Genomic DNA, 71499 nt, shown 5'->3' on the forward strand with positions numbered 1-71499 from the left:
ATCATAGCTTCTGGCCCCTTTAAATACTGATCAAATATACATTTTGAAGGTTTTAACAAAAAATAACTTTTATTTTGAAAAATTTGTTTGTTTTTTATTTTGAAAGCCAACTCAACTCTAATGTAGCTCGTGGTATAGAGGCCACCACCGAGGACCAACCCTATCCCTAATTTTTCTGGTTTCCAGAGATAAGGATCTACTATAGTGGGAGTGGCTGGTGGACCACAGGATGAGAATAGAGTCCCACCTGTCCAGCAACAACCCAGGAGAGGTGTGGCGGGGCCTCCATCACCTCACCAACTTCAGAGGCTGTGATGTAACAACAGCAGACCAGAGTGTGCTGCTAGCAGAAGAGCTAAATATATTCTTTGCTCGCTTCGAGATACCACAGCAGCACTCATCTGTTCCAGCCCTGCCTCCAGCCGTGCCTCCACCCCCACCAGGCTCCCCCACCACTCCACTGACTGTCAGAAGCATGAGGTCAGGCGGGTGCTCCTGACAGTGAACCCCAGGAAAGCTGCAGGCCCAGACGGAGTTCCTGGCAAGGAGCTCAGAGCATGCGCCAACCAGCTCACCACCACCTTCACCAGGATCTTCTACCTCTCCCTGACCCAGGCAGTTATCCCGTCCTGCCTCAAATCAACCACAAGAATCCCTGTGCCGAAGAAGTCTCCCGTCACCACCCTGAATGACTACCGTCCGGTGGCCCCCACCCCGGTAATCATGAAGTGCTTCCAGAGGCTAGTTCTACAGCACATTAAGGACCACCTCCCCAAAGATCTCGACCCCTACCAGTTTGCATACCGGGCGAACAGATCCACTGAAGATGCCATCGCTGCAGCTCTCCACCATGCTCTGCACCGCCTGGAGCAACAGCAGAGCTACGTCAGGATGCTCTTAGTGGACTACAGTTCTGCCTTTAATACAATAATACCGGACATCGTCATCACAAAACTAGACACTCTTGGCCTCCCAAGTGAGGGGCACTTGTGCTTGGATTAAGGACTTTCTCTCCAACCGGCCCCAGACAGTGAGACTCGGCCCCCACCTCTCCTCCACCCGCACGCTGAGTACCGGCTCCCCACAAGGCTGTGTGCTGAGCACTCTCCTGTACTGCCTCTACACCTACGACTGCAGTCCGACCCACAACAACAACCTCATAGTGAAGAAGACGACACTACGGTGGTCGGACTCATCTGGAGGGGGGACGAGGCAGCCTACAGAGAGGAGGTCCGGAAGCTGGCAGACTGGTGCTCAGAGAACAACCTTGCTCTGAACACCAAGAAAACTAAAGAGATCATCGTCGACTTCAGGAAACACAGCACCGACCCAGCCCCCCTCTACATCAACGGCAAGTGTGTGGAGAGGGTCCACTCCTTCCGGTTTCTTGGCGTCCTCATCTCCAACAACATCTCCTGGACAGAGAACATCACTGCAATCACCAAGAAGGCTCAGCAGCGGCTGCACTTCCTGAGAGTTCTCAAGAAGTACAACCTGGACTCCAACCTGCTGCTGACCTTCTACCGCTCATCTATCGAGAGCCTGCTGCCTTACTGTATTACAGTATGGTACGGCAGCTGCACCATTGCAGACAGGGAGAGGCTCCAGAGAGTGGTAAAGGCAGCACAGAGGATTGTCGGCTGCTCTCTCCCCTCCCTGATGGACATTTACACCTCCCGCTGCCTCAGCAGAGCTACGAACATTATCAAGGACAGCTCCCACCCTGGCTCTGACCTGTTTGACCTGCTGCCCTCGGGAAGGCGCGACAGGGTCATGAGATCTAAAACGAACAGATTCAAAAACAGTTTTTTCCCCAAAGCCATAACCACTGTGAACTCTTGTATGCACTGACTTAACTTTACTTTACAGACTACCTCATAATGTGCAATATAATTTTTCTAGTTTTTATTTATTTCCTGTAAATACACTCTGTACCGTTCACAGGACTGGACCGTGCACCTTACCCCCTACACCCCCCACCCTCCTTCTTGCACTATATTCTGCCCTTTAACTGCTGCACTGTCACTGGAGTTGTTTTTAATCTCACTGTACCTGTACAAGTGAAAATAAAAGGCATTCTATTCATTCTATTCTATTCTATGGAGGGTGGTGTTTAGAGAAAGCAAAGCAAGCCACTTTAACCCTAATCCTACGGTGGAGTCAAAAGTGGTCTAGTGATCCGTAACCAGAGCCCCTCCTTTAGGCCACCCCCAAATATCAGCTCTATTTAACAAACTTTGTTAGGATTGGAACTAGCATGCTGCATCACCTGGTGGGAGATGTTGTTGATCCAGGTGGGGTCAGCAGAGACGTGCACACCAAGGAACTTCACCAGCTCTCCACCCTCTTCACCTCCTGTCCGTTGATGCAGAGGGCAGAGTGCTCTGTGCGTGTGGATCTTTGGAAATCCACGACTAGTTCCTTGGTCTTGCTGGTGTTCAGGTCCAGGTTGTTGTGGAGACACCATCTTGTCAGGTGCTGGACCTCCTCCCTGTAGGCTGACTTGTTATTGTCCGTTATGACCTACAATGGTGGTGTCGTCAGCAAACTTGAGGATGGTGTTGGTGGTATGGATGGGGGTATAGTCGTGGGTGAAGAGGGAGTAGAGGAGGGGGCTGAGGACACCCCTGGGATGTTCCTGTGTTCAGGATGAGAGTGGAAGATTAGCGGTCTCCCATCCTGGCGTTCTGGGTTCTATTGCTCAGGAAGTTCAGGATCCACAGTGAGCTGCCCAGGCCCAGCTTGCTCAGTTTCACTGTCAATTTCTCACAAATCATATGTTACACAAGACATTAAAAAATCCATTGCCTGCCTGAGTTTTATATTGATGGCTTTTTCTGTATGCAGAAAAACTGAATAAATAGCAGGAGATAATTGATGAGTGCTGGTTCAGGCTTCTTTGTTTTTTAAATTTGAAAGAACATTTGATGGTTTATTCAAATGTTGTGCTTTTTGTTCTACATGTGCTGTGCATAAAATACAACAAAAGTAAAAAAAACAAAAAACATTAACAGTTAACTGCTATTAATGTCTCTTGCCCATTTCTTAACTTGGGCACCCTTAATAAAATGGTGTATGACCTTTGTACTTTTCTTGTGCTTTGACATGGTGACAGATGTAGGAAGTTTGTACTGTTTACTTCTTCAAAACCTTATTGACCTTATTCCGCTCTGCCCACTTTCAATTCTCTGTTCGTCCGTATTTTGTCTTAAGCATTTCCGGTTACTGACAAATGACATTGTGGTGGACAGCAGCCCAGTGTTTTTATCTGGTCTATAAAACTACCTTAAAACATAACAAACAATGCTGCTACCAGGATATTTAAGTGGGAGCACATGAAAACTTCATGTTGCCTCATCCTTCCTTCATTTTGACCTGAGAGGACGACATGAGAAAGGAGTGTGGTAACTTCAGATGACGTCTTCGTCCTGCCATTAGCGGCTCATGGAGCAGCTATGATGAACTCTAAGAGTAGGGAGGTGTACCAGTATCTACATTGCCTCGTATGAATGGCTATGAATGGTGCATGAATGTTGAGGAGTTGTTATGACAGCTTCACACCGACCATTATTGCTACACACAGCTAGCCGCGGTTAGCCATGGAGCACCAACAGACCAATTTAGCCACAGCTTTATTCACATGGAAAGATGGATGGAAAATTCATCTTTCCATCCTTCGTCCATTCATGTATCCATCCATCCATCCATCCATCCATCCATCCATCCATCCATCCATCCATCCATCCATCCATCCATCCATCCATCCATCCATCCATCCATCCATCCATCCATCCATCCATCTGGCTTTCGATTTGTTCCTCTGTCCATCTAGTCATCTTATCAAAACATCTGAGCTTACAAATTGAAACTTACAAAACAGTTTATAGGAGTCGATCATTTTACCCAACCAACCTTGGTAGTCCCATGTGGGCTCACCTTTGGGAAAGCAATGTATTTATTGAGCCATTTTAGAAACATATATAGGCATTTAGGCCCATAAATAATTGAATTGATTGACCTGGAGTGCCCCGGCCAGCTCAGTAGGAAGAGCATCAGACTCTCAGGCTCAAGGTAGAGGGTTCATGTCCCCCGTCCAGCTCAGTAGGTAGAGCATGGGACTCTCAGTCTCAAGGTAGATGGTTCATGTCCCACGCCCGGCGCCACCTTCCTGTGGGCTCTCCACCTGCAGGAAGGTTCTTAATGGGTCAATGCGATCTGGGTGACGGTGCTCAGACTGACACCACCACCACCCGGAAACGGAGAAGATGATGGATGGATGGATGGATGACCTGGAGTGACAGACTGCTGTGGTCTGTCAGCACTCAGAAACAACAGACTGCCAACAGAAATGCAAACTAATTTGAAAAATGTTTTTCTTCCATTGTTAATCAGCATTATAAGCCAAATGTTCTGCACAATACCCACAGATTCCCAGAAAGCAGTGCTTTTTTTGGGGGTTGGGACATAAACAGTCCTTCTCTTTAACAGTTTAGTTGCACCAGTCAAAACTTCAATACATTCAGTGGGTTGAATTAGGCCTAAGGATTACTTTGGATAATGTCAGTTCATGCTCTCCCCTCCAAGCCTCTGAGCTTCATTTGGGCTTTTTGGGAGCCCGTTCAGTCACTTTAAAGCTGAAATGACTGATGAATAATTTAGTTCAGCCATACTGTAAGTCTGCCATAGCTTACATGAGTGAATGTGTGTGTGCTTATTTCAAAGTGGCTCACATGTCATATTGGCTGCAGCCCTGATAGAATTAGTCCCACTGATGGACCCACAGGTGACCAGGAACCTCCCGTCCTGCAGCAGCAGCAGCTATCCTGGATGAAATTTCAAGTGAAAAGGCCCACCAAAAACATGGTGAACTTTTCACATTTTCTCCTCAGCGTGAGCTGGTGTGCGAGGTCATCTCGGAGCCCCTGCTACTTAAGAGCACCTCTATTTGTTTTTATTTTTCCTCGTTCAGCACCGCACAGCCCCAGGTAACTGCCACTGACCCCACAGCGAACCACAACTGTGCACAGTGTGCGTTGCAGGCGGTGTGGGGATGTGTGAGGCTTTGGTTAGTGGTAACCCAAACCAAGAGAAGCGGGACTCTTTCTGTGTCTTCTGGCCTCGGTTCCTGCATGAGGAGGATGTTTGCTCATTTATTCAAACAAGAAAAAAGTAGAGCAAGTCTCAAATAGAATATTGCATTCCATATAATAACTGGAATTAGATGGTTTTCAATAAATTATCAGGCAGAAACAAAACATTGTTTTGAATTTTTGAAGGGAATAATTTTGGATAGTTTAAAAGCACTGTTTTTGTCACACATTGAACATTGTTTTTATTATTTTCCAGGTACTTTTGCAACATCTTATGCAAACATATCGATCTTAGGATGTGCTTATGATTACCTCAGCTGTAAAATTCACGTGGCAGCCACCTATGGGAAATCAGTATTTCTTTATTTTGTGAACTATGGCAATTACTGACTTATTTGAAGAGTGTGCTTTATGCCTTCAATATACACACGAGTTTAAGTTTGTTGTTCAAGGCTACAGATTAAATATTAATGTAAACACATTTAGGTTGTTATCTTTTCATTGTTTTTTGACTCATTTCTTTTCTTTGGCTTCACACATTTTTGTAGGAAGAGAAATAATTTATTTTTGGACTTCCTTTAAAACAATCAAAACCAAAATAAAAAACTGTTTCATTTGCTTTATCATACTTATAAACCTGCCCATTTACAAACCAATATTAATGAATGACCTTTGATGGGCATGGATTGTTCTGAAAACATTGTTCTAAACTTTGATCTTCTCAAACGCAAATGAAACGATGCACGTTGCGAGGGTTTTTTTGTTGACATTTTTGTACTTTGTATTCAGGTTAAAACGAACGTACTGACCTCAGATCAGCTGGATCTCGTTCAGTCCCCCACGGGAATCCTGTCACACTATAGTACTTTGGATTTTTTTCTTTCTGTAAATGAAAGTGGCTTTTGGCTTTTGGCTGTCGGGCCGTCGGGCCGTCGGGCTCAGTCGTCTCAGAGTGTTGCTGCTTGGATTGAGGACGAGGGAGGAGCTGGATGCTGTTTCCTATTCACAGAGGAGGAGGGAAATGTGGCGGAAGACTACTGTAGGATCGTATTCTGTTTGGGAAATAGACAAGAGACAGAGCAAATTAACTCCATTCGCAAATGATTTCTTGAGCGCAACAAACGACCTCTCCTCTTATTCTTTGACTTCCAATGCCGCAGTTCATCAGGCGCGAGAAGCGCTGATCTTGGGCGAACATGATGGAATACATGGAGGATAAATTCGCCCTGAAAACCCAGGCCATGAAGCCCAGCGATTTCTACATGGACCAAGTCATGGAGAGCCTGGACAACGCGCAGTACTTCGCCAAATTGTCCCCGAAATGCGCGCAGGCCTTCGGACTGCAGAGCACAGAGAGCCGCTCCTCGACCTGCGAAGATCAGGGCGGTGAGTTCTCTTTAAAAAAAAGTGGTTGTTTGGGATCTGCGTGCCAGGAAAATGAAAATAACTATTGAACTAAGGTCAGGTAAAATACTACTCCGTATACACAACTGTAACGTCTCATTGGATTTTTAATTTCCGTCGTTGTTTTTCTATATTTTCATTACGTACAATCTCCAATTTAATAAAAGTTAATATAAGATAATATCACATAATATAGATCTAATTGAATTCCGTCAAAAAATGTCACATTTTCATTTGTAGCCAATTTCGGTGGGCAGATGTTGGAGGAAGAGTGTCTGCGCAGCGGCCTCGGCTGCGCCCTGCGCGCCTCCCCGGTCTCCTCCGGACAAACAGAAAACACTGAGCTGGACGACAAGTGCGACAATAACGTGTCCAGCAGCAAGAAGAGGAGGCACCGGACCACTTTCACCAGCGCGCAGCTCGAGGAGCTGGAGAAAGTTTTCCAGAAAACTCATTATCCAGATGTTTACGTGAGGGAGCAGCTGGCCATGAGGACGGAACTCACCGAGGCCAGAGTGCAGGTATCGGTCACTCTAATGTCTTTTGTTTTTTATTGTAAGCATAAAAAACAAGACGCTAAAACAAAACATACCAAAAAATATTCAGCATGAAGTATTTGAGTTTAACACCAGAAACATGCAATAACATTAAATCTTCCTTGAGAATATTAAGCTTTGTTCAGGATTTGACGCACTTGAATTTCCTTTCAAGAAACATTTTTAAGCAATAATTGTAAACTATATATATATATAACAGTTTTAACTATTTTTCTCTTTTCTTTGGAATAAGGTATGGTTTCAAAACAGGAGAGCAAAGTGGAGGAAGAGAGAGCGCTATGGTCAGATCCAACAGGCCAAAACTCACTTCGCAGCCACGTACGACCTGTCAGTATTACCGAGAACCGACACTTACACACAGGTAGGGGTTTTTTCGTTTTGTTTAACCATAGGGGTTACAATATATTTTTTGGGGCCTTGTGTAAATTGTTGAAAAAGATCTTTTGGGTCTGCATTGGAAGTTTACGCGGTTCCGCTCAAACTGCAGAAGCCATTAATCACCTCGCGTCAGATAAGAGTGAGACACTGATTGGAGCATATGTCAAGATGTCCCGCCAGGATTAATGCCCTTATATCAGATTTCGTGTTGCCGGAATTTTTGTCTTGCTGTTTGGACAAAGGTCAGATCGAAAATGAGGTGAGAGGAGACGCAGGCTGTCAGTGTGTCTCGGTTCGGTCGGTCCTTCCTCCCAGGGACTCACGTTAGACTTCCATGTGTATTTGTGGAGGAAGTTGATTCTCAATATCAAACCACACAACAAGTGCAAATCAAGCAGATTGACTTTATAGTCAAGAATTGTTTTTGCCATTTTTTATATTCTATTTTTGAAGTATTTCTCAAAAGTGATGAAGGATTTGACCTGACCCCACATTTCCTAAGAAATCACCGTTTTTCACTGTTACCTTAAATTAGTTTGGATAAAGCTGATACTTAACCTAAATGTAATAATTACACAACTATGTAATATTTAATTGTGATTAAGTGTCTGTTTGGGTTTTTTTGTTTGTTTGTTTGTTTTGAACTGTGTTTGAGTTTCTTTGAAAGCTGCTGATATAACCTGCCTCCTCAGCCTGTTATCTTCCACTTTCTCACCACTTGCACTGCAACTGATCCATCCCACCCAATGATTCTAATATTTAAAATAAATGTTTTAAGAATACTTGAAAAGAGACTATAATTAACCTGAATGATCCTGCCAAACCAGGACAACAGAGATTTTACTTTGCAAGCGATTTCTCAACCAAAAGCAGATATGTAAATCATTTTCTGAACTCCTTGACAGTGTTCCCATGAAACAGTGTGAAACCTTCCTATTATCGCTCACTACATATCTCTACTGGTATCAGTCACAGTAATCTGGATACATGAGAATTAAATACAACACAATTACATTTAGTAGCACCAATTTAATCATAAACAAAGTTCTGATTAATCAAAAATTATTTGTTTACGCACACTCAAATACATAATTAGAAAATCTAACTATCTAAGAATTATATCTAAATAATGTCATACTATTGAAAGATTGTAATTATGTCAAAAGAAAATTTCTTTTTTTTCCCTCTGATAAATCAGCTTACACACACACACACACACACACACACACACACACACACACACACACACACACACACACACACACACACACACACACACACACACACACACACACACACCAGCTTTTTTAGGGTTTCTATTATGTACAGCATGTTTAAGATTTTAGTTTTAATAGGATACACTATTTGACAAAAACATTTTAGTTGATGTAATTTCTCAGTGAACCATCACAATATATTATATTGTGTTTGACACATGTTAGAAGCGTGTAGAAAAAGTTAGTTTAATTTAGAATACTGTAAAACCTGCAGTCATAGATCCTGACACCATGTTGCGTCTATCACCAAGTCGGTGATAGAAGATATGTTTCCCTGGACACCAATCAATAGGTTAACTTTCCTGGCTATTTCATGAACTGCTGTAAGCCGGGTTGTCTTGTCCTGTTGGAGCCGGGTTGTCTTGTCCTGTTGGAGCCGGGTTGTCTTGTCCTGTTGGAGCCGGGTTGTCTTGTCCTGCTGGAGCCGGGTTGTCTTGTCCTGTTGGAGCCGGGTTGTCTTGTCCTGTTGGAGCCGGGTTGTCTTGTCCTGCTGGAGCCGGGTTGTCTTGTCCTGTTGGAGCCGGGTTGTCTTGTCCTGTTGGAGCCGGGTTGTCTTGTCCTGTTGGAGCCGGGTTGTCTTGTCCTGTTGGAGCCGGGTTGTCTTGTCCTGCTGGAGCCGGGTTGTCTTGTCCTGCTGGAGCCGGGTTGTCTTGTCCTGCTGGAGCCGGGTTGTCTTGTCCTGCTGGAGCCGGGTTGTCTTGTCCTGTTGGAGCCGGGTTGTCTTGTCCTGTTGGAGCCGGGTTGTCTTGTCCTGCTGGAGCCGGGTTGTCTTGTCCTGCTGGAGCCGGGTTGTCTTGTCCCCTGGAGGCGGATTCGGCACTTTCTGTATGTGTTCGGCAATCTTTGTTTGTAATTGATGGTGGATATCTGAAAGACATTGAAGTTTGTAGAAGTTTGGCCGTTTCAATGTACACTCGGCTTGAAATTTGCCAGGAACACGTGTCCGTTGTCTGCCTTTGTCATGTTGTCTGTTCATTTAGGTTTGTCCACAGTTAAAAAGCTGTCCGTGCTCGCCGATCTGTCCGCTCAGTACAGGGTGTCTGCTATTATCGGGTCCCTTCACCAGAGGGTCTACATGTAAATGTTTTAATTTATTCAAAAAGAAAAAAGAATCAAGATCTGCTTGTGAATTTCTGTAACTCAAAAATGGGGTTTGCAAAAATCAAGATGATTATGTGTAGGGTTTGTGTCTGCAGCTCCACAGTGCGGAAACATGTTGATGCTTCCTTGCTCTTCTTCACTGCTTACACCAGTGCTTAGGTCTCAGGCCACATGTCATGAGGACAAAGACAGTTCGGCCTTCATCCCTGGAGTGAAGCCTGCAGCTCATGTTCAGAACAAAGACCACATAGATCTTAGAACAATGGCCATAAATAAAACAAAATGTGCACTTCAACAACGGCTGTTTGGCAATCAGTCCAGCATCATCACACCTGCTTCAGATTCAACCCCCCCAGTGACACGCCGTGACGTCGCCTCGGCATAAATCAAACTTTTGAATCCACAAGGACTTAGGCTGCAGGTTTAGCTTGCTGGACGAGTTTTTCTGTGCTTCTTTTGATAACATTTTGGACCTGCTGAGGATGCAGAACATCCTCCATCTGCAGAGTGAAGACCACCCTGTCACGTTCAAGCTGCCATGGTCCTTCACCCAACTGTTCTTCCTGAGAACAGTAAAAACTGCTCTGGTTTTGTGACCCCAAAACCTGCCTCATTCGCTCATCGGACCACCGGAGTGACCCGACCAGGGGGCACTCCATGCCAGTAAGAGAACTTTGTCAGGGCAGATACTACGTAGTTCGTGTGACGTGACATGACTTTTACTGTTTGTTGTTTAATGTGCACCATTGAGCTAAGGACGGGGACGTCCCGCTCTTTGTTTACGGTTGTCTTTGTCTTTTGGCTCTGTGAACTCAGTGCTTGATCGTTTTGTTTCTTGCCCAAATACCATTAGTGAGGGTGGCTTGATCCAAATATCGATAAGGTCGATACCGACATTGGTATCGATAACGAATGATACCAGGTCACTGAGATCGATACTGTATCCGATCCATCCTGAACACTCCACCTGAAATAATATTTTGTTCAAATTTGTTCTGGAGTGATAGTTTGTACACTTTGTTTATTTAACAAAAAAATCCGAACATGTATGTGTGGAAATTGTTTTGTTATTGTTGTTTGAACCAAATGTTTTATTATGATAAAGTATTTTCTGTTCACCTGTAAACTTTTTCCAAATTCTGTTCTACTAATTAATAAACCAAAGTAAAAATCATAAAAACTCTTAAAGGTCATGAAAATTCATTCAGATTTCGCAATATGACCATGCTTTTGTGGAATTATGTAATCAATGTATTCAGAAATTCATTCTGTGAATTTTATTGAATTTATTCATTTATTCTTCAAAATAGTTCAAATTATTGACTTAAGGAAAGGCAAATCAAAATAATCCAGTTTATCAATTCATCCCCAAAAATATGCAAAGTTTAATTAATTGAATAAAAAAGATTAGATTCTTTAAATTAATTTTCAAATATTTTCATTTCAAAATCTACAGAGTTGAAATCAGCTAAATACTATGTATATACAGTATAACAAAACAATGCAGTGCACTTTGAATTAGTTAAAGTAATTTATCAGTTTAAGTGACAAAAAAAAAGTACAAAACGGTTTGAACAAATGAAAAAAATATATATAATATATTTACCCCAACTTCTGCCACTGAGCTTAACTTCTTTATAGTATAAATAATGGGTTTCTAAATAATTTATAAAATGTTATATAAAATATATTTGAGTCACAATATTATTCCCAAATCATTACTCCAATCACAATCACAGAAACCAAATATTTGAGTTGCTTTTTCTCCATAAATTCTTGAATAGACAAGAAAATACAAATTTCTTCAACAAACTGAAGAATGGTATTGTTATGGGTATTTAAGTACTCATTGGTTTAGCATCAGCAGGGTTCTCAGTGGATGAAAACAAGAGGTGTGGATGTGCAGGACTGGTAGAAGACAGATGCTGTGTTCTGTCCAACAGCCACAACATCCTGTACATGTACATTTTAGAGTGATTCGTTAGAGGGGAGATTTTTGTGTTTTTTTTGCTTTTGTGATTTTCAGAGAGCGAGACAGAGAATGGTTTCTCTTTGAGAAGTCTGTGGGTCTGATTCACAGGGTTTACAGCCAGAACTAATCAAGCCGTGTGCTATTTGCATTTTGTCCCAGTCAAAGAGCTCGACAAACATGATTCCCATAATATGTGAGCGGACATGTTTGTCTTCAAACAGTCTGAAGCTCGCTGCGTGCTCAGCTTCAGCTTCAGCTCCTGCTCCTGCTCCTGCTCCTGCTCCTGCTCCTGCTCCTGCTCCTGCTCCTGCTCCTGCTCCTGCTTCAGCTCCTGCTCTTGCTCCTGCTCCTGCTCCTGCTCCTGCTTCAGCTCCTGCTCTTGCTCCTGCTCCTGCTCCTGCTCCTGCTCCTGCTCCTGCTCCTGCTCCTGCTTCAGCTCCTGCTCTTGCTCCTGCTCCTGCTCCTGCTTCAGCTCCTGCTCCTGCTCTTGCTCCTGCTCCTGCTTCAGCTCCTGCTCCTGCTCCTGCTTCAGCTCCTGCTCCTGCTCCTGCTCCTGCTCCTGCTCCTGCTCCTGCTTCAGCTCCTGCTCCTGCTCCTGCTCCTGCTCCTGCTTCAGCTCCTGCTCCTGCTCCTGCTCCTGCTCCTGCTCCTGCTCCTGCTCCTGCTCCTGCTCTTGCTCCTGCTCCTGCTCCTGCTCCTGCTTCAGCTCCTGCTCTTGCTCCTGCTCCTGCTCCTGCTTCAGCTCCTGCTCCTGCTCTTGCTCCTGCTCCTGCTTCAGCTCCTGCTCCTGCTCCTGCTCCTGCTCCTGCTCCTGCTCCTGCTTCAGCTCCTGCTCCTGCTCCTGCTCCTGCTTCAGCTCCTGCTCCTGCTCCTGCTCCTGCTCCTGCTCCTGCTCCTGCTCCTGCTCCTGCTCTTGCTCCTGCTCCTGCTCCTGCTCCTGCTTCAGCTCCTGCTCTTGCTCCTGCTCCTGCTCCTGCTTCAGCTCCTGCTCCTGCTCTTGCTCCTGCTCCTGCTTCAGCTCCTGCTCCTGCTCCTGCTTCAGCTCCTGCTCTTGCTCCTGCTCCTGCTCCTGCTCCTGCTCCTGCTCCTGCTTCAGCTCCTGCTCCTGCTCCTGCTCCTGCTCCTGCTTCAGCTCCTGCTCCTGCTCCTGCTCCTGCTCCTGCTCCTGCTCCTGCTCCTGCTTCAGCTCCTGCTCTTGCTCCTGCTCCTGCTCCTGCTCCTGCTCCTGCTCCTGCTCCTGCTCCTGCTTCAGCTCCTGCTCTTGCTCCTGCTCCTGCTCCTGCTTCAGCTCCTGCTCCTGCTCTTGCTCCTGCTCCTGCTTCAGCTCCTGCTCCTGCTCCTGCTTCAGCTCCTGCTCCTGCTCCTGCTCCTGCTCCTGCTCTTGCTCCTGCTTCAGCTCCTGCTCCTGCTCCTGCTCCTGCTCCTGCTCCTGCTCCTGCTTCAGCTCCTGCTCCTGCTCCTGCTCCTGCTCCTGCTTCAGCTCCTGCTCCTGCTCCTGCTCCTGCTCCTGCTCCTGCTCCGGCACCTCATCCCAAAACATTTACTTTTACAGTTTGTGAGACAAAACTGTGAGAAACTTCAGCTTTTCAAGAATTTGCCTCTGGAATTCCTAAAGTATTTGTATTGTATTGTATTGTATTGTATTGTATCTGTGGCATATACATGTGGCTGTATCTTGAGTATATGAATCAGGCCATGAAATGTTTCCTGATCAGAAAGTGAAGTGTGTGTTCTGAGCAGATTGAAGAAAAGCTGCCAACACACTTATAAGCAGGAGTTTTCATTTAATGCGGACGGGCTTTGTGATACTGCGTCAAAGGGAGGATCTCTGTTCTTGCTCATTGGTGTGAGTGACGCGCTTCCTATGACATCACAGTAATCGTATCACTTCCCTTCTCACCTGCTTTTCTCACAACAACCTTATCAATTGGAACCTTTACAGTGAAAAGTGCTCTGTAATTCATGTTATTAATCATAGCTTGTTCAGCACAAGTACAAGTTACACCTGTCCTCGCTAAAGCCTCTTTGGGCTGTTTGAATTTGTTTGCTCGTGTAGCTGAGCATCATGATGGCTTCTCTGTCCTCCCCTCTGGGGGCTGCCAACCATCGGTTGAAAAACGGATTCAAGGAGAATCAAACAAAGTCTATAAAACGTCAATGGGATTAATGAACAAAGTGCTTTATGTGAAAACGTAAGGTCAACTTCTTCCTCCACCTCTCCTGCTGGGTGACCAATGAGTTGATGTGAGACTCACACTTGTATGACACAGTTGCTTTGATAGTACATCTGTATACCTTAACCAGCAGAGGCTTTTACTTTCTTCTCCACATGAGCAGGACGAGATGAAACACACAACCCTCCTCACTCCGGGGAGCAAACCTCCAATTATTCAACCAAACTAGAGCAACTAACTAATTAGACTAACTAAACAACAAAAACACAACACAACACAATCACTAATCATTTTTCAAAAACATATGCACAAACTGAATACGCTCTTCAGCAGTTTGACTTTTCAGCCTGGTTCTATGTGTTCTGCATATTCCATCATAGAATTTGATCAAAGTTTGTTAGTTTCAGTCTTTTGAATTCATGCACATTGCATCCAGCAGAAATGAGATTAAATACTACAAGTATCTGACTTGAAGAAAGTCACTGAACATTTAAAGTAAACCTCTTTTCTGCACATTCCCCCATATTATAATAAAATAAAGGAAATCTTTCGACTGCTAACTTATATTTCTGAATATTCCATATTCTGCATAGACTATTAAAATCTTTTTGGTGTGTATACTCATTGGAAGAGATGTAAAAATACAGCCGTAAAATATTTTAAATCAAAGTCTTTCTTGATTGTATTCCAAATTATTACTATTTATTTTCACTTGGAGAGGGGCTCTTGGAGAGGGGCTCTTGGAGAGGGGCCCTTGGAGAGGGGCTCTTGGAGAGGGGCTCTTGGAGAGGGGCCCTTGGAGAGGGGCCCTTGGAGAGGGGCTCTTGGAGAGGGGCTCTTGGAGAGGGGCTCTTGGAGAGGGGCCCTTGGAGAGGGGCTCTTGGAGAGGGGCCCTTGGAGAGGGGCCCTTGGAGGGACGCCCACTGAGACTGGTTGTGGGAGCTGCAGCAGGCATGTCAGTGGGGGGGTCCAGGGGTTTTCTCAGCAGGTTTCACTGAGATTTACTGAGATTTGTGCGGAGTGCACAGTGGACGCTGTCTTTGTTTCCTTTAACCAAGTTGAACTCAAAGTAATGTCGGTACTTCTGAGCATTAAAAGCTGCTTGGTCCTGCTCTCTCCTGCAGTCCATATTGTCTCCTGCTGATCTCTGGTCCTGCTCTCTCCTGCAGTCCATATTGTCTCCTGCTGATCTCTGGTCCTGCTCTCTCCTGCAGTCCATATTGTCTCCTGCTGATCTCTGGTCCTGCTCTCTCCTGCAGTCCATATTGTCTCCTCCTCCATTGTTTGTTGTTTACCACAGACGTTGCGTCGCTCATTCATCACAGTGAGTTTAGTTTAGTAACGCATTAAGCCTGCTTGTGGGAAAGTGAAACTAATCTAATTACTGTTTTTGCAACAGTTTTACTTTACTCATTTCTTAAAAAAAGTATTTGGGTTGTTTCAGAAGTAAGACATTAGTGTTACTTCTGAAACATTATTGCCCATCAGTGCTGAAGAAACTGGTGGAGGAGGAGGAGGAGGAGGAGGAGGAGGAGGAGGAGGAGGAGGAGGAGGAGGAGGAGGAGGAGGAGCATCCATTAACAACTGGAGTCTTCCTCTCAGTCCCAGAACCAAAACTCACCACAAACCCTCTGAAAGTCTCAATCTGGACCTCATGTACTCTGACTGGAAAACACAGAAGGCACTTCTATGAGTACCGTCCCTACTCAACCCAATTGGGTCCATACTCCCAATTCTTAGCTGAATTCTCAGACTGTCTCTCTACTTTAGTACTGAGCTCAGATAAAGTCGTTATAGTGGGAGACTTTAACATTCACGTAGATGCATTTAGTTTATTACTGGACACAATTGGATTTTATTACTTATATTATTTTAATCCCATCCCTGATCGTGTTCTCACTTATGGTATTGATATTGATCAATTACCATTTTTTCCCCACAACCGTCTGTTGTCAGATCATTTCTCATATGATATGAGATGATGTATTTTGAATTTATGTTATCTGGCTTTACAACACCTGTGAAAAACTGTAAATATTCTGGTCTGTCAGACCAAATTCAATGAAATAATCCATCAATATTTACTTCAGTTCCACCCATGGATCCAGTGGAAAACAGATTTCCTAAGATTAGCATGAGCCCACTGAGGTTGATTTGGTTGTAGCTGGAGCAGCAGCATCGCTTCACTCACCACTTGATTCTATTGCCCCCCTGAAGATAAAAGCAACAACTCAGAGGATGGTATAATAGATTTAATGAACAATTACAAACATTAAAGAAATTGGCACGTAAACTGAAGAAGAAATGGTATCTAACTCCATTAGAAGTATTTATAATCTTTTAGGAAAAAGCCCTCCGCTAAATTCAAACTGCCGACTATTCCTTCTTAATAGAAGAAAATAAGAACAACCCCGGGTTATAGGGTAGACTGCCACCGCGCTGTCTAACCTCATGTCCCTTTAACTTTGAGCAGTAATGACTTTGTAAACCTCTTTAAAGACAAAATTCTAACTATTACTGATTAAATGAAAGACTCACTGCCCAAAGCTGTCGCAGACATGTGAGTAGAACCTGAATACAGATAACCAGCCTCCACCCTATAGAGCTCCAGTTCTTCTGAACTTTATCTAACCTCCACCCTATAGAGCTCCAGTTCTTCTGAACTTTATCTAACCTCCACCCTATAGAGCTCCAGTTCTTCTGAACTTTATCTAACCTCCACCCTATAGAGCTCCAGTTCTTCTGAACTTTATCTAACCTCCACCCTATAGAGCTCCAGTTCTTCTGAACTTTATCTAACCTCCACCCTATAGAGCTCCAGTTCTTCTGAACTTGCTGCATCATTTAAACAACAGCTGTGTATCTAACCTTCCTTTATTTAAGAACATTGATACTATTGATCAGAACATCGATACTATTGATCAGAACATCGATACTATTGATCAGAACATCGATACTATTGATCAGAACATCGATGCTATTGATCAGAACATCGATACTATTGATCAGAACATCGATACTATTGATCAGAACATCCTACTACAGAGACTAGAACATATCATGGTACAGCACTAAATTGGTTTTGATCATATTTATCAGACAGGTTCCACTTCATTCATGTTAATGACGACTCCTCACCTCAGAATAAAGATAAACATGGAGTTCCACAGGGCTCTGTCTTAGTATCTATACTTTTCACTTATACATGCTTCCTGTAGGGAATATTATCGGAAAACACTCCATCAACTTCTATTGTTCTGCAGATGACACACAAATCTATTTATCTATGAAACCAGATGATACTGATCAACTTCTCAAACTAGAAGCTTGACTTAAAGACATACAAGCCTGGATGAACTGTAATTTTGAACTCAGATAAAACCGAAGTTCTTAAACGTATTTGGCCCAAAACATCTGAGAGAGAAATGATCTAAAGATCTTGTAACACTGGATGGTATTACTTTGACCTCCAGTCCCACAATGAGGAACCTGGGAGAGACTCCCACATTAAAAAAGTCTGCAGGACTGCCTTTTTTAACTGAGTAACATTTCTTTTTTTTTTTTTTTTTTTTTTTTTTTTTTTTTTAAAAAAAAATTTTTCCGTGCCCTTGTCCTGTTCGGCAGCTTGGGCCAACAATATGATGTGATTGAGAGCCTTCGGAGTCAGAACAGTTTTTGGTCTTGCAACAGGGAGAGACCTGGAGTCTCCTCCTGTTGCCTTCTCCGTCAGAAGCTGGCATGGCTGCCGTACACGACCGGGGGGGAACGCACAAAGAGAGAGAGAAGAGAAGAGAGAGAAGAAAGTCGAGGGGGGAGGGGGGGAGGGGGGTGGGGGGAAGGGGATAACATACAATGTCCTTGTTGTGCTACATATATTATTTGCAATAATCACACTCATCCAAATACTTTCCAACTGTTATTAGATTGAACCAGCCTGAGCAGCTCTATCTAGACAGTAAGATGATTTCCTAGATTTAACCAGCCTGAGCAGCTCTATCTAGACAGTAAGATGATTTCCTAGATTTAACCAGCCTGAGCAGCTCTATCTAAACAGTAAGATGATTTCCTAGATTTAACCAGCCTGAGCAGCTCTATCTAGACAGTAACGTGAAGCAGGAACATGAAATAACAAAGAGGCAACAACAAAAGAGGAACATGATTTTTAAAGTTTGAGCAAATGATGACAGACAACAAGCAACTTCAGAAGCACCTTTCGTGAGGAGTGAAAGTGTGTGTGTGTGTGTGTGCGTGTATGTGAGTGTGTGTGGCTTGTCCACTGGGTGTGGCCGGAACTGTTGTGGGGGGACCCGTGGTGACACCCCGGGGTCCGAGGCCACCGCGCCCGGACACCGCCACCCCGGCAGACAGAAGCCCCCCAGGCCCGGGGAGACCCCAGCGAACCACCCCAGAGAGCCCCGCCCCCGCCCAAAAAGCACCCGACGGAGAATGCAGAGAGGAATCCCCCCCAGGCAAGAGGGGCCCACAAGAGAAGGACAAAGGGCACAGGGCCCCAGGCCCCGACCCAAGCCGCCAAGCCGAGAAAAGGCCGGAGCAGGGCCCCCGGGCCGAGCGGGCCGAGAGCCCCCCCAACCCCGGCGGCGAGTCCCACCGCACCCCCGGGAACAGGCCCACCCACCGCCCCCCCCAACCCGGTAAGGCAGAGACGGCCCCAGCCGCCGCGCCCCGGACCAGCCCCGCCCCCAGACCCAGGAAAGCGAAGCCCGGCGCAGGCCCCGGTCGGAGAACAGTCAACTCTACACCCCCAGGAGCCTCATAATCCACCCGCCCCATAACCCCTCCCCCCGGGTCTTGATTGGGAAACCCAACCCATGACCCACCCCGCACACACACACACCCACACACACACCCACACACCCACCCACACACCCACACACCCACACACACACACACACACACACACGGAACGGGGGGGGGAGTGATGACTCTCGCACCCTCAGGCCGCCGGCCGGGCCCCCTCCCGGCCACCGCGGTATCCCAACCTCCACCAATCCAACAGCAAGTGGAGAAGGAGCACCGCACCCCAGCCCCCCCACAAGCGCCGCGCCCGAGGGAGCGCGCCCCCCGCACTCCAGCCGCACTCACCCCGGGCCGGGGCGGGACCCCAGCGGGAGGTGCTGGGGGGAGCCACGTCTCCCGCCCTTCCCCTGCCCTATATGTGTGTTGGATGTATGTAAGGGTGTGTTTTTGTGTTTTGAAAAGGTGGATGCGATGTGTGTGTCTATGGTGCGGTTTAAAATTGGGGGGTAGCGGGGCCCGGGCGTTCTACCGCTGACAAGCGGCAGAACCCCGAAAGCGGCTTACCCCCTCAAGACCCTACATGACTAAGTGTGGTTAAAATTGTGGGTGGTGCAAAGTCGGGGGAGGACCCAGACCGCAATTAAGTAGCCTGGACCCCCCACCTAGGCACCGCCCCACTGTTCCCTATTGTGGGGTAATATAAGGTGAGGTAAGGCAGGGAGGGTTCTGAGGGAGGGGGTCCCCCCGTCGCTAGGACCTTGGCCCAGCTGGACCCCCCGCGCTGCCCCACCCCACCCCCCGAGCGGCCGGCCTAGGACCCGGGGGGCCACACCCCCCCAAATAAGGCGCCGCAAGGGGACCCGGGCAGGGAGCCCCCACCCCACCCAACGGCCAGACAGCAGAGTCCGAGACCCGCAGGGCCCAGTGCGAGCCCAGCCGGAGGCCAGTGGCCAGGGCACCCCCCCTCATTCGCCCACTCCACACAGCCCCACACCCCAACCCACACACCCCAACCCACACACCCCAACCCACACACACACGCACACGCACACGCACACGCACACCCCTATCAGGCCCTGGAGGTCACTCTCAGTTAACCGTCCATCCAGAACCCGGAGCCCCCCCCGTACCCCGCTCCCCCCAATCCGGGAATGAGGCAGACCCGGAGCGCGGCAGCAGGGGCCAACCCGCCCCACCGGGGGAGGGGGCCAGAGGGAGGACCCACCCCCAGCGCCGCAGTGGGCACCCCCACCGGGAAGGGGGAGGCCCCACACCCCCAGGGCCCGGACAACCCGCCCCCAACCCCCCCCCAGTCGACAGCCCAGCCGGGGCCCGACGCCCAGCCCCCCCATCCCACCCCAGCGGGCCCGACCCCGGCCCAGAGCAGAGCCCCCCCCACATCCCCGCCCAGGACTCCCCAGGCCAGGCCGTAACTCCCCAGCATAGATGCCAGGACACCCCCGAGCCCACAGAGCCACCAACCACCAAAGCCACGACGCCCCAGCCACGGACGGTCCCCAGAGCCCCGGGGTGGAGCCACTACCCCCCCCCCCACAGGGCTACATGGTGTATTTAATTATTGGGGACCATGTGGACTCAAATTGTGTCAAATGATTTTTCCTACAAGCAGACATTCTCTCCAATGTGATGTGGTCTAGAAGTAAGTTTTTAAATAACTTTATATTCAAATTACTTTTGGATTTCCAGTTCATGAGGATCGCCTTTTTTGCGACGCTTAGGGAAACCAGGAGCATGCAGGACTCATTTTTTTCTCTTTTAATTTCTGTGAGATCTCCTAACAAGCAAAGTGAAGGTGAGACTGGAATAGGGTGGCCCAGGCATAACGATAAATCTTCACAAATCTTTTGCCAGAAGGTTTGGACTGGCGTACACAGCCAAAGTGCGTGTAGATAAGTATCTGGGAGATCACCTGTGCAGTTTGAACATATGTTAGTGGGAGTGAGCCCCATCTTGAACATCCTTTGTCCTGTGTAATGAACTCTGTGAAGGATCTTGTATTGTATGAGCTGTATATTGGGGTTTTTGCTCATTTTGAATGTATTTGTACAGATTTCTGACCAAAACGTTGGGTCTCTGTTGATGTTGAGATCTTCTTCCCATTTGAACGTGGGAAGGGATATTGAGATATTTGAACCTGACAGGATTGAGATAATTTTAGAAAGAGGTTTAGGTGCTGAGATCTTCAGGAGGTTTGTCACTGTCTGAGGTAAGTTCAAGTTAATCTGTTCTAGTTTGAACTTAGTTTGTATTATTGACTTAAGCTGAAGATATTCCAGATAGTTGTTTTGACTGATACCATATGTTTCTATTAGCTCATTAAATGGAATAAAAGAGTTATTGGAGATAAGTTGTTCTAAGTGTCTTATTCCTTTATTTTGCCATCTTGGGAAGTTTATTGGTTTTTTTCTTTGCAGGATGTCGGGATTGTTCCAGATGGGTGTGAGTTTGCAGGGAATGAGTGTAGATCCATTTATTTTAAGAAATTCCCACCAAGCTGTCAGCGACGTGTTTATATTGATGCTTTTGAAGCAGCTGTGCTTTTTGATGACAGGACTGAAGAAGGGAAGATCTCTGACTTGGAGATCTTCACAGAATGTTTTTTCAACGTCTAGCCAGCCTTCATCTAAGGGTTTCTGATTGATCCATTTTACAACATAAAGTAGTTTATTGGCCAGATAATAATTATAAAAATTTGGGAGTTCTAAACCACCTTGGTCCTTGGTGTTCTGGAGTGTTTTTAAACTTATACGTGATGGTTTATTTTTCCATAAGAATTTTGAGACATGAGAATCAAGAGTGTTAAACCAGGTTTTTGGTGGTTTTGCTGGGATCATTGAGAAGATGTAGTTAATTTTAGGCAAGATCATCATTTTGATTGTTGCTACTCTCCCCATAAGTGAAATTGGGAGTGTCCTCCATCGAGTGAGGTCCTCCTCTATTGCTTTAATAAGGGGGGTGTAGTTTAAGTGTACCAAGTCTGAGAGTTTGGCTGAGACGTTAATGCCGAGATATTTGATGTTCCCTGGTTTTAGTGGGGTGTTAGGTGTGTGCTGAAATGTAGAGTTGATAGGCAAGACTACTGATTTGTTCCAATTTATAGAATATTCTGAGATTGAGGAGAATCTGTCCATCAACCCTATTGTTTCTGGAAGAGAGGTCTGTGCGTTTTGCAGGAAAATTAGCACATCATCCGCATAGAGACATATTTTATGTGTTATATTTGCTGTTCGTATTCCTTTTATGTTATTATTCTGTCTGATGGCTGCTGCTAGTGGTTCGATAAAGATTGCAAAGAGAGATGGTGAGAGTGGACACCCCTGTCGGGTGCCTCTCTCAAGATTGAACCTTGAGGACATTTGGTCATTGGTTTTAACACAGGCACTGGGTGAGGTATACAGTATTTTTATCCAGGAAAGGTAATATTCTCTAAATCCAAATTTCCGTAGTGTAGCAAGTAGAAATTTCCAATTTACCCTATCAAAGGCTTTTTCTGCATCTAAGGAGGTGATAATGGCTTTTTGTTTATTGTGGTGGCAGTGGTCTATAAGATTAATTAATCTACGTGTATTGTTAGTGGAGTGGTCTATAAGATTAATTAATCTACGTGTATTGTTAGTGGAGTGGTCTATAAGATTAATTAATCTACGTGTATTATTAGTGGAGTGTCGTCCTTTAATAAACCCAGTTTGATCTGGGTGTATGATGTGGGGTGTGATTTTTTCCAGTCTGCTTGCTAATGTTTTACTAATTATTTTAAGATCTACATTGATTAGTGATATCGGCCGATAGCTAGATGGTAGTGTGGGATCTTTATCCGGTTTTAGAAGAAGACTGATATTTGCACAGTTCATATGTTGGGGGAGAGTTGAAGATTCTTTAATTTCCTCAATTATTCTGAAAAAAATAGGTGAGAGTAAAGACCATAATTCTTTGTAAAATTCAGTGGGGTATCCATCAGGTCCTGGAGCTTTACCATCAGGCATGTGCTGGAGAGCTTCCTGCAGTTCTTCTACTGAGATGGAAGCTTCTAGACCTTGGATCTGTTCTTCTTTTAATTTTGGGAGGTCGACTGTGCTCAGAAAGCTCTCTATTTCAGATTGTGAAGGATCAATTTGTGAAGAGTAAAGTTTTTTGTAGAATTCTCTGAAAGTATTGTTTATTTCTTGTGGGTTAAAAGTGATTTTACCATTTTGAGTTTGGACTGAGGGGATTGTACATTTTTCTTTATTTTGTTTTAACTGATTGGCTAAAAGTTTGCTGGATTTATTACCATGTTCAAAGTTCTCCCAGCGTAGTCTCTGCAGTTGAAATTGTGTTTTATGTTCAATTATTTTGTTCAACTCTGTTTTAAATTTTCTTAGTTCCATTAATAGGCTGTCGTCTTTGCAGGCAGCATGAGCTGTTTCCATGGTTTTGATTTTATCTTCCAGTTCTTTCTCCTTTTTTTTTTCTCTTTTGGTCTTGTATGAGGAGTAAGAAATGATTTTACCTCTCATGACAACTTTAGCCGTCTCCCAGAGGACGCAGGGAGAGACACCAGGCAGGTCATTTGTTTCTAAAAAGATTGTCCATTGTTTTTTAAAGAATGTGAGGAAATCTGGATCCTTAAGCAGTGACGTGTTAAATCTCCACTGTCTAATAGGAGGGGTGATTGTTCTATTAGTAACTGTCATAGTGACAGGTGCATGGTCACTGAGAGTAATGGGGTGAATCTGTGTGTCCAAGATGTCTTTAATCACTGATTTACTCACCAGAAAGTAATCTAAGCGCGAATAAGATTGGTGCACTGCTGAGTAGAAGGTGTACTCTTTAAGAGTGGGATGAGAGGTGCGCCAGGCGTCGCAAAGCCCATAGTCACTCATGTACTGCTGGACTATGTCTGTAGATTCCCAGTGTCGGGTGTTTGCTGCTTTACTAACTCTGTCTACTTGTTGATTGAAGGCGATGTTGAGGTCTCCTCCCACTATCAGTGTTTTATCAGAGTGTGTTGAGAGGGTGGTGAAGAAATTATGATAGAAGGAGGGGTCATCAACATTTGGGCCATAGATGTTTGCGATACACATCTCTATGTTCTGAAGAGAGATGTGAATAATTATAAATCTTCCCTCTGGATCTGTGATTGTGTCTTTACACGAGAATTGTATTTTATTGTTGATTAATATAGCTACGCCTCTCTGCTTGGAGTTAAAACAAGCTGAGTATGTGTGAGGGAATTGTGGTGATATCAATTTGTGATGTCCTGTTGTAGGTGTGTGTGTCTCTTGTAACAAGACAATGTCTGCCTGTAGTTTGTTTAAGTGTTCAAAAACTTTTTGTCTTTTTATTTGCGTGCCCATTCCTCGTACATTCCAGGTGACAAACCTGAGCGTGTTTCTAGCTACACTCATCTTCTAGGTGGGTTCTCTAATGCTGTATATGTGGGTGTGTGTGTGTCTGTGTGTCCGCGTGCGTGTACGGGTGTGTTTGTGTGTGTGTGTGTGTGTGCATGCGTGAGTGTGTGCGTGTATATGTGTCCGCATGTGTGTTTGACTAGGTGCATGCGTTTGTGTGCGTGTGTGCATGCGTGCATCTTTGTATGTGTCTGTCTGCATGTGTGTGTGTGTGAGTGTGTGTGGATGCATATATCTGTGCGTGTGTACTTAGGATCCCTAAGTCTGACTGGCTATTCAAACGTAGTAGTGTGTGTCTGTCAGTATATGAGTGTGTGATATGGTGACAGTTGGATTGTGATGTTGAGGTTTTAATGTGGTGAAAACAGTGGAAGTGTATTGTTATCAAAACAAGGGAGGGGGGGTGGAAATAGAAAAGAAAAGTGAGAAACCAAAAACAGAAAAAGAACCAATTCAAACCCATAGGTGACATTTAGCAGTGACGTAACGAGTGCTTTTTTTTTTTTTTTTTTTTTTTTTTTTTTTTTTAATATCCCAGTGCTGACAGTGCAAGTCCATAATAATTATTACTACCGCAATATAGCAAACATCGTGTACATTAATGATGTAATATTAATTAGCTTCGCTTTAATATACGTTGTTCATGATGTTTACTGATGTTACAGTTAAACTCTTACCTGGACCTGAGTAAACCTGTGATGTGTGTGTGTTAGAGTGGTCATACTCAGCTTGTGAGGACCATCAGTAGAGCCAGGGAGTGACAGCGGGGTCTCGGAACAGCTGGCCGTTGACATAGAGCCTGTCCACGGTGATGACGGCCCGGGATCCCTCAGCGATTAACTTCCTTCTTACCGGAAAAAGCAGGCGGCGGCGGTCCAGGATCTCCTTCGGGAACTGGTCGTTGACACTGCTCCTGCTCCTGCTCCTGCTCCTGCTCCTGCTTCAGCTCCTGCTCCTGCTCCTGCTTCAGCTCCTGCTCCTGCTCCTGCTCCTGCTCCTGCTCCTGCTCCTGCTCCTGCTCCGGCACCTCATCCCAAAACATTTACTTTTACAGTTTGTGAGACAAAACTGTGAGAAACTTCAGCTTTTCAAGAATTTGCCTCTGGAATTCCTAAAGTATTTGTATTGTATTGTATTGTATTGTATTGTATCTGTGGCATATACATGTGGCTGTATCTTGAGTATATGAATCAGGCCATGAAATGTTTCCTGATCAGAAAGTGAAGTGTGTGTTCTGAGCAGATTGAAGAAAAGCTGCCAACACACTTATAAGCAGGAGTTTTCATTTAATGCGGACGGGCTTTGTGATACTGCGTCAAAGGGAGGATCTCTGTTCTTGCTCATTGGTGTGAGTGACGCGCTTCCTATGACATCACAGTAATCGTATCACTTCCCTTCTCACCTGCTTTTCTCACAACAACCTTATCAATTGGAACCTTTACAGTGAAAAGTGCTCTGTAATTCATGTTATTAATCATAGCTTGTTCAGCACAAGTACAAGTTACACCTGTCCTCGCTAAAGCCTCTTTGGACTGTTTGAATTTGTTTGCTCGTGTAGCTGAGCATCATGATGGCTTCTCTGTCCTCCCCTCTGGGGGCTGCCAACCATCGGTTGAAAAACGGATTCAAGGAGAATCAAACAAAGTCTATAAAACGTCAATGGGATTAATGAACAAAGTGCTTTATGTGAAAACGTAAGGTCAACTTCTTCCTCCACCTCTCCTGCTGGGTGACCAATGAGTTGATGTGAGACTCACACTTGTATGACACAGTTGCTTTGATAGTACATCTGTATACCTTAACCAGCAGAGGCTTTTACTTTCTTCTCCACATGAGCAGGACGAGATGAAACACACAACCCTCCTCACTCCGGGGAGCAAACCTCCAATTATTCAACCAAACTAGAGCAACTAACTAATTAGACTAACTAAACAACAAAAACACAACACAACACAATCACTAATCATTTTTCAAAAACATATGCACAAACTGAATACGCTCTTCAGCAGTTTGACTTTTCAGCCTGGTTCTATGTGTTCTGCATATTCCATCATAGAATTTGATCAAAGTTTGTTAGTTTCAGTCTTTTGAATTCATGCACATTGCATCCAGCAGAAATGAGATTAAATACTACAAGTATCTGACTTGAAGAAAGTCACTGAACATTTAAAGTAAACCTCTTTTCTGCACATTCCCCCATATTATAATAAAATAAAGGAAATCTTTCGACTGCTAACTTATATTTCTGAATATTCCATATTCTGCATAGACTATTAAAATCTTTTTGGTGTGTATACTCATTGGAAGAGATGTAAAAATACAGCCGTAAAATATTTTAAATCAAAGTCTTTCTTGATTGTATTCCAAATTATTACTATTTATTTTCACTTGGAGAGGGGCTCTTGGAGAGGGGCTCTTGGAGAGGGGCCCCTGGAGAGGGGCTCTTGGAGAGGGGCCCTTGGAGAGGGGCTCTTGGAGAGGGGCCCTTGGAGAGGGGCCCTTGGAGAGGGGCTCTTGGAGAGGGGCTCTTGGAGAGGGGCCCTTGGAGAGGGGCTCTTGGAGAGGGGCCCTTGGAGAGGGGCCCTTGGAGAGGGGCTCTTGGAGAGGGGCTCTTGGAGAGGGGCCCTTGGAGAGGGGCCCTTGGAGGGACGCCCACTGAGACTGGTTGTGGGAGCTGCAGCAGGCATGTCAGTGGGGGGGTCCAGGGGTTTTCTCAGCAGGTTTCACTGAGATTTACTGAGATTTGTGCGGAGTGCACAGTGGACGCTGTCTTTGTTTCCTTTAACCAAGTTGAACTCAAAGTAATGTCGGTACTTCTGAGCATTAAAAGCTGCTTGGTCCTGCTCTCTCCTGCAGTCCATATTGTCTCCTGCTGATCTCTGGTCCTGCTCTCTCCTGCAGTCCATATTGTCTCCTGCTGATCTCTGGTCCTGCTCTCTCCTGCAGTCCATATTGTCTCCTCCTCCATTGTTTGTTGTTTACCACAGACGTTGCGTCGCTCATTCATCACAGTGAGTTTAGTTTAGTAACGCATTAAGCCTGCTTGTGGGAAAGTGAAACTAATCTAATTACTGTTTTTGCAACAGTTTTACTTTACTCATTTCTTAAAAAAAGTATTTGGGTTGTTTCAGAAGTAAGACATTAGTGTTACTTCTGAAACATTATTGCCCATCAGTGCTGAAGAAACTGGTGGAGGAGGAGGAGGAGGAGGAGGAGGAGGAGGAGGAGGAGGAGGAGGAGGAGCATCCATTAACAACTGGAGTCTTCCTCTCAGTCCCAGAACCAAAACTCACCACAAACCCTCTGAAAGTCTCAATCTGGACCTCATGTACTCTGACTGGAAAACACAGAAGGCACTTCTATGAGTACCGTCCCTACTCAACCCAATTGGGTCCATACTCCCAATTCTTAGCTGAATTCTCAGACTGTCTCTCTACTTTAGTACTGAGCTCAGATAAAGTCGTTATAGTGGGAGACTTTAACATTCACGTAGATGCATTTAGTTTATTACTGGACACAATTGGATTTTATTACTTATATTATTTTAATCCCATCCCTGATCGTGTTCTCACTTATGGTATTGATATTGATCAATTACCATTTTTTCCCCACAACCGTCTGTTGTCAGATCATTTCTCATATGATATGAGATGATGTATTTTGAATTTATGTTATCTGGCTTTACAACACCTGTGAAAAACTGTAAATATTCTGGTCTGTCAGACCAAATTCAATGAAATAATCCATCAATATTTACTTCAGTTCCACCCATGGATCCAGTGGAAAACAGATTTCCTAAGATTAGCATGAGCCCACTGAGGTTGATTTGGTTGTAGCTGGAGCAGCAGCATCGCTTCACTCACCACTTGATTCTATTGCCCCCCTGAAGATAAAAGCAACAACTCAGAGGATGGTATAATAGATTTAATGAACAATTACAAACATTAAAGAAATTGGCACGTAAACTGAAGAAGAAATGGTATCTAACTCCATTAGAAGTATTTATAATCTTTTAGGAAAAAGCCCTCCGCTAAATTCAAACTGCCGACTATTCCTTCTTAATAGAAGAAAATAAGAACAACCCCGGGTTATAGGGTAGACTGCCACCGCGCTGTCTAACCTCATGTCCCTTTAACTTTGAGCAGTAATGACTTTGTAAACCTCTTTAAAGACAAAATTCTAACTATTACTGATTAAATGAAAGACTCACTGCCCAAAGCTGTCGCAGACATGTGAGTAGAACCTGAATACAGATAACCAGCCTCCACCCTATAGAGCTCCAGTTCTTCTGAACTTTATCCAACCTCCATCCTATAGAGCTCCAGTTCTTCTGAACTTTATCCAACCTCCACCCTATAGAGCTCCAGTTCTTCTGAACTTTATCTAACCTCCACCCTATAGAGCTCCAGTTCTTCTGAACTTTATCTAACCTCCACCCTATAGAGCTCCAGTTCTTCTGAACTTGCTGCATCATTTAAACAACAGCTGTGTATCTAACCTTCCTTTATTTAAGAACATTGATACTATTGATCAGAACATCGATACTATTGATCAGAACATCGATACTATTGATCAGAACATCGATACTATTGATCAGAACATCGATGCTATTGATCAGAACATCGATACTATTGATCAGAACATCGATACTATTGATCAGAACATCGATGCTATTGATCAGAACATCGATACTATTGATCAGAACATCGATACTATTGATCAGAACATCCTACTACAGAGACTAGAACATATCATGGTACAGCACTAAATTGGTTTTGATCATATTTATCAGACAGGTTCCACTTCATTCATGTTAATGACGACTCCTCACCTCAGAATAAAGATAAACATGGAGTTCCACAGGGCTCTGTCTTAGTATCTATACTTTTCACTTATACATGCTTCCTGTAGGGAATATTATCGGAAAACACTCCATCAACTTCTATTGTTCTGCAGATGACACACAAATCTATTTATCTATGAAACCAGATGATACTGATCAACTTCTCAAACTAGAAGCTTGACTTAAAGACATACAAGCCTGGATGAACTGTAATTTTGAACTCAGATAAAACCGAAGTTCTTAAACGTATTTGGCCCAAAACATCTGAGAGAGAAATGATCTAAAGATCTTGTAACACTGGATGGTATTACTTTGACCTCCAGTCCCACAATGAGGAACCTGGGAGAGACTCCCACATTAAAAAAGTCTGCAGGACTGCCTTTTTTAACTGAGTAACATTTCTAAAATCAGGAACACCTTGACTCAGATTAACGCTGAAAAACTAATCCATGCATTTGTTACTTCGAGAGTAGACTATTATAAGTCCTCATGGGGCGGTCGTCTCCAAATCGCAAGGTTACAGGTTCGAATCCCATCTCTGCCTGTCTACGTGCCAAAGTGTCCTTGGGCAAGACACTGAACCCCAAAGTGCCCCCATTGGAGTGACAGCGCCTTGTATGGCTGCAGCTGCCAATGGTGTGTGACTGGGTGAATGAAAGCATGTGGAGCAGTTTGGGGCTGTTGTCAGTGAAAAGGCGCTGAATGTGTCCATTTATCATTTCTTTTATTTATTATCAGGGTGTCCCAATAACTGCTTAACAAGTCTTCAATTGATTCAAAATGCTGCGGTGAGAGTCCTGAAAAAAACTAGAAGGAGAGATCGCATCATTCCAACATTAGTTTCTCTTCATTGGCTTCCTCTTAAATCTAGGATTATTAATAAAATTTAAAATTCTTCTTTTCGCCTTTAAAGCTCTTAATTCCAGGACTGAACGGGGTGAGACGAATTTCCGTGCGGCCCCACAACGAAAGTTGAGGATGGTAAAGAAAAAAACGGAACCACCAGTTCCAATATTTCATCACCTCTCCACTGAGGTACGGAGCAGTACGGAACGGGTCTCATAAGGAGGAGTGACAACGCAGCCGTCCGCTGATTAGTAGTGACGATCGTCACTCTGGAAAAGCAGCCATATTTAAATATCTCATCAGCCGTAAACCCTGTCATTGTTGTTTACATTCACTTTGTGCACACTGGTTGTTTTGTTGACTCAGGTAACTGAAATGTGGTCATGCTCCGCAGCACTGCGGTCCTCTGACGAGTTGCAGACGTTCCTCCCCATTACAAGGGAGGGGGAGATTCAGCGGGAGCTGCACGATGCTGTTCAGTATGAGAAACACTTCCTCTGTGTGACAGAGAAAGGAGGCTCGTGGCTTTACTCGGATGGCCTTCTGAGCTTTCCTGCTGTTTACCTGACTACTGTTGCGTAATGACATCACATACCTGCGTCGTTCAAAACCCACCACATTCTAACTATGCTCTCTGTGGTGGAACAGAGCAAGAGAGTTGGTTCTGGGTACGCTTTGCCTTACCGTACCGTCTCGCCCGCTCCGGCATGTACTGTGCGGTGGAACCGAGGCTTAAAAGGAGAATAGGAGGCAGAGCTTCCAGCTATCAGGCTCCTCTCATGTGGAATCAGCTCCTAGTTTCAGTTAAGGAGGCTGATACCGTCTCTACTTTGAATGTTAGGCTTAAGACTGCTGGAGGCCCTACATTGAGCTTCTCTCACTTACAATGTGCCACTATTACATGTCACTAACATCATGTAGTCTGCGCTCTCTCTCCTTCTTCTTGCAGAATCTCTGACAGTGGAACTCTAAGTTCATAGTCTGATCCTCCTGCAAAGGTTGTGCAATGGTTTCTTCCTAGAAAAACAGGAGTTTTTCCTTTCCACAGTCACTTATGCTTACTCATGTGGAATTGTTGGGTTTCTCTTTGTAAAAGTGGCTTGCCTGAACCTTGCACTGCTGTATTTCACATATAATTGACCAAGCCAGGCAACAGTTCACAGAGAGGATTTTTTAGTTCAGTCGCTTTTTTTTCAACATATTGAAAGGAACACTTTTCCTGAAAACTTTTCTTTTTTTAATTTTAATTGCAATCGATGAAAAATAAGATAAATAAGCCGAATTCCCAGTATATGAGAAATAGCCAATCTGACGTGTGTATACTTGTGTATATAGTTGGGTTATTTCTAATTATATGGTTGGTTGTGTTTTTATCTGTTGGTGTCTTGATGCTAAACTGAGGTAATAAATCAGTTAATCGCTTCAGGTTTATTTAAACTGAAAAATATGAGCCTCATATTACTGGAATTACAACTGGAAAAGTGCACTCACTGAAGAACTTCACGAGCAAATCTCAGCACTTTGCAAACCATAAAAACAACCACATGTCCCTTTCAATACCCGTTGTTTTAAAAACTGTACTTATGGTTTGAAATGTTTATTATGCGTGGTTCAAAAACTCATTTACTTTATGCAAAGTGGCCATAAATGCTGTGAATCTTTACAGACATGGGGAAGTGTCACATTTTGAAACCAAAGTGTTTTTTAGATTGTACAGAAATGTTTTTCCTCATTGGTTTCTCATTGGTTTAAAGTTCCCCTTCAAAGAAATTCTCTTGTTGAATTGACTTGTGAACGTGAGCTGATGATACTAAGGCCTTTAAACCTCATGAAGCTTTAAGGTGATCCGTCCACAAACATCATGAGCAATACCTGTCTCAGGTGGTGGACAATACTGCAAATATATATATTGATATACCCAAAGCTCAAAGAAAACAAACAAACAGGCAGGCATGCAATACATACAGTACTTTGTCCCATGTGTTAAAAATTGAGCTTTTTTAAATTAACTTGTCCCTCCATCTCACACAACTCAAACACAATTGTCATAGTCTTTGAAAAGAAAAAAGAATTACACATAAATAAACAATTCAATTCAATTCAATTTTATTTGTAAAGCTCTAAATCACATCAACAAACATCTCAGAACCTCTTACAATGATAGAGAACAACAGAACCCAACTAAACCTTCCAGAACCTCTTACAATGATAGAGAACAACAGAACCCAACTAAACCTTCCAGAACCTCTTACAATGATAGAGAACAACAGAACCCAACTAAACCTTCCAGAACCTCTTACAATGATAGAGAACAACAGAACCCAACTAAACCTTCCAGAACCTCTTACAATGATAGAGAACAACAGAACCCAACTAAACCTTCCAGAACCTCTTACAATGATAGAGAACAACAGAACCCAACTAAACCTTCCAGAACCTCTTACAATGATAGAGAACAACAGAACCCAACTAAACTTTCCAGAGCCTCCTACAATGATAGAGAACAACAGAACCCAACTAAACCTTCCAGAACCTCTTACAATGATAGAGAACAACAGAACCCAACTAAACCTTCCAGAACCTCTTACAATGATAGAGAACAACAGAACCCAACTAAACCTTCCAGAACCTCTTACAATGATAGAGAACAACAGAACCCAACTAAACCTTCCAGAACCTCTTACAATGATAGAGAACAACAGAACCCAACTAAACCTTCCAGAACCTCTTACAATGATAGAGAACAACAGAACCCAACTAAACCTTCCAGAACCTCTTACAATGATAGAGAACAACAGAACCCAACTAAACCTTCCAGAACCTCTTACAATGATAGAGAACAACAGAACCCAACTAAACCTTCCAGAACCTCTTACAATGATAGAGAACAACAGAACCCAACTAAACCTTCCAGAGCAGCAGATGGAACAAGCAACAGTGGAAACCAGGAAGAACTCCCTCTCAGGAAGAACAGTTCATAAGAAGTCCCTCTTCAGGAAGAAAGGGGGCGGAGCCTAGACTCTGGAAGGGGGGGGGGGGGGGGGGGGGGGGGCATCCGCCTTGACCGGTTGGGGGGAGAAGTACATGGGATAGGACAGGGAGAGAGAGGAATAGAAGAGAGAGAGTGAGGAATAGAAGAGGGAGAGAGAGAGGAATAGAAGAGGGAGAGAGAGAGAGGAATAGAAGAGGGAGAGAGAGAGAGAGAGAGAGAGGAATAGAAGAGGGAGAGAGAGAGGAATAGAAGAGGGAGAGAGAGAGAGGAATAGAAGAGAGAGAGAGAGAGAGAGAGAGAGGCAGACAGGCCAGAGAAGTACAAATACTAAGAAAAGTCTATGATGAGCGTTGGTCTGATGATGAACTAATCTCAGTCTGGAGTTTAAGGGCCGTGCCGTTGCGGTGGGGTCCCGGTGCTGTGGGGGGGTCCCGGTGCTGTGGGGGGGTCCCGGTGCTGTGGGGGGGTCCCGGTGCTGTGGGGGGGTCCCGGTGCTGTGGGGGGGTGGGGTAGTAGGACCGTGGTAACTCCACTCTGGGAGTCTTGGGTCTGATCCCCTGGATCCTGCTCCCCTCCTGTCAGGATCTGGTGGCTCCAGTAATGTTGTTACACAGAGAGAAAGAAAGAAAGACAAGAAACAGAAGCTCCAAATGTAGAGTTCCTCCCTTTAACGGGAGAGAGGAAATCCCCTCAGCAGTCTAGGCCTAGAGCAGCTCTACTTAGTGCTCCTATTTTATTCCTAATGAGAAGCTCTATCAAAGAGGAAGCTTTTTAGTCTCCTCTTAAATAAACTAATGGTGTGGGCCCTTCGGACCGAGGCTGCTAGTTGATTCCAGAGTAAAGGAGCCATATGGCTGAAACTCCTGCCTCCTCTTTTACTTTGAAGGACTTTAGGGATTACCAACAGTCCTGTATCCTCAGAGCCAAGGGCTCGTGGAGGGTGAGACCCTTCTAGAAGTTTCTCCATATAGGACGGAGCCTGGTGATGAAGAGTTTTAGATGTGATCAGAAGGATGTTGAATTCTATTCTAGATTTGATGTGAAGCCAGTGTAAGGATGCTAAGACTGGGGAGATGTGCTCTCTTCTTCCAGTTCTGGTTAGTAAACCTGCAGCAGCGTTCTGCTCTAGCTGGAAGATCCTAACAGAGGAGTTTGGACATCCTGACATTAGGGAGTTACAATCATCTCATCTTGAAGTCACAAAGGCAGGAAGCATTTGTTCTGCATCTTTGAAGGACAAGAAGTTTCTCATTTTTGCAATATTCCTTAGATGGAAGAAGGCTGTCCTGGAGACATGTTTAACATGGGACATAAAGGACAGATCCTGATCAGAAATAACACCCAGGTTCCTAATATCACTGTTAGAGGTTAAGGTAATATTATCTAAGGTAATCAGACTATCTGAAAAGTAATCCCTGAGCTTTTTAGGACCTAGGATTAGAACCTCAGTCTTGGATGTGTTGAGCATTAAGAAGTTGATAGACATCCAGGACTTAACGTCCCTGAGGCAGGACTCTAGTTTAACAAGTTGGTCGGCCTGATTGGCTTTAACTGATAAATAGAGCTGAGTATCATCTGCATAACAATGAAAGTTAATGTTGTGTTTCCTAATTATATTTCCGAGTGGTAACATCTAGAGATTAAACAATATGGGTCCGAGGACGGAGCCTTGTGGTACTCCACACAGGACCCGTTCATGCATTGAAGATTTGTTATTTACATGAACAAATTGAAAGCGGTCAGATAAATATGATTTAAACCAGTTTAAGGCTAAGTTTTTAATGCCGACGGCATCTTCTAATCTCCTTAAGAGTATATTATGATGGACAGTATCAAATGCAGTACTAAGGTCCAGAAAAAGTAAAGCAGATAGAAGAGCTCTATCTGAGGCCGTTAGAAGGTCATTAGTAACTTTTAGCAGAGCAGTCTCTGTACTGTGGTTCATTCTGAAGCTGGACTGAAGGTCCTCTAACAGATTATTCTCCTGCAGATAATCCTGGAGTTGTTTAGCCACTACTTGCTCCAGAACCTTTGACAGGAAAGGAAGGTTGGAGATCGGCCTGTAGTTTGAGAGAAGGCTTGTGTCTAAGTTTGGCTTCTTAATGAGAGGTTTAATAACTGCTAGTTTAAAGGATTGGGGCACATAGCCTATTGGTAGAGACTGGTTAATAATTGCGAGTATAGAATTATTAATTAGTGGCAGTGCCTCTTTCAGAATTCTAGTAGGAATTGGGTCCAACAGGCTAGTAGTTGGTTTAGCAGAAGAAATAAGGGAGTTTAGTTGGACTAGTTGTATTTGCTGAAAGCATTCCAGATGACTGTTAGGTTTAACCAGTTCCTCTGTTATGGGGCTAACGGACGGTAGGGTTTGATGGATGTTATCCCTAAGCCTTGTCATTTTATTTTGAAAGAACTTCATGAAGTCCTCACTACATATATTGATAGGAATGGTGGGCTCAACACTATTTTGGTTCTTGGTCAGTTTGGCTACAGTACTGAAAAGAAAGCGAGGGTTGTTTTTGTTTTCCTCTATTAAGGATGAGTAGTAATTAGTTCTACTTCTACTCAGAGCTTTCTTATAAGTTTTGAAGCTATCCTTCCAGGCTATATAATCTAGCTCTGTTTTTGTTGAACGCCAAGTTCTTTCTAATCTGCGGGAGCGTTGTTTAAGCTGGCGGGTTGATGAGTTAAACCATGGGGATGACTTTTCCTGTTTTTTCAGTTTCATTTTTTGAGGAGCTATGTCGTCTAGCGTTGTTTTTAGCATATCTGTCAGACTGTTTGTTAGGTATTCAATGTCTGAGCTAGCAACAGTATACGGGTCAGGAAGATCCACTACTGATTCTATAGCAGAGGGAATTCTTTCCTTGAATTTAGTTACTATGTTATCAGAGAGAGACCTGGTTAACACGGCTTTAACCGGAGGGTTAGAACTATTTAGAACAAAGTCAAAGGTTATTAAGAAGTGATCTGACAGGAAATCATAGTGAGGAGAGATGGTCAGATGCTCGATATTCAAACCATAAGTTAGAATAAGGTCTAGGGTGTGGAGATGTTTATGGGTAGGCCCGTCTACTACCTGAGAGAAACCTAGAGAGTCAAGTGTAGATCTAAAGCTGCACTGAAACTATCATTTTCTAGGTCAACATGAACATTGAAGTCTCCTACCATGATAACCTTATCTTTAGTCAGGGCTACATCTGACAACAATTCAGAGAATTCAGTTAGAAAAGTTGAAGAAGGTCCAGGAGGACGAGAAATGATTACAGATTCTACAGAATTTACTATTTTATTTGACGGGTGTGGCATGGTCATGCTCAGACTCTCAAAAGAACTAAAGTTGGGTTTTGGGTTAATATTAATTAGTAAGTGAGAGTTCTAGATGGCTGCCTCCACCCTCCTCCACCCTCCTCCACCACCTCCACCAGCTATTTGAGTGTTAGTATGACTTGGAGGGGAGGCTTCATTTAGACTAACATACTCATCTTTACGTAGCAGGTTTCTGTTCATCCAAAGAGATCAATGTTGTGTTCGGTTATCAGATCATTGACTAGAAGAGCTTTGGATGATAAAGATCTCATGTTTAGGAAACCACATCTCATTTGTTTGTCTTGATTTTGTCTAGTTTCACACTTGATACGGATGAAGTTTTTGTAGTCATTAGAAGTAGTTTTCCTAGGTTTAGATAGTTTTATACTTGTGGTGGTCCGAGGGATAGACACAGTCTCTATGGGATGTTTAACTAAGTTAGCTATGGTTGGTGACTGCCCAGAGGGAAACTCAGAGAGGCGTGTAGGACTGCCACTCTGTTGCCTGGTCCCCACTCTGCTACGTCAGGATGGAGGAGCTAAGCCTTTAACTCTGTTGCCTGGTCCCCACTCTGCTACGTCAGGATGGAGGAGCTAAGCTTTTAACTCTGTTTCTAGATAAGAGGTACGCTCCATCCAACGTGGGATGGATGCCGTCCCTCCTGATGAGACCAGGCTTGTCCCAGAAGGACTTCCAGTTATTAATGAAGCCTACCGAGTTACTGGGACACCACCCTGACAGCCAGCGGTTAAAAGATGACGTGCGGCTAAACATCTGGTCACTGATGAGGTTTGGGAGGGGGGGGGGGGGGGGCAGAGAAAACTACTTCGTCTGAAATGGTCCGCGCGTATGTGCACACTGACTCTCCGTTAGCTTTGAGGACCTCAGACTTCTTCAGGCGAACGTCGTTTCCACCGCAGTGGATTATAATCCCTTTAAATCTCCGTTTACTCTTGGTCATTAGCTTTAGCTGGGACTCTATGTCGCCTGCTCTGGCCCCAGGCAGGCAGCTAACTGTGGCCGCTGGTTGTCCTGGGTTAACGTGTCTCACTATTGTGGAGCCAATAACCAGCGTGTCCTTCTCAACCAGCGTGTCCTTCTCAACCAGCGTGCTGCTGAGTGGGGCAAACATATTGGAGACACTGACGGAGGCCTGCGGGGTGTAGCGGGGGTGTCCGGTAGACTTCTTGCTGCTACGTTTACCCCTGGCAGTCACCCAACTGCCCTGTTCCCCCGGCTGCTCGGGGGCCACTGAGGGGGGGTTAAAGTTAGCAGCTACCTGCGCTGCTAAGCTAGAACGCTCCACTCCAGCTAAACCTGGCGGCTGCCTACTAGCTACAGGGCTAGCCCTAAGATGGACAGAGAGGAGACGTTCCTCAAGCTGACTCAGCCTCGCCTCAAGTGCTACAATAAAGCTCCAGGTCACAGGTCCCTGAGTCAGTAACTGAGGTGGAGGTGGAGCTAAACATCTGACATTAGGAGGAGAGGAGGGGGAAGCCATGACGAGACAGGAGCTAATAGGAGCTAAAACAGAGAGAAACTGGAAGGCAGTCACCTTTTGGGTTTAGGATCCGGTTCTTTCCGTCCAGTAGTTGGTTTTAGCCGCTCACCTGCTCTGAGCACCGCTCACCTGCTCTGAGCACCAAAACCAATGAAAGATGGAAAATGTTCAATTTTACACTTCTCCTAAATGTATAAGATTGTTAGAAAATGTTTGCTGAGTGAGTGTTTCTACACATTTTTGTTTGCCTCTAAATGTAGCATTGGTCCTTTGTTCAGTCTTAACACACCCTATTCCTGTTCACCTCAACAGATCCCCAATAACCTGTGGCCAAGCCAAGCTGCAGGCAGCTCCATGGTGTCCTCTTGCATGCTGCCGCGGGCTTCACCCCCCTGCCTCACTTCCTACTCGCCGCGCTCGGTTGCTGCAGCCACTGCCGACCACGGCTACATGGCCTTCCCCAATCAGCAGAACCAGTTTAACCATGTCTCCCTCAACAACTTCCTCAGCACGGATTCGCTCCTCACGACAGCCGCCAACAGCCACCCTGCCTTCGAGACCAAGCCTGAGTTTGAGCGGCGTTCTTCAAGTATCGCAGTTTTGCGCATGAAGGCCAAAGAGCATGCAGCTAACATCTCCTGGGCCATGTGAGCTGGGCTTCTACCAACATCTGGATCCTGTTTTAACAAAGCTTTCTCCAGTGTTTACATTGTGTGGGAAGTGTCCATAGAGTCCAATATCATATCAAAAATGATTTGTTCGTCATTCACAGTGAAACTCTTAACGACTGCCCTACTATTTAGATCTACTGTTATGATGCTACAAAGGTGGAAAAATACCAGGATGTCATCTAGTCAAGTGATTCCCATCCAGGGCCCCAAGGATTGTTGGGGGGGGTCCCAAAGCCCTCTTGATTTTAAGGGGTCAAAGTTTTTTTTATGTCTTGAAAGTAGGTGGGACATTTAATTCATTCGTGTCTTGAAGTTACTCAGTTTAAAGGTTTACATTAAAGTGTATCATCGTGCATCTTTTGTGGTGACATACTGGCAAACGAAAGTCGGAGGCCTTGCAATGTTTTCAAGTGAAAATAGAAATCTTTTGTTGCATTTTCAGTTTACACAACAACGGTGCTTGGAGACACTTTGAAAACGCCCCAAGTCCATTTCTGAAACACTGCTGAAGCACATACACTCCACAGCTGAAGTAAATGGCCCTTCTGCACATGCAAGAGCAGATGGACTTCTCCTGGGACTTGGTCATTTTATAGTTGACAGTCACCGATATAACAATTCAAGTTGGTCGTTTGTCCATATGAATGTCTGTGTACTCCCAATGTTAATTTTTATAGCGTGTCGTTCTCTCTGTGCTTGTTTGCGTTTCATTACAAACACAAACCAACAGCATGAACTCGTGGCCTAACATGCTGACCATATCGTTTTCAGAGTTCCTGCATTTTCCAAGGAAATGGACATAGTTTGCCAAAACAAAATGTTGCCGTGTAAAAGTGAAGCTTTTCTGAAACAATAACAGTGTACTTTCATTTAAAACACTTGTGTAACTGGGGCCTGAAACTGCAAGCTGAAGTCCCTCAAACTAAAGTAAACCAGACTTTATCCTCAGAGCCATCAATGCAGAATGTAACAAAGAAACTGCATTTGACATACATAACTTTATGAAGTTCCTTCAATGTTGTTTTTAATAGTACAGTGCGTCTGGTTGTAAGGGGTCATCTCAGTATACAATTGGGATGCACTGATACCGCTTTTTAAAGGACAAGGACAAGTACTAACATCCCGGTACTTGCCGATACCGAGTACCGATATGAGTACTTATTAATGCCATAAAGCCTCATTTTTACTCCATATGCAAATGATATGCAAAGACTATGCCTTGCCACATAAAATGCGTCAATGCTACCTGCACCTGGAGCAGTCTTATAGCCAACAGTTTGCAAAGTGTTTAGCATTGTGTCGCATCTAGACACACTGCCCTATGCAAACTGCAGATTGCAGACTGAGATATGAGCTCGCTGTGTACCGCCACATGCTCAAGCTCGCTCTTTATGAGTGAATCAGTCATACTTTTATCATGTTTAGCATGTAGCATCGCTGGTGTGTGAGCCCTGAAGCTCTATAGCATGTAGCATGTAGCACGGCTCAGAGTAAAATCCTCCCGATCCACTGAGCAGTTAAACTAATGAGCGACATTGGACTAACTCTGCTGGTCCAAATGTTTCTGCTGATGAAGTTGCTGGTGTTGCACGAACTAGGCCTGGGCGATAAACCGAAAATTTACAAAAGCTACCAATGCCATTTTGCCCATTTCGGTATATTTGGCACCTCTTGTGGCACCACATACGCTGGGCAGCGTACGTTTCACATGCCTCGTTACGATGACGTAGCGGGATGGTGCCAGCGTGCTGACACTCGCTTTCACCAGATCTGGTCAGAGCACATTCTAAGCTTCATTCCAGTCTTCAAACCGTGTTGAGAGGTCCAGGAAAACCAGATTTATCATGAAAACTAAACGTGATGTTGTCGGCCGCGCTCGGTGAGCGGTTGGAGCCGTTAAAAAACGTTTTTTTTTTATTAATTTGTGGACGATTTATGATCAATCACAGTTTCTATGCATTCTAAATACGTAGCTCTTCAATGTAGCTCTATGCTCCCCCCTCCCCAGTCACGCCAGCTGCGGCAATCCGCGCCTCCATCGCCGGCAGAGCGACGCATAGCGACCCGCTGTCCGCCGGGGCTCCACGTGAAAACTCATTTTACACTCATAATATGTCACTTTGTTTCAGGAGAATTAGGTTAGATAGGCCCTTTTTTCATATAACTGGAGAAACCCCGTGTGTTAAGGTGCAGTACATACCTCGTTATGGAGGTGAACTGCTCAATATCGTGATATTGATTTGAGGCCATATCGCCCAGCCCAGCCCTAGTACGAACTATGTTTCTCACTTGATACTTACCTGTACATACCTGTACATACCTGTACATACCTGAGCCCTCAGCTGTTCAGGCGCCGGTCTCTTGACCACTTGAATGTGGCAATTTTGGAGTAAGCTCTTTGTAATATGCATATTTAGAAAGTGTTCATAAGAGATTGTAGTTTTAATACTTTGTGTTTGCAGGAAATTTAAGTTATTTTATACTTTTAAATGTATTCAGTCATTCTCATTTCAAGTAATCTGTGCTTATCAGCTCTTCAATAAATCTTAACTAAAAGTACTTCATTTGTATTTCCTTCATTTATTTTCAGACACTGTAGTTTAACAGTCCTTTAAAGTGGCAGTAAATAGGTCCAGGGGAGTCATACTATCATATAACTGCCACATCTGGTGGCCAAACATTGTTTTGCGCAGTGGAGTAGTTATCGTCCATTTATCGTTATGGAGGTGAACTGCTCAATATCGTGATATTGATTTGAGGCCATATCGCCCAGCCCTAGTACGAACTATGTTTCTCCACTTGATATTTTTTGGCAGAACATAATTCACAGTCTCCCTTACTTTAGTCTTTCTCATTATTATTAAAGAATCTCAAAATCATGGCCATTGCTCGTGCTCTCTTGCATACCTGCGGGCTGCCATCGGTATCATCGCATCCCTGGTTTTAAAGGGTAAAAATGTGGGTCCCTCAAGAAAAAGGTTTAGAACTACTGAGCTAGACAATGTACTCTCTAAGACTGTTTATCTCGCTGCAAGTTTTGCAACTTTGCAGCAGTTAAGTCTGAGTAGTTGATGTCAGTAGGGCTAAATCAAAAAGTTGTATTGAACAATCAGAGATCTCCACGTGCAGTCACCTGCACACCCCAAGAGAACTAATATGAGCTCCCTAACAATTAAAACATTTGATCCTTTCAATAAAGGTGTCAAATATTCAAACATATTATAAACAAAATCTAAATTCTATCAAAACATACCAGTCTCACTTAGTTTAAAATGCATCTGATTCAAATCAAATAAAGTCTGTCATGAATAAACCTGTTGACGATTATGTGCTACTCTTTTTATCGATATTGAAATCAATCTAGATTATTTTTTGATCCATAGAAGAAAATCGCAATGTTACACCAACACTTTACATCTCTTTAACCCTAAAGTGTGTGGGAGCATCAGGCCAAGCAGAATTCTCAGGGCTTCAGAAGAGAGATGTCGACAATTCATTTTCCCATGAGGTGATGGTGTAGATTTCAAATAACCATATAGTCCTACATAGAAACCAATAATATCCCAAAGCAAATCCAGTGCAAGATCAATGTATTTGATGCAAAATAATGAATTATGACTAAATGGTAAGGTAGTGGTTTGCATGTTCTCTCTGTCTGCATATATAGGTACTCTGGCTCATCATAATATTTACGGAGGTTAGTGACTGTCGGTGTTTGGGGTCCCTCGCCAGGATTGGCTCCAGCATCGGATGCCCCATGGACGCCTCCCTCGGGAGGTGTTCCGGGCATGTCCCTCCGGTAGGAGGCCTCGGGGCAGACCTAGGACACGCTGGAGAGACTATGTCTTTCGGCTGGCCTGGGAACGCCTCGGGGTCCCACCGGAGGAGCTGGAGGACGTATCTGGGGCGAGGGAAGTCTGGGCTTCCTTGCTTAGACTGCTGCCCCCGCGACCCGGCCCCGGATAAGCGGAAGAAAATGGATGGATGGATGGATCGTAAGGGACTAAAAGAATTCCACTCACAGTTGTACATTATCATTTCAGTGAGGATCAATCCTTTCTAAGCTCTAAATTCCTGAAACAATTTAACAATTTTCTCGGCATGTCCTTAGTTTTGTACATGACTGCAGTTTAACCAACATGCTTGTTCCAGTCAGAGTTTCAGGGTGGTGTCTCAGTGCTTTAATTTAGTGCTTCACATATTCTGATCAGAGCTGGGGGGGGGGGGGGTATTACTAATATATCTCTGTGCTTTGCAGCAAAAGCTAGTTGATGTCTTTTGTTCTGTGTCATGCGGGAGGAGGGGGAAGCTTTCAAAATGGATGCACCCTGAATGAATGTCACTTGATTTTGGCCTTATTAAACTCCTTTTGGTGAACAAATACACTGAAAGGTAATGTGGGTTCATTCTTAATCCAAAATGATTATTTGCTTGTGTTAATAATAAAAGAAATGTCAACAATATTGTGTATGTATTGTATATGTGTATATTGTAATGACTCACACAGACTCATTGCACCTGTTTCACTTGGAAATATGCAAAGAAAAGTGTGGTCAATGGGAAACCTTGAAAGAAACTTTTTAAAGCTATAAGTAAGTGTGATTTGGTCAGTTTGACACTTTCTATCAGATTCTATTAGATACAGATGCCATGTAATGGGGGGGGGGGGGGGGGGGGGGGGGGGCTGCACAACTTCTAATCCAGATCTTTTCTTTGTTCACATATACGGAATTAGCCACAGTCTAAAGCCCTGTGTTTTAGATTAGTTAGTGACTGTGTGTGTGTGTGTGTGTGTGTGTGTGTGTGTGTGTGTGTGTGTGTGTGTGTGTGTGTGTGTGTGTGTGTGTGTGTGTGTGTGTGTGTGTGTGTGTGTGTGTGTGTGAAGGAGAATAGAGGAGCAGCTGGTTCATTTCTGCCTGATGGGTCATGTGGACTGCTCACACACCAGGTGAACCTGACTTCCCTTCACACTGTTGCTTTACCTGAACTGGATTATGAAACGGATCAGAGTTCTAATTGTGTTTTATCATAATTAACAAAATTCTTGAAAGTCCCAAAATATTCATTAGAGATAGAAAGTTCAATTGTCGAGTATTATTACAAGTGCGATTATATAATTAAGTTACTGTCAAACATACAGGAGGAACAAAAACTCCACAGTTTGTCACAATGAGTCCCTGACTGCCATCCCAGAGAGCAGTCCTCACTCTGGAGGAAGGGGTTGAAGGTGTTGCTCTCTCTTTTCCTCATTGTCCTCATTTTTAACAATCACTTAAGTGAATATTCACGTGGTGACCAGTGTTGCCAAATTCTTTTCTTTTGTGTGTTTCTGCCATTTCTTTTATTAAACCTACAATAGTTTGACGTTTTAACGTGACTCCTACACACCCAGGTTTTTATTGAGGTGTGTGGGGCTGGAAACAGTGAGTCACATCTGGCGACTCTGGTGCTGACAGCAGGAGGTCCATATTTACATGTGTGAACAGCATCATCTGCGCTCTGGGCCTGAAACCGTCGGTCCCATCACGTTCACACGGCAGTCTGATGGAGGTCGCGTTTAAAATGTAACGTAAATCATCACGCTAAAGAAATCTGATACCAGCAAACAATCTGAACTGAACATGAAGAGCTGCAGTGTGAATGGAGCCAAAGACAACAGGTCAATACTCTTTACATATCAAACATTTTATCATCAGCTATATTATCAGGTTAGAGGAGGTAATCATTCTAAAGGAATGTAAATACTTCATTTATTTCATTGTATGCTTCATTTGAACACATCTAATGTCAATAAAAGAGTTTTATCAATTTTATGTACATGTCAAAAATGTAAAATTGCAGTAAAGTGATTCTTTTTTAAAAGGTGAGTGGTTTCAGGCCAAAGTGTTCAGTTAATTAGAGGCACGTAGACGATGCAGTACTGGAGGTGTATTTTATACTGCAGGGCATCTTCAAAAGCTGACTGATGTTTACCTGAGAAATCCTCTTCCAATGACTGTCTGGAAACAAAAACTTCTTACAACTCTGCACTTTGTTGATTGGATCATTTGCACACTTTGATCAATAATGAACTTTTCTTTGACTTTTGCCATCAATGTGATTTTGGTGTTAATATTAATGTCAGGTTGATTGTTCCTCATCCATAAGGTTTATGGTTGGCCATTCAAACAGTTCTTTTTGTCAAACCTTTAAATAATGATATGAAGAATTTTACATCGTTTGTATATATTTGAAAATTAAATCTGTGAAACAACTGCATTCAAAGATGTCCGTAACGGAGATCGCTCTTCATGGTAACAGTCAGTATACGTGCCTTCGTTCACCACTGTGGAAACACTAGGTCAATGTGACGTATGTAGAAACAGCATGCACACACAGAGGACATTTCTTTGATGGAATAATGTTTTAACAGAAGATTGTAATGGGATTGTAATCCTCTAGTTCCTAACCCAGGCTTTACACTTGTTTAAAATTCCTTTCTGAAGAAATGACTTATAGTTTTCAGACACAAAATGAGCCAGTGTTTCCTCCAGGCTGTCTTCTTCCTTCTTCTTTCACCCATGTTGGTGTCTTTTCAAAGACAGGTTTGCTGAAGCGGTGGCGAGCGGTATTCAGGGAAACCCGGTTGGAGCACAGCAGGGGGCTTGATTCCATTAGAATGTGTCCGATGCTCGGCGGTGGAACAGCACGTTTGTTTTGCTGGGATGCTTCCTGGTTGTACTTTATCTGCAGAGATGTGTTCTTCACAGACTAATGGTATCTTCTGAATGAAGGACATTGTCGTAAGAATCAGCACAATATTTTGGGATGTTGTAAAGATATAAAGATAGTCCTTTATATCTTTACAACATGCAGTGGAGGACTTCCGTTGCACTGTGAGGGTACACTGAAGTCTTTCCTCTCTATCTAACCATGTTTTACTGGGTGTGTTGTGATATTTGTAATATTGTGTTTAGTTGGTGGAACAAGTCTGAGATGGTCAGAAGGTCGAAACACAAAACTCAGAGAAACAAATAAAAGTCACTGAAAACAATTAGATCTGAAAACTCCCGCCAAAATTGAGTTTTGTTTAAAAACTCCATCTTCACGTTTGCATGTAGATACTTGGGGGAAACAGAGTTTAACGGCACAGCATGCAAGAGAAACGTCAGCAGCAGCAGTGTGATGAAGATGATGATGATGATGATGATGATGCTGCTCAAGCTGTGCACACGGTTTGTACTTGTTTGAATTTCCAATCACAGACGCTCGATTATTATGTGGAGGACCAGAGAAAAGGTCAGCACTTTTACATCAAGTTCTCCTCTGTTGCACCATTATCGCTGAGTCATGGGTACCACTCGTTGTTATTCTTGTGTTTTTTCCAGGATTCTGATTGGCTGACAAGGCAGACCGCCAGGTATCGCATGTAACTCATAGGAGCTCCGGCTGGGCTCGCACTGGGCCCTGCGGGTCTCAGACTCTGCTGTCTGGCCGTTGGGTGGGGTGGGGGCTCCCTGCCCGGGTCCCCTTACGGCGCCTTGTTGGGGGGGGTGTGGCTCCCCGGGTCCTAGGCCGGCCGCTCGGGGGTGGGGTGGGGCAGCGCGGGGGGTCCAGCTGGGCCAAGGTCCTAGCGACGGGGGGACCCCCTCCCTCAGAACCCTTACCTCACCTTATATTACTCCACAATAGGGAACAGTGGGGCGGTGCCTAGGTGGGGGGTCCGGGCTACTTAACTGTGGTCTGGGTCCTCCCCCGACTTTGCACCACCCACAATTTTAACCACACTTAGTCATGCAGGGTCTTGAGGGGGTAAGCCGCTTTCGGGGTTCTGCCGCTTGTCAGCGGTAGAACGCCCGGGCCCCGCTACCCCCCAATTTTAAACTGCACCATAGACACACACATCGCATCCACCTCTTCAAAACACAAAGACACACCCTTACATACATCCAACACACATATAGGGCGGGGGGAGGGCGGGAGACGTGGCTCCCCCCAGCACCTCCCGCTGGGGTCCCGCCCCGGCCCGGGGTGAGTGCGGCTGGAATGCGGGGGGCGCGCTCCCTCGGGCATGGCGCTCGTGGGGGGGCTGGGGCGCGGTGCTCCTTCTCCATTTGCTGTTGGATTAGTGGAGGTTGGGACACCGCGGTGGCCGGGTGGGGGCCCGGCCGGCGGCCTGGGGGGGCGAGAGTCATCCCTCCCCCACCGTCCCGAGTGTGTGTGTGTGTGTGTGTGTGTGTGTGTGTGTGTGTATGTGTGTGTGTGTGTGTGTGTGTGTGTGTGTGTGTGTGTGTGTGTGTGTGTGCCCGTCTGCGTCTGCGTCTGCGTCTGCGTCTGCGTCTGCGTCAGGGGTGGGTGTCTGTGGGGGGTGGGTCAGGGGTTGGGTATTTCAATTAAAACCCGGGGGGAGGGTCATGGGGCGGGTGGGATATGAGGCTCCTGGGGGTGTAGAGTTGACTGTCCTCCGACCGGGGCCTGCGCCGGCCTTCGCTTTCCTGGATCTGGGGGCGGGGCTGGTCCGGGGCGCGGCGGCCCGCCGGGTTGGGGGGGGGGGCGGTGGGTGGGCCTGTTCCCGGGGGTGCGGCGGGACTCGCCGCCGGGGTTGGGGGGGCTCTCAACCCGCTCGGCCCGGGGGCCCTGCTCCGGCCTTTTCTCGGCTTGGCGGCTTGGGTCGGGGCCTGGGGTCGGGGCTCTTGTGGGCCCCTCTTGCCTGGGGGGGATTCCTCTCTGCATTCTCCGTCGGGTGCTTTTTGGGCGGGGACGTGGCTCTCTGGGGTGGTTCGCTGGGGTCTCCCCGGGCCTGGGGGGCTTCCGTCTGCCGGGGTGGCGGTGTCCGGGCCCGATGGCCTCGGACCCCGGGGTCTCGCCACGGGTCCCCCCACAGCAGTTCCGGTCCCACCCAGTGGACAAACCACACACACACACACACACACACACACACACACACACACACACACACACACACACACACACACACACACACTAAAGGTGCTTCTGAAGTTGCTTGTTCTCTATCATCATTTGCTCAAACTTTAAAAATCATGTTCCTCTTTTGTTGTCGCCTCTTTGTTAATTCATGTTCCTGCTTCATGTTACTGTCTAGATAGAGCTGCTCAGGCTGGTTAATCTAAGAAATCATTTTACTGTCTAGATAGAGCAGCTCAGGCTGGTTAATCTAAGAAATCATGTTACTGTCTAGATAGAGCTGCTCAGGCTGGTTAATCTAAGAAATCATTTTACTGTCTAGATAGAGCAGCTCAGGCTGGTTAATCTAAGAAATCATTTTACTGTCTAGATAGAGCAGCTCAGGCTGGTTAATCTAAGAAATCATTTTACTGTCTAGATAGAGCAGCTCAGGCTGGTTAATCTAAGAAATCATCTTACTGTCTAGATAGAGCAGCTCAGGCTGGTTAATCTAAGAAATCATCTTACTGTCTAGATAGAGCTGCTCAGGCTGGTTAATCTAAGAAATCATGTTACTGTCTAGATAGAGCTGCTCAGGCTGGTTTAATCCAAAAACAGTTGGAAAGTATTTGGATCAGTGTGATAACTGCAAATAATATATGTAGCACAACAAGGACATTGTATGTTATCCCCCTACCCCCCCCCCATCCTCCCTCCTCCCTCAACCTTTTTCTCTCTCTTCTCTTCTCTCTCTCTTTGAGCGTTCCCCCCCGGTCGTGTACAGCAGCCATGCCATCTTCTGACGGAGAAGGCAACAGGAGGAGACTCCAGGTCTCTCCCTGTTCAAGACCAAAATCTGTTCTGACTCCGAAGGTTCTAGATCACATCATATTGTTGGCCCAAGCTGCCGAACAGGACAAGGGGGAAGAATAAAAACCTCATAGGAGCTCTCAGTGAGTCAGAATTGTGAATGAAACATTTTTTGACGATGATCTGATTTGAACAATGTTATTTTTTGAGTGGAAAATATGTTTTTGTAAATTCCTCTTGTATAAATGGCCGAAGAATTCAATTGAAAAAGTTCAATATACCAAACACACACACACACACACACACACACACACACACACACACACACACACACACACACACACACACACACACACACACACACACACACACACACACACAGAGAGGGCTGAACGGGTCCTAGCATCCGTGCTGCTCAGTGATTAGGAGCATGTCCCCCAGGTGGCGCTGCTGCCTGGGTGGAGCATGTATTAGAGCATGTCCCCCAGGTGGCGCTGCTGCCTGGGTGGAGCATGTATTAGAGCATGTCCCCCAGGTGGCGCTGCTGCCTGGGTGGAGCATGTATTAGAGCATGTCCCCCAGGTGGCGCTGCTGCCTGGGTGGAGCATGTATTAGAGCATGTCCCCCAGGTGGCGCTGCTGCCTGGGTGGAGCATGTATTAGAGCATGTCCCCCAGGTGGCGCTGCTGCCTGGGTGGAGCATGTATTAGAGCATGTCCTGGTGATCCTCACTTTGAACGCAGATGAAGGCTTGAATAAAATCAAAACTGTATTTCATTAAATGAAAACATTCAGAATCCCTAATTCCTTCACTTCAGATTCCCTTCTCTCCATTCAAAGTAAATTGTTTGATTCAATGTTCTGTGCTCCACATTTGGCCCCTGACGCCAGGCACAACGAGTCGAACACAGATGGGAGGACGTTGCTGTTGTGGATTTCTTCTTGTGCTGCTGTTGGAATAAAGTTGTGACCAGAGTTCTTCTGTCAGCAATATTCACTGAAGCTTCAATAGACACACACAATGCACCTGTACAATTCAGTCTGCTGGGGGCAGGTGGTCCATGTGAGGGGGTGAGTACCAGGACGGGGGGGTCCCACACCCAGAGCCAGCCCAAGGCCTGCTTCGGGCCCCGCGGACACTAGGGGGCCCCCAAGAGCAATTAACAAAATATATACATATATATACATATATTACTTTATATTTTTTGCATGTATGCCTGATGATCAAAGATATATTATTGTACAAAAACACAATTTTAGGTGAACAGAGCTGATGTAGGCCTCGGGGTTCTTCCTGCCTCCTGCTGGGCAGTGAGCACTGAGCATCCACAGCCAGGTACAGTCAGAACAATGGATCAGGGAAGGACGGGTCCTTCAGGGGCAGAGAAAGGAAAGAGGCAGGAAGAGGAAGAGGAGAAAGAAATGCCAAGGGAGATCTGTGGGTCGGGGGGGGGGGGGGGGGGGGGGGGCTGGAGTGTTGAGAAAGAACAGAGGAACCAAAATGTGACGGTCCCACCGTCCAGCTGGACTGAACCAAAAGGAGAACATGTCTGCTGGACCTGGAGTCACACAGACAAAAGTAAAGGAGAACCGAAGCCCATAATGAGCTCTAGGTTCTGTACCTGTGGAGAACTCCTGCCCTACAGACAGAACCTGTAAACACTCTGGGCCTGGTGGTCTACTGGCCGGCTGGACACCAGAACAACCAGGACCTTCTTTACTGGGAAACACCGAAACCAAGACATTCAACTTCAAATGAGACGATTCCAGATGTGAAGGATTCAGATTGTCTTCCTGCTCAGGATTACGCTGCGTTCAGATTAGAGGGCTGAAGGGATTAAGCTTCACACACATAAATATTCTACAGCTGAGCAACCGCTCTCTGTAGTGAGGACTGCTCTCTGTAGTGAGGACTGCTCTCTGTAGTGAGGACTGCTCTCTGTAGAGAGGACTGCTCTCTGTAGAGAGGACTGCTCTCTGTAGTGAGGACTGCTCTATAGTGAGGACTGCTCTCTGTAGTGAGGACTGCTCTGTAGTGAGGACTGCTCTGTAGTGAGGACTGGCTCTGTAGTGAGGACTGGCTCTGTAGTGAGGACTGCTCTGTAGTGAGAGCTGCTCTCTGTAGTGAGGACTGCTCTCTGTAGTGAGGACTGCTCTGTAGTGAGGACTGCTCTCTGTAGTGAGGACTGCTCTGTAGTGAGGACTGCTCTCTGTAGAGAGGACTGCTCTCTGTAGAGAGGAATGCTCTGTAATGAGGACTGCTCTCTGTAGTGAGGACTGCTCTCTGTAGTGAGGACTGCTGTCTGTAGAGAGGACTGGCTCTGTAGTGAGGACTGCTCTCTGTAGTGAGGACTGGCTCTGTAGTGAGGACTGCTCTGTAGTGAGGACTGCTCTCTGTAGAGATGAATGCTCTGTAATGAGGACTGCTCTCTGTAGTGAGGACTGCTCTCTGTAGTGAGGACTGCTCTCTGTAGAGAGGAATGCTCTGTAATGAGGACTGCTCTCTGTAGTGAGGACTGGCTCTGTAGTGAGGACTGCTCTCTGTAGTGAGGACTGCTCTGTAGTGAGGACTGCTCTCTGTAGAGAGGAATGCTCTGTAATGAGGACTGCTCTCTGTAGTGAGGACTGCTCTCTGTAGAGAGGACTGCTCTGTGTAGAGAGGACTGCTCTGTAGTGAGGACTGCTCTCTGTAGAGAGGACTGCTCTGTAGTGAGGACTGCTCTCTGTAGTGAGGACTGGCTCTGTAGTGAGGACTGCTCTGTAGTGAGGACTGCTCTCTGTAGAGAGGAATGCTCTGTAATGAGGACTGCTCTCTGTAGTGAGGACTGCTCTCTGTAGTGAGGACTGCTGTCTGTAGAGAGGACTGGCTCTGTAGTGAGGACTGCTCTGTAGTGAGGACTGCTCTCTGTAGTGAGGACTGGCTCTGTAGTGAGGACTGCTCTGTAGTGAGGACTGCTCTCTGTAGTGAGGACTGCTCTGTAGTGAGGACTGCTCTCTGTAGAGAGGAATGCTCTGTAATGAGGACTGCTCTCTGTAGTGAGGACTGCTCTCTGTAGAGAGGACTGCTCTGTGTAGAGAGGACTGCTCTGTAGTGAGGACTGCTCTCTGTAGAGAGGAATGCTCTGTAATGAGGACTGCTCTCTGTAGTGAGGACTGCTCTCTGTAGTGAGGACTGCTCTCTGTAGAGAGGACTGGCTCTGTAGTGAGGACTGCTCTGTAGTGAGGACTGCTCTCTGTAGTGAGGACTGGCTCTGTAGTGAGGACTGCTCTCTGTAGTGAGGACTGGCTCTGTAGTGAGGACTGCTCTGTAGTGAGGACTGCTCTCTGTAGTGAGGACTGGCTCTGTAGTGAGGACTGCTCTGTAGTGAGGACTGCTCTCTGTAGAGAGGACTGCTCTGTAGTGAGGACAGGCTCTGTAGTGAGGACTGCTCTCTGTAGTGAGGACAGGCTCTGTAGTGAGGACTGCTCTGTAGTGAGGACTGCTCTCTGTAGTGAGGACTGCTCTGTAGTGAGGACTGCTCTCTGTAATGAGGACTGCTCTCTGTAGAGAGGACTGCTCTGTAGTGAGGACTGCTCTCTGTAGTGAGGACAGGCTCTGTAGTGAGGACTGCTCTCTGTAGTGAGGACTGGCTCTGTGGTGAGGACTGCTCTCTGTAGTGAGGACTGCTCTGTAGTGAGGACTGCTCTCTGTAATGAGGACTGCTCTCTGTAGAGAGGACTGCTCTGTAGTGAGGACTGCTCTCTGTAGTGAGGACTGCTCTCTGTAGTGAGGACTGGCTCTGTAGTGAGAGCTGCTCTCTGTAGTGAGGACTGCTCTGTAATGAGGACTGCTCTCTGTAGTGAGGACTGGCTCTGTAGTGAGGACTGGCTCTGTAATGAGGACTGCTCTCTGTAATGAGGACTGGCTCTGTAGTGAGGACTGGCTCTGTAATGAGGACTGCTCTCTGTGGTGAGGACTGCTCTCTGTAGTGAGGACTGCTCTCTGTAGTGAGGACTGGCTCTGTAGTGAGAGCTGCTCTCTGTAGTGAGGACTGGCTCTGTAGTGAGGACTGCTCTGTAGTGAGGACTGCTCTCTGTAGTGAGGACTGGCTCTGTAGTGAGGACTGCTCTCTGTAGTGAGGACTGGCTCTGTAGTGAGGACTGCTCTGTAGTGAGGACTGCTCTCTGTAGTGAGGACTGGCTCTGTAGTGAGGACTGCTCTGTAGTGAGGACTGCTCTCTGTAGTGAGGACAGGCTCTGTAGTGAGGACTGCTCTCTGTAGTGAGGACTGGCTCTGTGGTGAGGACTGCTCTCTGTAGTGAGGACTGCTCTGTAGTGAGGACTGCTCTCTGTAATGAGGACTGCTCTCTGTAGAGAGGACTGCTCTGTAGTGAGGACTGCTCTCTGTAGAGAGGACTGCTCTGTAATGAGGACTGCTCTGTAGTGAGGACTGCTCTCTGTAGTGAGGATTGGCTCTGTAGTGAGGACTGCTCTGTAGTGAGGACTGCTCTGTAGTGAGGACTGCTCTCTGTAGTGAGGACTGGCTCTGTAGTGAGGACTGCTCTGTAGTGAGGACTGCTCTCTGTAGTGAGGACTGCTCTCTGTAGAGAGGACTGCTCTGTAATGAGGACTGCTCTGTAGTGAGGACTGCTCTCTGTAGTGAGGACTGGCTCTGTAGTGAGGACTGCTCTGTAGTGAGGACTGCTCTCTGTAGTGAGGACTGGCTCTGTAGTGAGGACTGCTCTGTAGTGAGGACTGCTCTCTGTAGTGAGGACTGCTCTCTGTAGTGAGGACTGCTCTCTGTAGAGAGGACTGCTCTGTAGTGAGGACTGCTCTCTGTAGAGAGGAATGCTCTGTAATGAGGACTGCTCTCTGTAGTGAGGACTGCTCTCTGTAGAGAGGAATGCTCTGTGTAGAGAGGACTGCTCTGTAGTGAGGACTGCTCTCTGTAGAGAGGAATGCTCTGTAATGAGGACTGCTCTCTGTAGTGAGGACTGCTCTCTGTAGTGAGGACTGCTCTCTGTAGAGAGGACTGGCTCTGTAGTGAGGACTGCTCTGTAGTGAGGACTGCTCTCTGTAGTGAGGACTGGCTCTGTAGTGAGGACTGCTCTCTGTAGTGAGGACTGGCTCTGTAGTGAGGACTGCTCTGTAGTGAGGACTGCTCTCTGTAGTGAGGACTGGCTCTGTAGTGAGGACTGCTCTGTAGTGAGGACTGCTCTCTGTAGAGAGGACTGCTCTGTAGTGAGGACAGGCTCTGTAGTGAGGACTGCTCTCTGTAGTGAGGACTGCTCTGTAGTGAGGACAGGCTCTGTAGTGAGGACTGCTCTGTAGTGAGGACTGCTCTCTGTAGTGAGGACTGCTCTGTAGTGAGGACTGCTCTCTGTAATGAGGACTGCTCTCTGTAGAGAGGACTGCTCTGTAGTGAGGACTGCTCTCTGTAGTGAGGACAGGCTCTGTAGTGAGGACTGCTCTCTGTAGTGAGGACTGGCTCTGTGGTGAGGACTGCTCTCTGTAGTGAGGACTGCTCTGTAGTGAGGACTGCTCTCTGTAATGAGGACTGCTCTCTGTAGAGAGGACTGCTCTGTAGTGAGGACTGCTCTCTGTAGTGAGGACTGCTCTCTGTGGTGAGGACTGGCTCTGTGGTGAGGACTGCTCTCTGTAGTGAGGACTGCTCTCTGTGGTGAGGACTGCTCTCTGTAGTGAGGACTGCTCTCTGTAGTGAGGACTGGCTCTGTAGTGAGAGCTGCTCTCTGTAGTGAGGACTGCTCTGTAATGAGGACTGCTCTCTGTAGTGAGGACTGGCTCTGTAGTGAGGACTGGCTCTGTAATGAGGACTGCTCTCTGTAATGAGGACTGGCTCTGTAGTGAGGACTGGCTCTGTAATGAGGACTGCTCTCTGTGGTGAGGACTGCTCTCTGTAGTGAGGACTGCTCTCTGTAGTGAGGACTGGCTCTGTAGTGAGAGCTGCTCTCTGTAGTGAGGACTGGCTCTGTAGTGAGGACTGCTCTGTAGTGAGGACTGCTCTCTGTAGTGAGGACTGGCTCTGTAGTGAGGACTGCTCTCTGTAGTGAGGATTGGCTCTGTAGTGAGGACTGCTCTGTAGTGAGGACTGCTCTGTAGTGAGGACTGCTCTCTGTAGTGAGGACTGGCTCTGTAGTGAGGACTGCTCTGTAGTGAGGACTGCTCTCTGTAGTGAGGACTGCTCTCTGTAGAGAGGACTGCTCTGTAATGAGGACTGCTCTGTAGTGAGGACTGCTCTCTGTAGTGAGGACTGGCTCTGTAGTGAGGACTGCTCTGTAGTGAGGACTGCTCTCTGTAGAGAGGACTGCTCTGTAGTGAGGACAGGCTCTGTAGTGAGGACTGCTCTCTGTAGTGAGGACTGCTCTCTGTAGTGAGGACAGGCTCTGTAGTGAGGACTGCTCTGTAGTGAGGACTGCTCTCTGTAGTGAGGACTGCTCTGTAGTGAGGACTGCTCTCTGTAGTGAGGACTGGCTCTGTAGTGAGGACTGCTCTGTAGTGAGGACTGCTCTCTGTAGTGAGGACTGCTCTCTGTAGTGAGGACTGCTCTCTGTAGAGAGGACTGCTCTGTAGTGAGGACTGCTCTCTGTAGTGAGGACTGCTCTCTGTAGAGAGGACTGCTCTGTAGTGAGGACTGCTCTCTGTAGAGAGAACTGATCTATAGTGAGGACTGCTCTCTGTAGTGAGGACTGCTCTCTGTAGTGAGGACTGGCTCTGTAGTGAGGACTGGCTCTTTAGTGAGGACTGCTCTCTGTAGTGAGGACTGCTCTCTGTAGTGAGGACTGGCTCTGTAGTGAGGACTGCTCTCTGTAGAGAGGACTGCTCTGTAATGAGGACTGCTCTGTAGTGAGGACTGCTCTCTGTAGTGAGGACTGGCTCTGTAGTGAGGACTGCTCTCTGTAGTGAGGACTGCTCTGTAGTGAGGACTGCTCTCTGTAGAGAGGACTGCTCTGTAATGAGGACTGCTCTGTAGTGAGGACTGCTCTCTGTAGTGAGGACTGGCTATGTAGTGAGGACTGCTCTGTAGTGAGGACTGCTCTGTAGTGAGGACTGCTCTCTGTAGTGAGGACTGGCTCTGTAGTGAGGACTGCTCTGTAGTGAGGACTGCTCTCTGTAGTGAGGACTGCTCTCTGTAGAGAGGACTGCTCTGTAATGAGGACTGCTCTCTGTAGTGAGGACTGCTCTGTAGTGAGGACTGCTCTCTGTAATGAGGACTGCTCTCTGTAGAGAGGACTGCTCTGTAGTGAGGACTGCTCTCTGTAGTGAGGACAGGCTCTGTAGTGAGGACTGCTCTCTGTAGTGAGGACTGGCTCTGTGGTGAGGACTGCTCTCTGTAGTGAGGACTGCTCTGTAGTGAGGACTGCTCTCTGTAATGAGGACTGCTCTCTGTAGAGAGGACTGCTCTGTAGTGAGGACTGCTCTCTGTAGTGAGGACTGCTCTCTGTAGTGAGGACTGCTCTCTGTGGTGAGGACTTGCTCTGTGGTGAGGACTGCTCTCTGTAGTGAGGACTGCTCTCTGTGGTGAGGACTGCTCTCTGTAGTGAGGACTGCTCTCTGTAGTGAGGACTGGCTCTGTAGTGAGAGCTGCTCTCTGTAGTGAGGACTGCTCTGTAATGAGGACTGCTCTCTGTAGTGAGGACTGGCTCTGTAGTGAGGACTGGCTCTGTAATGAGGACTGCTCTCTGTAATGAGGACTGGCTCTGTAGTGAGGACTGGCTCTGTAATGAGGACTGCTCTCTGTAATGAGGACTGGCTCTGTAGTGAGGACTGGCTCTGTAATGAGGACTGCTCTCTGTGGTGAGGACTGCTCTCTGTAGTGAGGACTGCTCTCTGTAGTGAGGACTGCTCTCTGTAGAGAGGACTGCTCTGTAGTGAGGACTGCTCTCTGTAGTGAGGACAGGCTCTGTAGTGAGGACTGCTCTCTGTAGTGAGGACTGCTCTCTGTAGTGAGGACTGGCTCTGTGGTGAGGACTGCTCTCTGTAGTGAGGACTGCTCTGTAGTGAGGACTGCTCTCTGTAATGAGGACTGCTCTCTGTAGAGAGGACTGCTCTGTAGTGAGGACTGCTCTCTGTAGTGAGGACTGCTCTCTGTGGTGAGGACTGGCTCTGTGGTGAGGACTGCTCTCTGTAGTGAGGACTGCTCTCTGTGGTGAGGACTGCTCTCTGTAGTGAGGACTGCTCTCTGTAGTGAGGACTGGCTCTGTAGTGAGAGCTGCTCTCTGTAGTGAGGACTGCTCTGTAATGAGGACTGCTCTCTGTAGTGAGAGCTGCTCTCTGTAGTGAGGACTGCTCTGTAATGAGGACTGCTCTCTGTAGTGAGGACTGGCTCTGTAGTGAGGACTGGCTCTGTAATGAGGACTGCTCTCTGTAATGAGGACTGCTCTCTGTAATGAGGACTGGCTCTGTAGTGAGGACTGGCTCTGTAATGAGGACTGCTCTCTGTGGTGAGGACTGCTCTCTGTAGTGAGGACTGCTCTCTGTAGTGAGGACTGGCTCTGTAGTGAGAGCTGCTCTCTGTAGTGAGGACTGGCTCTGTAGTGAGGACTGCTCTCTGTAATGAGGACTGCTCTCTGTAGTGAGGACTGCTCTGTAGTGAGGACTGCTATCTGTAGTGAGGACTGGCTCTGTAGTGAGGACTGCTCTCTGTAGTGAGGACTGGCTCTGTAGTGAGGACTGCTCTGTAGTGAGGACTGCTCTCTGTAGTGAGGACTGGCTCTGTAGTGAGGACTGCTCTGTAGTGAGGACTGCTCTCTGTAGTGAGGACAGGCTCTGTAGTGAGGACTGCTCTCTGTAGTGAGGACTGGCTCTGTAGAGAGGACTGCTCTGTAGTGAGGACTGCTCTCTGTAGTGAGGACTGGCTCTGTAGTGAGGACTGCTCTGTAGTGAGGACTGCTCTGTAGTGAGGACTGCTCTCTGTAGTGAGGACTGGCTCTGTAGTGAGGACTGCTCTCTGTGGTGAGGACTGCTCTCTGTAGTGAGGACTGGCTCTGTAGTGAGGACTGGCTCTGTAATGAGGACTGCTCTCTGTGGTGAGGACTGCTCTCTGTAGTGAGGACTGGCTCTGTAGTGAGAGCTGCTCTCTGTAGTGAGGACTGGCTCTGTAGTGAGGACTGCTCTGTAGTGAGGACTGCTCTCTGTAGTGAGGACAGGCTCTGTAGTGAGGACTGCTCTCTGTAGTGAGGACTGGCTCTGTGGTGAGGACTGCTCTCTGTAGTGAGGACTGCTCTGTAGTGAGGACTGCTCTCTGTAATGAGGACTTCTCTCTGTAGAGAGGACTGCTCTGTAGTGAGGACTGCTCTCTGTAGTGAGGACTGCTCTCTGTGGTGAGGACTGGCTCTGTGGTGAGGACTGCTCTCATTAGTGAGGACTGCTCTCTGTGGTGAGGACTGCTCTCTGTAGTGAGGACTGCTCTCTGTAGTGAGGACTGGCTCTGTAGTGAGAGCTGCTCTCTGTAGTGAGGACTGCTCAGTAATGAGGACTGCTCTCTGTAGTGAGGACTGGCTCTGTAGTGAGGACTGGCTCTGTAATGAGGACTGCTCTCTGTGGTGAGGACTGCTCTCTGTAGTGAGGACTGGCTCTGTAGTGAGGACTGCTCTGTAGTGAGGACTGCTCTCTGTAGTGAGGACTGGCTCTGTAGTGAGGACTGCTCTGTAGTGAGGACAGGCTCTGTAGTGAGGACTGCTCTGTAGTGAGGACTGCTCTCTGTAGTGAGGACTGCTCTGTAGTGAGGACTGCTCTGTAGTGAGGACTGGCTCTGTAGTGAGGACTGCTCTCTGTAGTGAGGACTGGCTCTGTAGTGAGGACTGCTCTGTAGTGAGGACTGCGCTCTGTAGTGAGGACAGGCTCTGTAGTGAGGACTGCTCTCTGTAGTGAGGACTGCTCTGTAGTGAGGACAGGCTCTGTAGTGAGGACAGGCTCTGTAGTGAGGACTGCTCTCTGTAGTGAGGACTGCTCTCTGTAGTGAGGACTGCTCTGTAGTGAGGACTGCTCTCTGTAATGAGGACTGCTCTCTGTAGAGAGGACTGCTCTGTAGTGAGGACTGCTCTCTGTAGTGAGGACAGGCTCTGTAGTGAGGACTGCTCTCTGTAGTGAGGACTGGCTCTGTAGTGAGGACTGCTCTCTGTAGAGAGGACTGCTCTGTAATGAGGACTGCTCTGTAGTGAGGACTGCTCTCTGTAGTGAGGACTGGCTCTGTAGTGAGGACTGGCTCTGTAGTGAGGACTGCTCTGTAGTGAGGACTGCTCTCTGTAGTGAGGACTGCTCTGTAGTGAGGACTGCTCTCTGTAGAGAGGACTGCTCTGTAATGAGGACTGCTCTGTAGTGAGGACTGCTCTCTGTAGTGAGGACTGGCTCTGTAGTGAGGACTGCTCTCTGTAGTGAGGACTGCTCTCTGTGGTGAGGACTGGCTCTGTGGTGAGGACTGCTCTCTGTAGTGAGGACTGGCTCTGTAGTGAGAGCTGCTCTGTAATGAGGACTGCTCTGTAGTGAGGACTGCTCTCTGTAGAGAGGACTGCTCTGTAATGAGGACTGCTCTGTAGTGAGGACTGCTCTCTGTAGTGAGGACTGGCTCTGTAGTGAGGACTGCTCTCTGTAGTGAGGACTGCTCTCTGTAGTGAGGACTGCTCTCTGTAGTGAGGACTGGCTCTGTAGTGAGAGCTGCTCTGTAATGAGGACTGCTCTGTAGTGAGGACTGCTCTCTGTAGAGAGGACTGCTCTGTAATGAGGACTGCTCTGTAGTGAGGACTGCTCTCTGTAGTGAGGACTGGCTCTGTAGTGAGGACTGCTCTGTAATGAGGACTGCTCTGTAGTGAGGACTGCTCTCTGTAGTGAGGACTGGCTCTGTAGTGAGGACTGCTCTCTGTAGTGAGGACTGCTCTCTGTGGTGAGGACTGGCTCTGTGGTGAGGACTGCTCTCTGTAGTGAGGACTGCTCTCTGTAGTGAGGACTGGCTCTGTAGTGAGAGCTGCTCTCTGTAGTGAGGACTGCTCTGTAATGAAGACTGCTCTCTGTAGTGAGGACTGACTCTGTAGTGAGGACTGGCTCTGTAATGAGGACTGCTCTCTGTAATGAGGACTGGCTCTGTAGTGAGGACTGGCTCTGTAATGAGGACTGCTCTCTGTGGTGAGGACTGCTCTCTGTAGTGAGGACTGCTCTCTGTAGTGAGGACTGGCTCTGTAGTGAGAGCTGCTCTCTGTAGTGAGGACTGCTCTCTGTAATGAGGACTGCTCTCTGTAATGAGGACTGGCTCTGTAGTCAGGACTGGCTCTGTAATGAGGACTGCTCTCTGTGGTGAGGACTGCTCTGTAGTGAGGACTGCTCTCTGTAATGAGGACTGCTCTCTGTAGAGAGGACTGCTCTGTAGTGAGGACTGCTCTCTGTAGTGAGGACAGGCTCTGTAGTGAGGACTGCTCTCTGTAGTGAGGACTGGCTCTGTGGTGAGGACTGCTCTCTGTAGTGAGGACTGCTCTGTAGTGAGGACTGCTCTCTGTAATGAGGACTGCTCTCTGTAGAGAGGACTGCTCTGTAGTGAGGACTGCTCTATGTAGTGAGGACTGCTCTCTGTGGTGAGGACTGGCTCTGTGGTGAGGACTGCTCTCTGTAGTGAGGACTGCTCTCTGTAGTGAGGACTGGCTCTGTAGTGAGAGCTGCTCTCTGTAGTGAGGACTGCTCTGTAATGAGGACTGCTCTCTGTAGTGAGGACTGGCTCTGTAGTGAGGACTGGCTCTGTAGTGAGAGCTGCTCTCTGTAGTGAGGACTGCTCTGTAATGAGGACTGCTCTCTGTAATTAGGACTGGCTCTGTAATGAGGACTGCTCTCTGTAATGAGGACTGGCTCTGTAGTGAGGACTGGCTCTGTAATGAGGACTGCTCTCTGTGGTGAGGACTGCTCTCTGTAGTGAGGACTGCTCTCTGTAGTGAGGACTGGCTCTGTAGTGAGAGCTGCTCTCTGTATTGAGGACTGCTCTGTAATGAGGACTGCTCTCTGTAGTGAGGACTGGCTCTGTAGTGAGGACTGGCTCTGTAATGAGGACTGCTCTCTGTAGTGAGGACTGGCTCTGTAATGAGGACTGCTCTCTGTAATGAGGACTGGCTCTGTAGTGAGGACTGCTCTCTGTAATGAGGACTGCTCTCTGTAGTGAGGACTGCTCTCTGTGGTGAGGACTGCTCTCTGTGGTGAGGACTGCTCTCTGTAGTGAGGACTGCTCTCTGTAATGAAGACTGGCTCTGTAGTGAGGACTGCTCTCTGTAGTGAGGACTGCTCTCTGTAATGAGGACTGCTCTCTGTAGTGAAGACTGCTCTCTGTGGTGAGGACTGCTCTCTCTAGTGAGGACTGCTCTCTGTAATGAGGACTGCTCTCTGTAGTGAAGACTGCTCTCTGTGGTGAGGACTGCTCTCTGTAGTGAGGACTGCTCTGTAGTGAGGACTGCTCTCTGTAGTGAGGACTGGCTCTGTAGTGAGGACTGCTCTGTAGTGAGGACTGCTCTGTAGTGAGGACTGGCTCTGTAGTGAGGACTGCTCTCTGTAGAGAGGACTGCTCTGTAATGAGGACTGCTCTGTAGTGAGGACTGCTCTCTGTAGTGAGGACTGGCTCTGTAGTGAGGACTGCTCTCTGTAGTGAGGACTGCTCTCTGTAGTGAGGACTGCTCTGTAGTGAGGACTGCTCTCTGTAGAGAGGACTGCTCTGTAATGAGGACTGCTCTGTAGTGAGGACTGCTCTCTGTAGTGAGGACTGGCTATGTAGTGAGGACTGCTCTGTAGTGAGGACTGCTCTGTAGTGAGGACTGCTCTCTGTAGTGAGGACTGGCTCTGTAGTGAGGACTGCTCTGTAGTGAGGACTGCTCTCTGTAGTGAGGACTGCTCTCTGTAGAGAGGACTGCTCTGTAATGAGGACTGCTCTGTAGTGAGGACTGCTCTGTAGTGAGGACTGCTCTCTGTAGTGAGGACTGGCTCTGTAGTGAGGACTGCTCTGTAGTGAGGACTGCTCTCTGTAGTGAGGACTGGCTCTGTAGTGAGGACTGCTCTGTAGTGAGGACTGCTCTCTGTAGTGAGGACAGGCTCTGTAGTGAGGACTGCTCTCTGTAGTGAGGACTGCTCTGTAGTGAGGACAGGCTCTGTAGTGAGGACTGCTCTGTAGTGAGGACTGCTCTCTGTAGTGAGGACTGCTCTGTAGTGAGGACTGCTCTCTGTAGTGAGGACTGGCTCTGTAGTGAGGACTGCTCTGTAGTGAGGACTGCTCTCTGTAGTGAGGACTGGCTCTGTAGTGAGGACTGCTCTGTAGTGAGGACTGCTCTCTGTAGTGAGGACTGGCTCTGTAGTGAGGACTGCTCTGTAGTGAGGACTGCTCTCTGTAGAGAGGACTGCTCTGTAGTGAGGACAGGCTCTGTAGTGAGGACTGCTCTCTGTAGTGAGGACTGCTCTCTGTAGTGAGGACTGCTCTGTAGTGAGGACAGGCTCTGTAGTGAGGACTGCTCTGTAGTGAGGACTGCTCTCTGTAGTGAGGACTGCTCTGTAGTGAGGACTGCTCTCTGTAATGAGGACTGCTCTCTGTAATGAGGACTGCTCTCTGTAGAGAGGACTGCTCTGTAGTGAGGACTGCTCTCTGTAGTGAGGACAGGCTCTGTAGTGAGGACTGCTCTCTGTAGTGAGGACTGGCTCTGTGGTGAGGACTGCTCTCTGTAGTGAGGACTGCTCTGTAGTGAGGACTGCTCTCTGTAATGAGGACTGCTCTCTGTAGAGAGGACTGCTCTGTAGTGAGGACTGCTCTCTGTAGTGAGGACTGCTTTCTGTGGTGAGGACTGGCTCTGTGGTGAGGACTGCTCTCTGTAGTGAGGACTGCTCTCTGTGGTGAGGACTGCTCTCTGTAGTGAGGACTGCTCTCTGTAGTGAGGACTGGCTCTGTAGTGAGAGCTGCTCTCTGTAGTGAGGACTGCTCTGTAATGAGGACTGCTCTCTGTAGTGAGGACTGGCTCTGTAGTGAGGACTGGCTCTGTAATGAGGACTGCTCTCTGTAATGAGGACTGGCTCTGTAGTGAGGACTGGCTCTGTAATGAGGACTGCTCTCTGTAATGAGGACTGCTCTCTGTAATGAGGACTGGCTCTGTAGTGAGGACTGGCTCTGTAATGAGGACTGCTCTCTGTGGTGAGGACTGCTCTCTGTAGTGAGGACTGCTCTCTGTAGTGAGGACTGCTCTCTGTAGAGAGGACTGCTCTGTAGTGAGGACTGCTCTCTGTAGTGAGGACTGCTTTCTGTGGTGAGGACTGGCTCTGTGGTGAGGACTGCTCTCTGTAGTGAGGACTGCTCTCTGTGGTGAGGACTGCTCTCTGTAGTGAGGACTGCTCTCTGTAGTGAGGACTGGCTCTGTAGTGAGAGCTGCTCTCTGTAGTGAGGACTGCTCTGTAATGAGGACTGCTCTCTGTAGTGAGGACTGGCTCTGTAGTGAGGACTGGCTCTGTAATGAGGACTGCTCTCTGTAATGAGGACTGGCTCTGTAGTGAGGACTGGCTCTGTAATGAGGACTGCTCTCTGTAATGAGGACTGCTCTCTGTAATGAGGACTGGCTCTGTAGTGAGGACTGGCTCTGTAATGAGGACTGCTCTCTGTGGTGAGGACTGCTCTCTGTAGTGAGGACTGCTCTCTGTAGTGAGGACTGCTCTCTGTAGAGAGGACTGCTCTGTAGTGAGGACTGCTCTCTGTAGTGAGGACAGGCTCTGTAGTGAGGACTGCTCTCTGTAGTGAGGACTGCTCTCTGTAGTGAGGACTGGCTCTGTGGTGAGGACTGCTCTCTGTAGTGAGGACTGCTCTGTAGTGAGGACTGCTCTCTGTAATGAGGACTGCTCTCTGTAGTGAGGACTGCTCTCTGTGGTGAGGACTGGCTCTGTGGTGAGGACTGCTCTCTGTAGTGAGGACTGCTCTCTGTGGTGAGGACTGCTCTCTGTAGTGAGGACTGCTCTCTGTAGTGAGGACTGGCTCTGTAGTGAGAGCTGCTCTCTGTAGTGAGGACTGCTCTGTAATGAGGACTGCTCTCTGTAGTTAGGACTGGCTCTGTAGTGAGGACTGGCTCTGTAATGAGGACTGCTCTCTGTAATGAGGACTGGCTCTGTAGTGAGGACTGGCTCTGTAATGAGGACTGCTCTCTGTAATGAGGACTGGCTCTGTAGTGAGGACTGGCTCTGTAATGAGGACTGCTCTCTGTGGTGAGGACTGCTCTCTGTAGTGAGGACTGCTCTCTGTAGTGAGGACTGGCTCTGTAGTGAGAGCTGCTCTCTGTAGTGAGGACTGGCTCTGTAGTGAGGACTGCTCTCTGTAATGAGGACTGCTCTCTGTAGTGAGGACTGCTCTGTAGTGAGGACTGCTATCTGTAGTGAGGACTGGCTCTGTAGTGAGGACTGCTCTGTAGTGAGGACTGCTCTCTGTAGTGAGGACTGGCTCTGTAGTGAGGACTGCTCTGTAGTGAGGACTGCTCTCTGTAGTGAGGACAGGCTCTGTAGTGAGGACTGCTCTCTGTAGTGAGGACTGCTCTGTAGTGAGGACTGCTCTCTGTAATGAGGACTGCTCTCTGTAGAGAGGACTGCTCTCTGTAGTGAGGACTGCTCTCTGTAGTGAGGACTGCTCTCTGTGGTGAGGACTGGCTCTGTGGTGAGGACTGCTCTCTGTAGTGAGGACTGCTCTCTGTGGTGAGGACTGCTCTCTGTAGTGAGGACTGCTCTCTGTAGTGAGGACTGCTCTCTGTAGTGAGGACTGGCTCTGTAGTGAGAGCTGCTCTCTGTAGTGAGGACTGCTCAGTAATGAGGACTGCTCTCTGTAGTGAGGACTGGCTCTGTAGTGAGGACTGGCTCTGTAATGAGGACTGCTCTCTGTGGTGAGGACTGCTCTCTGTAGTGAGGACTGGCTCTGTAGTGAGAGCTGCTCTCTGTAGTGAGGACTGGCTCTGTAGTGAGGACTGCTCTGTAGTGAGGACTGCTCTCTGTAGTGAGGACAGGCTCTGTAGTGAGGACTGCTCTCTGTAGTGAGGACTGGCTCTGTGGTGAGGACTGCTCTCTGTAGTGAGGACTGCTCTGTAGTGAGGACTGCTCTCTGTAATGAGGACTGCTCTCTGTAGAGAGGACTGCTCTGTAGTGAGGACTGCTCTCTGTAGTGAGGACTGCTCTCTGTGGTGAGGACTGGCTCTGTGGTGAGGACTGCTCTCTGTAGTGAGGACTGCTCTCTGTAGTGAGGACTGGCTCTGTAGTGAGAGCTGCTCTCTGTAGTGAGGACTGCTCAGTAATGAGGACTGCTCTCTGTAGTGAGGACTGGCTCTGTAGTGAGGACTGGCTCTGTAATGAGGACTGCTCTCTGTGGTGAGGACTGCTCTCTGTAGTGAGGACTGGCTCTGTAGTGAGAGCTGCTCTCTGTAGTGAGGACTGGCTCTGTAGTGAGGACTGCTCTGTAGTGAGGACTGCTCTCTGTGGTGAGGACTGGCTCTGTAGTGAGGACTGCTCTCTGTAGTGAGGACTGGCTCTGTAGTGAGGACTGCTCTGTAGTGAGGACTGCTCTCTGTAGTGAGGACTGGCTCTGTAGTGAGGACTGCTCTGTAGTGAGGACTGCTCTCTGTAGAGAGGACTGCTCTGTAGTGAGGACAGGCTCTGTAGTGAGGACTGCTCTCTGTAGTGAGGACTGCTCTGTAGTGAGGACAGGCTCTGTAGTGAGGACTGCTCTGTAGTGAGGACTGCTCTCTGTAGTGAGGACTGCTCTGTAGTGAGGACTGCTCTGTAGTGAGGACTGCTCTCTGTAATGAGGACTGCTCTCTGTAGAGAGGACTGCTCTGTAGTGAGGACTGCTCTCTGTAGTGAGGACAGGCTCTGTAGTGAGGACTGCTCTCTGTAATGAGGACTGGCTCTGTAGTGAGGACTGCTCTCTGTAGAGAGGACTGCTCTGTAATGAGGACTGCTCTGTAGTGAGGACTGCTCTCTGTAGAGAGGACTGCTCTGTAGTGAGGACTGCTCTCTGTAGTGAGGACTGCTCTCTGTAGAGAGGACTGCTCTCTGTAGAGAGGACTGCTCTGTAGTGAGGACTGCTCTGTAGTGAGGACAGGCTCTGTAGTGAGGACTGCTCTGTAGTGAGGACTGCTCTCTGTAGAGAGGACTGCTCTGTAGTGAGGACTGCTCTCTGTAGTGAGGACAGGCTCTGTAGTGAGGACTGCTCTCTGTAGTGAGGACTGCTCTGTAGTGAGGACTGCTCTCTGTAATGAGGACTGCTCTCTGTAGAGAGGACTGCTCTGTAGTGAGGACTGCTCTCTGTAGTGAGGACAGGCTCTGTAGTGAGGACTGCTCTCTGTAGTGAGGACTGGCTCTGTGGTGAGGACTGCTCTCTGTAGTGAGGACTGCTCTGTAGTGAGGACTGCTCTCTGTAATGAGGACTGCTCTCTGTAGAGAGGACTGCTCTGTAGTGAGGACTGCTCTCTGTAGTGAGGACTGCTTTCTGTGGTGAGGACTGGCTCTGTGGTGAGGACTGCTCTCTGTAGTGAGGACTGCTCTCTGTGGTGAGGACTGCTCTCTGTAGTGAGGACTGCTCTCTGTAGTGAGGACTGGCTCTGTAGTGAGAGCTGCTCTCTGTAGTGAGGACTGCTCTGTAATGAGGACTGCTCTCTGTAGTGAGGACTGGCTCTGTAGTGAGGACTGGCTCTGTAATGAGGACTGCTCTCTGTAATGAGGACTGGCTCTGTAGTGAGGACTGCTCTCTGTAATGAGGACTGCTCTCTGTAATGAGGACTGGCTCTGTAGTGAGGACTGGCTCTGTAATGAGGACTGCTCTCTGTGGTGAGGACTGCTCTCTGTAGTGAGGACTGCTCTCTGTAGTGAGGACTGCTCTCTGTAGAGAGGACTGCTCTGTAGTGAGGACTGCTCTCTGTAGTGAGGACAGGCTCTGTAGTGAGGACTGCTCTCTGTAATGAGGACTGCTCTCTGTAATGAGGACTGGCTCTGTAGTGAGGACTGGCTCTGTAATGAGGACTGCTCTCTGTGGTGAGGACTGCTCTCTGTAGTGAGGACTGCTCTCTGTAGTGAGGACTGCTCTCTGTAGAGAGGACTGCTCTGTAGTGAGGACTGGCTCTGTAATGAGGACTGCTCTCTGTGGTGAGGACTGCTCTCTGTAGTGAGGACTGCTCTCTGTAGTGAGGACTGGCTCTGTAGTGAGAGCTGCTCTCTGTAGTGAGGACTGGCTCTGTAGTGAGGACTGCTCTCTGTAATGAGGACTGCTCTCTGTAGTGAGGACTGCTCTGTAGTGAGGACTGCTATCTGTAGTGAGGACTGGCTCTGTAGTGAGGACTGCTCTGTAGTGAGGACTGCTCTCTATAGTGAGGACTGGCTCTGTAGTGAGGACTGCTCTGTAGTGAGGACTGCTCTCTGTAGTGAGGACAGGCTCTGTAGTGAGGACTGCTCTCTGTAGTGAGGACTGCTCTGTAGTGAGGACTGCTCTCTGTAATGAGGACTGCTCTCTGTAATGAGGACTGCTCTCTGTAGAGAGGACTGCTCTGTAGTGAGGACTGCTCTCTGTAGTGAGGACTGCTCTCTGTGGTGAGGACTGGCTCTGTGGTGAGGACTGCTCTCTGTAGTGAGGACTGCTCTCTGTAGTGAGGACTGGCTCTGTAGTGAGAGCTGCTCTCTGTAGTGAGGACTGCTCAGTAATGAGGACTGCTCTCTGTAGTGAGGACTGGCTCTGTAGTGAGGACTGGCTCTGTAATGAGGACTGCTCTCTGTGGTGAGGACTGCTCTCTGTAGTGAGGACTGGCTCTGTAGTGAGAGCTGCTCTCTGTAGTGAGGACTGGCTCTGTAGTGAGGACTGCTCTGTAGTGAGGACTGCTCTCTGTAGTGAGGACTGGCTCTGTAGTGAGGACTGCTCTCTGTAGTGAGGACTGGCTCTGTAGTGAGGACTGCTCTGTAGTGAGGACTGCTCTCTGTAGAGAGGACTGCTCTGTAGTGAGGACAGGCTCTGTAGTGAGGACTGCTCTCTGTAGTGAGGACTGCTCTGTAGTGAGGACAGGCTCTGTAGTGAGGACTGCTCTGTAGTGAGGACTGCTCTCTGTAGTGAGGACTGCTCTGTAGTGAGGACTGCTCTGTAGTGAGGACTGCTCTCTGTAATGAGGACTGCTCTCTGTAGAGAGGACTGCTCTGTAGTGAGGACTGCTCTCTGTAGTGAGGACAGGCTCTGTAGTGAGGACTGCTCTCTGTAGTGAGGACTGGCTCTGTAGTGAGGACTGCTCTCTGTAGAGAGGACTGCTCTGTAATGAGGACTGCTCTGTAGTGAGGACTGCTCTCTGTAGTGAGGACTGGCTCTGTAGTGAGGACTGCTCTGTAGTGAGGACTGCTCTCTGTAGTGAGGACTGGCTCTGTAGTGAGGACTGCTCTCTGTAGTGAGGACTGGCTCTGTAGTGAGGACTGCTCTGTAGTGAGGACTGCTCTCTGTAGTGAGGACTGGCTCTGTAGTGAGGACTGCTCTGTAGTGAGGACTGCTCTCTGTAGAGAGGACTGCTCTGTAGTGAGGACAGGCTCTGTAGTGAGGACTGCTCTCTGTAGTGAGGACTGCTCTGTAGTGAGGACAGGCTCTGTAGTGAGGACTGCTCTGTAGTGAGGACTGCTCTCTGTAGTGAGGACTGCTCTGTAATGAGGACTGCTCTCTGTAGTGAGGACTGGCTCTGTAGTGAGGACTGGCTCTGTAATGAGGACTGCTCTCTGTAATGAGGACTGGCTCTGTAGTGAGGACTGCTCTCTGTAGTGAGGACTGGCTCTGTAGTGAGGACTGCTCTCTGTAGTGAGGACTGGCTCTGTAGTGAGGACTGCTCTGTAGTGAGGACTGCTCTCTGTAGTGAGGACTGGCTCTGTAGTGAGGACTGCTCTGTAGTGAGGACTGCTCTCTGTAGAGAGGACTGCTCTGTAGTGAGGACAGGCTCTGTAGTGAGGACTGCTCTCTGTAGTGAGGACTGCTCTGTAGTGAGGACAGGCTCTGTAGTGAGGACTGCTCTGTAGTGAGGACTGCTCTCTGTAGTGAGGACTGCTCTGTAGTGAGGACTGCTCTGTAGTGAGGACTGCTCTCTGTAATGAGGACTGCTCTCTGTAGAGAGGACTGCTCTGTAGTGAGGACTGCTCTCTGTAGTGAGGACAGGCTCTGTAGTGAGGACTGCTCTCTGTAGTGAGGACTGGCTCTGTAGTGAGGACTGCTCTCTGTAGAGAGGACTGCTCTGTATTGAGGACTGCTCTGTAGTGAGGACTGCTCTCTGTAGAGAGGACTGCTCTGTAGTGAGGACTGCTCTCTGTAGTGAGGACTGCTCTCTGTAGAGAGGACTGCTCTGTAGTGAGGACTGCTCTGTAGTGAGGACAGGCTCTGTAGTGAGGACTGCTCTGTAGTGAGGACTGCTCTCTGTAGTGAGGACTGCTCTGTAGTGAGGACTGCTCTCTGTAATGAGGACTGCTCTCTGTAGAGAGGACTGCTCTGTAGTGAGGACTGCTCTCTGTAGTGAGGACAGGCTCTGTAGTGAGGACTGCTCTCTGTAGTGAGGACTGGCTCTGTGGTGAGGACTGCTCTCTGTAGTGAGGACTGCTCTGTAGTGAGGACTGCTCTCTGTAATGAGGACTGCTCTCTGTAGAGAGGACTGCTCTGTAGTGAGGACTGCTCTCTGTAGTGAGGACTGCTTTCTGTGGTGAGGACTGGCTCTGTGGTGAGGACTGCTCTCTGTAGTGAGGACTGCTCTCTGTAGTGAGGACTGGCTCTGTAGTGAGAGCTGCTCTCTGTAGTGAGGACTGCTCTGTAATGAGGACTGCTCTCTGTAGTGAGGACTGGCTCTGTAGTGAGGACTGGCTCTGTAATGAGGACTGCTCTCTGTAATGAGGACTGGCTCTGTAGTGAGGACTGGCTCTGTAATGAGGACTGCTCTCTGTAATGAGGACTGCTCTCTGTAATGAGGACTGGCTCTGTAGTGAGGACTGGCTCTGTAATGAGGACTGCTCTCTGTGGTGAGGACTGCTCTCTGTAGTGAGGACTGCTCTCTGTAGTGAGGACTGCTCTCTGTAGAGAGGACTGCTCTGTAGTGAGGACTGCTCTCTGTAGTGAGGACAGGCTCTGTAGTGAGGACTGCTGTCTGTAGTGAGGACTGCTCTCTGTAGTGAGGACTGGCTCTGTGGTGAGGACTGCTCTCTGTAGTGAGGACTGCTCTGTAGTGAGGACTGCTCTCTGTAATGAGGACTGCTCTCTGTAGAGAGGACTGGCTCTGTAGTGAGGACTGCTCTCTGTAGTGAGGACTGGCTCTGTAGTGAGGACTGCTCTGTAGTGAGGACTGCTCTCTGTAGTGAGGACTGGCTCTGTAGTGAGGACTGCTCTGTAGTGAGGACTGCTCTCTGTAGAGAGGACTGCTCTGTAGTGAGGACAGGCTCTGTAGTGAGGACTGCTCTCTGTAGTGAGGACTGCTCTGTAGTGAGGACAGGCTCTGTAGTGAGGACTGCTCTGTAGTGAGGACTGCTCTCTGTAGTGAGGACTGCTCTGTAGTGAGGACTGCTCTGTAGTGAGGACTGCTCTCTGTAATGAGGACTGCTCTCTGTAGAGAGGACTGCTCTGTAGTGAGGACTGCTCTCTGTAGTGAGGACAGGCTCTGTAGTGAGGACTGCTCTCTGTAGTGAGGACTGGCTCTGTAGTGAGGACTGCTCTCTGTAGAGAGGACTGCTCTGTATTGAGGACTGCTCTGTAGTGAGGACTGCTCTCTGTAGAGAGGACTGCTCTGTAGTGAGGACTGCTCTCTGTAGTGAGGACTGCTCTGTAGTGAGGACTGCTCTCTGTAGTGAGGACTGCTCTCTGTAGAGAGGACTGCTCTGTAGTGAGGACTGCTCTGTAGTGAGGACAGGCTCTGTAGTGAGGACTGCTCTGTAGTGAGGACTGCTCTCTGTAGTGAGGACTGCTCTGTAGTGAGGACTGCTCTCTGTAATGAGGACTGCTCTCTGTAGAGAGGACTGCTCTGTAGTGAGGACTGCTCTCTGTAGTGAGGACAGGCTCTGTAGTGAGGACTGCTCTCTGTAGTGAGGACTGGCTCTGTGGTGAGGACTGCTCTCTGTAGTGAGGACTGCTCTGTAGTGAGGACTGCTCTCTGTAATGAGGACTGCTCTCTGTAGAGAGGACTGCTCTGTAGTGAGGACTGCTCTCTGTAGTGAGGACTGCTTTCTGTGGTGAGGACTGGCTCTGTGGTGAGGACTGCTCTCTGTAGTGAGGACTGCTCTCTGTAGTGAGGACTGGCTCTGTAGTGAGAGCTGCTCTCTGTAGTGAGGACTGCTCTGTAATGAGGACTGCTCTCTGTAGTGAGGACTGGCTCTGTAGTGAGGACTGGCTCTGTAATGAGGACTGCTCTCTGTAATGAGGACTGGCTCTGTAGTGAGGACTGGCTCTGTAATGAGGACTGCTCTCTGTAATGAGGACTGCTCTCTGTAATGAGGACTGGCTCTGTAGTGAGGACTGGCTCTGTAATGAGGACTGCTCTCTGTGGTGAGGACTGCTCTCTGTAGTGAGGACTGCTCTCTGTAGTGAGGACTGCTCTCTGTAGAGAGGACTGCTCTGTAGTGAGGACTGCTCTCTGTAGTGAGGACAGGCTCTGTAGTGAGGACTGCTGTCTGTAGTGAGGACTGCTCTCTGTAGTGAGGACTGGCTCTGTGGTGAGGACTGCTCTCTGTAGTGAGGACTGCTCTGTAGTGAGGACTGCTCTCTGTAATGAGGACTGCTCTCTGTAGAGAGGACTGCTCTGTAGTGAGGACTGCTCTCTGTAGTGAGGACTGCTCTCTGTGGTGAGGACTGGCTCTGTGGTGAGGACTGCTCTCTGTAGTGAGGACTGCTCTCTGTGGTGAGGACTGCTCTCTGTAGTGAGGACTGCTCTCTGTAGTGAGGACTGGCTCTGTAGTGAGAGCTGCTCTCTGTAGTGAGGACTGCTCTGTAATGAGGACTGCTCTCTGTAGTGAGGACTGGCTCTGTAGTGAGGACTGGCTCTGTAATGAGGACTGCTCTCTGTAATGAGGACTGGCTCTGTAGTGAGGACTGGCTCTGTAATGAGGACTGCTCTCTGTAATGAGGACTGCTCTCTGTAATGAGGACTGGCTCTGTAGTGAGGACTGGCTCTGTAATGAGGACTGCTCTCTGTGGTGAGGACTGCTCTCTGTAGTGAGGACTGGCTCTGTAGTGAGAGCTGCTCTCTGTAGTGAGGACTGGCTCTGTAGTGAGGACTGCTCTCTGTAATGAGGACTGCTCTCTGTAGTGAGGACTGCTCTGTAGTGAGGACTGCTATCTGTAGTGAGGACTGCTCTGTAGTGAGGACTGCTCTCTGTAATGAGGACTGCTCTCTGTAGAGAGGACTGCTCTGTAGTGAGGACTGCTCTCTGTAGTGAGGACTGCTCTCTGTGGTGAGGACTGGCTCTGTGGTGAGGACTGCTCTCTGTAGTGAGGACTGCTCTCTGTAGTGAGGACTGGCTCTGTAGTGAGAGCTGCTCTCTGTAGTGAGGACTGCTCAGTAATGAGGACTGCTC

The 71499-nt window shown here is 47.4% G+C and overlaps 1 protein-coding gene across 1 annotated transcript; it reads left to right on the forward strand.

Annotated features, from left to right (window-relative positions):
* Nucleotides 1–6286: 6286 nt before the first annotated feature.
* Nucleotides 6287–38264, forward strand: alx1 (ALX homeobox 1; the record flags this gene model as incomplete). Its single annotated transcript, XM_080475705.1, has 4 exons — nt 6287–6476; nt 6735–7015; nt 7284–7412; nt 37926–38264. The coding sequence occupies 4 exons, from the start codon at nt 6287–6289 to the stop codon at nt 38262–38264; spliced, it is 939 nt and encodes a 312-aa protein (XP_080331831.1).
* Between the last annotated feature and the right edge of the window lie 33235 nt (nt 38265–71499).

The sequence above is a fragment of the Lipophrys pholis genome, assembly GCF_963383615.2.
Source record: "Lipophrys pholis genome assembly, chromosome: 11".
NCBI classification, from domain to species: domain Eukaryota; kingdom Metazoa; phylum Chordata; class Actinopteri; order Blenniiformes; family Blenniidae; genus Lipophrys; species Lipophrys pholis.